General features: G+C 45.1%; 1 protein-coding gene across 2 annotated transcripts; it reads left to right on the top strand.

The window, feature by feature from the left end:
- The first annotated feature begins 14,490 nt into the window (after positions 1 to 14,490).
- Positions 14,491 to 35,969, top strand: CDC42EP3 (CDC42 effector protein 3). Of its 2 annotated transcripts, none has more exons than XM_037066544.1 (2): positions 14,491 to 14,772; positions 34,320 to 35,969. In XM_037066544.1, the coding sequence occupies exon 2, from the start codon at positions 34,547 to 34,549 to the stop codon at positions 35,309 to 35,311; it is 765 nt and encodes a 254-aa protein (XP_036922439.1). In that variant the 5' UTR covers positions 14,491 to 14,772; positions 34,320 to 34,546; the 3' UTR covers positions 35,312 to 35,969. The 2 variants fall into 2 exon arrangements, with proteins under 2 accessions (XP_036922439.1, XP_036922440.1); XM_037066545.1 differs by lacking the exon at positions 14,491 to 14,772 and adding an exon at positions 28,723 to 28,943.
- The last annotated feature ends 36,120 nt before the right edge of the window (positions 35,970 to 72,089 follow it).

The following is a 72,089-nucleotide window of genomic DNA, read 5'->3' on the forward strand; positions in this document are numbered from 1 at the left end:
ACCTACATGGAATCAGCATCAGAAGGGCTCAGTTTGCTTGTGGGTAGTGGGGGAAGTGAGTGAGATCCAGCAGAGAGTAGAGCAAGCACCACTGTTCCCTCTCAGACCCCTCCCCCATATACAGTGTCACAACCCAGCGACCCGAGTTACCCCACCCTGGTGAACACCTAACGCTTCAGCTCTCACTACTTAACAGGTGTGCCAAGACCTCCCCACCTCGACCAAAAAAAAAAAAGGCCCAAATGAAAGAACAGATCAAGCCCCCCCCCCCAAAAAAAATACAACTAAGTGATGAAGAGATAGCCAACCTATCAGATGCACAGTTCAAAACACTGGGAATCAGGATGCTCACAGAATTGGTTGAATTTGGTAGCAAATTAGATGAAAAAATGAAGGCTATGCTAAGTGAAATAAAGGAAAATATACAGGGAATCAATAGTGATGGGAAGGAAACGGACTCAAACCAATGGTGTGGACCAGAAGGAAGAAAGAAACAACCAACCAGAAAAAAATGAAAAAAACAAGAAGTCAAAAAAAATGAGGAGAGGCTTAGGAACCTCCAGGACATCTTTAAACGTTCCAACAGCTGGATTATATGGGGTACCAGAAGGAGAAGAGGAAGAGCAACAAGTGGAAAAGTTATTAGAACTTCCCCAGTCTGGCAAAGGAAATAGACTTCCAAGAAGTCCAGGAAGCTCCGAGAGTCCTAAAGAAGTTGGACCCAAGAAGGAACACACCAAGGCACATCATAATTCCATTACCCTAGATTAAACTTAAGGAGAGAATCCTAGAAGCAGCAAGAGAAAGGAGACAATTACCTACAAAGGAGTTCCCATCAGACTGTTAGCTGATTTCTCAAAAGAGACCTTATAGGCAAGAAGGGGCTGGAAACACATATTCCAAGTCATGAAAGGCAAGGACCAACATCCAAGATTGCTCTATCCAGCAAAGCTTTCATTTAGAATGGAAGGGCAGTTAAAGTGCTTCTCAGATAAGGTCAAGTTTAAGGAGTTCATCATCACCAAGCCCTTATTATATGAAATGTTAAAGGAATTTATCTAAGAAAAAGAAGATAAAAACTATGTACAGTAAAATGACAGCAAACTCACAATTATTAACAACCCCACCTAAAACAAAAACAAAAGCAAACTAAGCAAACATCTAAAACAGGAACAAAAACATAGAAATGGAGATCACATGGAGGGTTATCAGTAGGGATGTGGGAAGGGGAGAGAGGGGAAAAAGGTACAGAGAATAAGTAGCATAGATGGTAGGTAGAAAATAGGGGGAGGGTAAGAATAGTATAGGAAATGTAGAAGCCAAAGAACTTATATGTATGACCCCTGGACATGAACTAAAGAGGGGGAATGTGGGTGGGATGGGGTGTGCAGGGTAGAGGGGAATGAAAGGGGGCAAGTGGGACAACTGTAATAGCATAATCAATAAAATATATTTTTTAAAAAAGAAAAGAAAAAGAAAATTTTACCCTTTGTGACAGTATGGACAGACCTGGAGAACATTATGCTGAGTGAAATAAGCCAGTCAGAGAAAGACAAATTCCATATGATTTTACTCATATGTGGAATCTAATGAACACACTGAACTAACAAAGAAAATGTGGACAGACTCATGGACAGAGAACTGATGACAGATAGTGGAGGTTGGGGGCAGGGAGGTGCCAGGGTGAAGGGACTTCACAAAAAGGAGAAAGGACTCATGGACACGGACAACAGTGTGGTGATTGCTGTGGGGAGAGGGGCATAAGGGGACTAGATGGTAATGGAAAAATAGAATAAAGATTAAATCAAAAAATTTTTAAAAAGACAAATTGATAATTCTAGTGATCATCCCTGAGACCCCATGCCCAGCATCAAATGAACCGTGGAGCATGTCATTGAAGCCCACACATTATCAAGGCAAGGTATAGGTTATGGGAATGTTTGTTAAGTGGCAAAGGGTGGTTTTGTTATTGTAGGTATTTAGCTTGAAAAGGGAAGCAAAGAGACCAGATGCTGAGCTTAATAAACTGGGAAGCAGGAGCCTGTTTGACTAACCAGGAAGCTACAGCTTTTCTCACTCCAGGGGATTATAGCATTGCTCTGCCCAGGGGATTAACACTCCTCCCTTCTGTCCTCAGGTACCGGGTACCGTCTTGTCCTTGGGGTGCAGGGGGAGATGTTGGACCATAGAGGCCTGTTGGTCTAACTAGGAGTTGTGAACCCATCCAAAGCCCATGAAAGTTTGGGAAGTTAATTGTCATTTTGGGAAAGCACCTGATCCGTCCCAAACCCAACCTCCTGGTTATAACCCAGGGAAACAAAGAAGCTCTCTCTTCCTTGGGACCTGCACTGGCACAGTACATGCACCTGTTCTCTCCATGGCCTCCAGGAGGGAGCCAGAAATGAGCTACAGCTGGAAACACATGCTCAGCTCTCCGGATGCTGGGCTGGACTGTACTTCAATTACGGAGCATAAACTCTGGGCAGTGGCCTCCCTCCTGGCCCTACAGATGACAAGATTGGACATTTTTCCGTGGCAAGAGGGACAGAGATGGGACATTGGGAAGTCAAGAGGGGAACCCCCTTAATTGTACCTCATCAATAACCCATATCATGAAGCCACATCCTCCTGTGTGAGTATCAGGAAATTCTTTCCCTTTAGACACTGCACCACTTCCACCAATAACAGCTGGACCAAAACAAAATTTTTTTCCCAACAGAATTCAGGTTGATTTATCAGTTAGCTCGGTCTTTTGGGGATCTGGGTGTTCTACCAGGCCCTCACTTCCGGAGCAGCCCAGTCCTTCTCGCTGCTTCATTGCCTCAGGCCCCTTTGTTCCAGCCAGTTCCTCTGTTGATGATGGAGGCCAGGGGAAGAGGCAGGTCCACGCACTGTAGGCCCTTGACAAATGTCAGAGGAGGGCATGGGCAGAGGACTGAGTGTTAAAGCCCAAGTGAAAGCCCACGCACGACAAGTGGGGATTCCAGTGCAGTAGCATTTGTCCGGAGAAGAGCCTGTCATTTTTCTCATGCAAAGGGACAGTAAGTATGTTGTTTCACTCTTTAAAACTGGCCCTGCAGACATCCTTAGTCCTGTGCTCCCTGAGCTTTAGAAGATAAAATGCAGCCCTCCAGAGCATTTTGAGAGCTGCGTAGGAAAGAACAAACAAGTTTAGAAGTCAGGAAAGATAAGAAACCAGTGGCCAACAAATTCAGAGTTTCTATTTGAGGCCAGTCAAAACTAGTTAAACAAAAAATGTGTTAGGCACAGAGTTAATCACTTAGTTAATACCCTAAATGACCAATTATCAGTCCCGATATATCTTCTTTGAGATGCATTTACGGGGCTGTGTAATACAGGATGAAATCCAAAGTGTCTGATCTTGGCCTGCTGGTGCTTATGTAAGGAGTGTGAACTAGACTAGTGAGGTTTGCCCTTGAGTTCTGCAGGACCCAAACCTGCGTGTGAACCTCAGTGAGTCCCCATCTCTGGAGAGGCACACGGACCAGTGCTTCCCCGGCACTCATTCCCAGCAAAGGGACCTTCGCATTTCCTAATTAGGTTATATTCAATACTCACAGGCTGGTGATGGATGAGATACTGAAGTGTAATCACAACTGATATTATTCATGTCCCAGGAATGTGCGGGCCAGGCTGCTCTGCCAGCATTAGCAGAAAACAATGGTGCAGCTGACAAGTAGCGTTTTTACATTTCAGATCCTGGTCCAGATGTATTCTTTCTGTTTTCTCATGATTGCAGAACAGGTATCTGGAGAGGAGAAATGAGTATGCTGTAAGTTACGCTTCCCGGTTGTGTGGGTCTCATTAAGTCATATAAAGACTGGCAAAGCCTGCCTGTTAGAATGTCCAGAAACAGGGCCAACCGGGCAGCCTCTGCATCTGCCTTGAGATGTTTGATTTGCCTAGAGGCCCAAGTAACCACAGAAAGGGTAATTAACTTACGAACAGGTGTTGTGCCAGACATTGTGTTCAAATAATAGGTGGAGATAAGCTGCCTATTATGAAATGGTTAACAATCAGGAGAAAAGCCAGACAAAACATGCCGGCAACTAACACAAGTCAGATGCAACCCAGGGCTATAACAGAGGGATTAAGGATGAACTAAAGGGAGCAGGGCTACCAAAGGGGAGTCTTGGAGGATGAGTAACAGTATACGAAGGAGGCGGGGCGCATTCCAGCAGATAAAAAATGGGATAGAGCCAAGGTCAAGAAGCTATAATAACACAGAGGAGGGACAGTAGCCCAGCAGACGGGACGTCACTTCCTCACAGGAAAAGTAAGCCTTGTGGGATACGGAGGTGGTAGTCAGATGGCAGGCAGAAGGGAGGGCATTCTAAAAGGAGGCACCACTGCCCACACAAAAAGGGGATGGAACGTGTTTTAAATATTGGCTGAGCCAAAAAGTTCATTTGGTTTTTTCCACAAGAGGCTCCAGTAGGGCACGGTTGTCTTCAGCTTCACCTGAAGCTATTGTTTGACTTCGTGTGTAGGGCCCTCTGAGAGTGCCATAGAGGAGGGGTTTGGGGTGTGGGCTTCGGGTTGGTTGGTTCACATACAATAGGTGGGCTTTCCAGGCAAGTTGTTTGCTATTTCTGGAAATCAGCTGACCCTGGGTGGGTCGGTCCCTTTCAGTATCAGCAAGGCCCCACAACATCAAGGCATCGGAAGAAAAAGACATGCTGGATACACCCCACCTGCGTAGTCTTTATTGTTGAGTCTACTGTCATTGGCAGTGCCCGAGACTGTCCTCTGCGTCTTCCCCCTTGACGTTGCTAGTTCCTGAGGTCTGAGCTGTGTCATCATCCCCACTGAGGTGACCTTGATGTCTCCAAATCCTAGTAGGATAAGGCTGCCGACAGCTGCTGTACACCTGTCTTGTACTTCAGGCCTTGCAAGGAATATCACGTGCACCATTTGTGTGGTCCCACGTGACTCACTCGAGGCAGGGATTCCTCTTTCCTTTGACTGCCCTTTAACATTGCCCAAACCTTTCTGCTTGCCTGAGAATCTAAATATTTACAAATTCCCCCTTATCCATTATCCATCCATTATCTTATGTTCCCCTTTTTCTTGTCCCAGTTTTATTGTTTCTCTTAGGCCACTCCCGAAGCTCCATTCATTCAACACACATCTGCTGCACACGGACACTGTGACAGTAACTATGCCTGGTCCCAGGGACAGAGGGACAAATCAGACTACCCTTATTTGGGGGTGCCCTTATAAGAGGGACAAATAAGACTATATGGAATAGGAAAAATCTGAACCTACTTTTTGAGGTTCGACAATGTATCAGTCACATTCACAAGAACTGTTTTGCTACATCTTCATACCCAGTTCCAAGATGCATTTGATGATAATCTTCTAGGGACTCCAGTCATTTTGGATTAGGGTCCACATGACCTCAGTTAAATTTAACTGCCTTTTAAAAGGCCTTCTTTCCAAATACAGTCATATTCTGAGGTGATGGGGGTTAAAAGATTAACGTATGAATTTTGAGGGGATGCAGTTCAGCCCATAACAATGTTGGAATCCTACCCATTCTCCTAATCCTTCCTCACATGTTTTCTCTCCAAGAAGCCTGACTTTTAAACAGGTGGAAGCTCTCCTTTATTGCAATTCCTTTGTTCCAGTCTGCCACCCGACAGAAGGCCCTAATGTAGCACAACTTCTTTGGATGACTGAACAATGTCTTGTTTTTTTAAACTAGGTCTTACATTATGTCCCTTCATTGCATATAGCTTAATGCTTTATTCAGAGTAAACACTCAAGAAATATTCAGTAAAGTGAATAGATAAATAAACTGCAGTACATACAGACAATGAATGTGCTAAAAGGAAATGAGCTATTAAGTCAAGAGAAGACATAGAGGCATCTTAAATGCTTAGTACTAAGTAAAAGAAGTCAATTCCAACTATATTACAGTCTGGAGAAGGCAACACTATGGAGACAGTGAAAAGATCAGGGGTTGCCAGAAATAATGAGGAAGGAAGGAATAAATAGGCAACGCACAGATGATTTTTAGGGCAGTGAAACTATTTGTGTTGATGGATACATGTCATTACACATTTGTCCACCCCCACCCACTCCCACAGAAAGTACAACCCCAGGAGTGAACCCTAATGTAAACTATGGACTTTGGGTGATTGCGTGTCGGTGTAGGGTCATTGATTGTAACAAGTGTATCGCTCTGGTGCAGGATGTTAATACCTAAGATCCTAGTTCACTGGTTCTGTGGCTCCTGAGTGTATCCTCCCTCCCGAGCCTGCCCTCCTTGGAAGAAAGCACAGCATTCCCTGAGGACAGCAGTGCTCATCCATTGTTGCAGTGACCAAGCGGTGCATTCGCAAGTCCAAATGAAGAAACAAGTGTTACAATTCATTGTGCATGCTGCTGCTGGCAAAGGAGAAATATCCAGAGTTGCTGGAGCTCTGAGTTGACAAATAAATAGCAGAAAGTCCCTCATGGTGAGATGGAAAGGAAGAGGAGGAGGAGTGAGAAAGGCCAGAGGAGGCCAGAGGCAAACCTCAGATCCTTCGCCAGCATGAAACACAAACCAAGTGCTGGATCCTCACTGACGCCCTCTACGGAGGCCAATTACTGGTTACCAAGATCTGGGCCCAGTATAGGCGGACACAGATCATACGCCCCAGCCCGATACAACGAAAAGTCCAATGGTCACCCTACACCAAAGCCTTCTTCAAATGCGGAGATAAGCACTCACCCCCCCCCCCAATCAGGACATCCTGATCACCCTAAATGGAAGCAGTCTCTCCACTTACCAATTCTCTCGCCATGGTTTCGACTGTTTCTTGGAGTTTATGAGAGTCAGAAGGAAGTTTTGAGAGACTCCTTGGTGAAAGGGTCAGAGGCTAAGAGGGGAAAGTTTCCCCACTACAGCTCAGCCAGAACAACTGTACTTTCGCCCCTAACACACATCAGGGGCCACCTTACAGTTCCACTTGAAAAGGGGAAAACTTGAAAACTGATAATGTGTAGTGAAATATCACTACTACTAGACCATCTATCCCAGACAACCCAGATGGTCTCAATTTAGATACACGTTGTTTCATTGTCAGAGAACATATCAGAATATGTGTCCCTAATTTGACATTTGGAAAATATCATGGAGTTGATGACATTCACCATGTACTGTCTTGTAATAATACTGGTGCGCTTGTTTTATGATCTCTAAAAAATTTGAACTGCTTAAACGTAGGAAGCATACTCTTCTTTGCAACTTTTAGAGTACCTGTTACTGGGCTTTACCCTCTGCCGTTCAACAAATGTAGGTAGAATGACAATAAGAATGTTAGGTCATACTTACTAGCAAGCAGATTTGTGCAGGAGGTCCTAAGATTCATAACATAGTGGAATGAATGTGCAAAGTTCTTATCTTTGCTTTCTAGGCAGACCCACAATGAGGAACAATTTAAAGACAGGGCTTTACAAACCAGAAAGGAAGTCTTAGATCACTCTAAGAACAGAGATTTTAATACAGGGCCACAAAAGAGACAGCTACCTTTGAACAAGCTCAGCATTGTTCATTTGTGAGACACTCGCTGTATTTCTGGGTGAGGGTGCAAAGCTTAGGGCTGCGGAGTGTTGACTCTATGTGCATGCCTAATTTGCATAACATGTTCTTCTGTTCGGCCAGGTGGCCAGAGCACGTCGGGGGCACCACATAGCCCTGGAGGGTAAGATGAAAGAATTTGGGACACAGTTTCCACCTTCAGTCAAGCAGGTTCGGAGAGATGAGAGAAATATAGGTCAGCCCAGGAGGAACGCCAACATTATTGGCCCAATTCCTTGGCGCAGACTAGGCATTCAGTAAATATGCCCCGCTGTGTGAAATGGCTCCCCTCCCCTCCTGCTGCAACCTGTTCAGTCAGTTTGTCAGGCAGCTCAAAGCACTCCCAAGGCCACACACCTACCTACTAATTATTCTTCTTGAGGAAAATACCACAAGCATTGTTTCTAGACAGTTGAAAACAAAGGCTCATAAGTGGGCTTGGGAGCATCCACTTATGGGATGCCCCTCCCCGTTGGGAGAGGTGCACTTGAGAGTCTGGTCCATCAGCAGGCTGAAGTGCAGCCCAAGATCCTGGCCCTAAGTGATCCAAGGCCACTGAAGTGACCTTGGGGAGACTATTGTCAGGTGTGGTTTTCAAACATCCCCCTGGAATGTTCTCTGTGAAGTAAATGTAAGGGCAGTTCTGGGTGTCCCCCACTGAGCCTTTGCTGGGTTTTCTTGTGGGAGTCCCAATTAAGTGACCTATCGTAAACTTCGGAGGAGATGGTCTGTCCTTTGTGCATGGGGACTCCTGACACAGCATAACACAACCAGAGTGACTGACCCAAGAAAAGCAGAGACAGTGAAGACATATGTACCTGGAAGCTATGAGTATGTTTTGTGCGTGTATTGGGGGAGGTACATGGGCTACTTGTCCTTCCTTCCATAGGTGTAGGAATGCATGAAGGGAGCAGAAGAAACAGAGGGAGGGAGATTGTCATTGCAGACCTCTCTCTTCTCCACTCTTTTTTCATGTTGTTTCTCTCTAACCCAGAACATTAATCTAAATCATCGTATCTCCTGCATAGCTCTATAGTGCTCATTTTAACAGGTACTAAAGTGGATGAACAAAGAAAGTTGGACAAAAACCAGTCTGAATTAGCTACCCAGTACACACATGAAGAAGCTTTGGAGAAAGAATTAGTAGAGGTTAAAATCTATATAAGCCAAGTTATCACTATCTACGTAACCTTGAATGAAACAGACCTTTCTCTGGTTCATTTATTCAAGCACCATAGAATTCAACAAATATTTATCATGTGCCAGATATCTATAGCAGCAATTTTCAACCGATGTTCCCCAAGAGTTTTTAAAACATGCAATACCTGAGTAAAAATGAAGTCATGGGCACTGACCTCTTTTCCCTTAGATTGTCAAATGGAAAAATGACAACAGCCAACACTATAGCTATTCAGTGTGAATGAATCAAAATTATATTTATTTTTATCAGATCTGCAAAAAAAAATTTTGTTTTGTCCCAGAATTTTAGTAATTAGTTTGTGTGTGCCATGAGATGAAAAAGTTGAAAATAGCTGATCTATACTAAAAACTGAGGATTCCTTCATTCACCAAATAGTTATTAAATCCTTACCATGTGCCAGGCACTGATCGAGTTCTTAGAATGCAGCAATGAATTAAACAGGCAAAGTTTCTGCCCTCACAGTTCCTGTGTTTTGGGGGTGAAGGAGATAATAAAGCAATAAGTACACAATATGTTGGGTGATGAGTGTGATGAAGAATAAAGGGGGTAAAAGGAGCCATGGGTGATTTTTATACAGGTTTTCTGGAAAGGTCTCTGGGGAGCTAACATTTAAGCAGAGGCCCCCCAAAGAAGGTAAGTAGGAAGAGATACAGGGAAAGAATACACCACAAAGAATATAACAAAAAGGACTCATTATATACAAAAGTTGCCTCAAATCCCTTCTGGAATGAGGCAGAGTTGAATCACTCTTATCTACCTCATCTACCAAACATGGACAACCTAAGAAACAAGAAATAGAAGAAGGTAAAGGGTTTTTAAAGTGCAAAAGGCTATATAAACATAAGGTAATGCTAGTTATTAGTCACTGGCTTCTAGTCGACACTCAGGATCAAATATGCACCCACATTTGAAGGCCCCGCCCACAAAAAAAAATTGGTGCTGCCTGAGTTCAAAAGCTAATTCAAATGCCCACAGTGCTCGGATTCGGTGGTGGTGACTCTGGGCACCTGGCTAACCTGCTCAGAACCGTACGCTAGGCCTGCAATCCACGTGCCTGCAGAGTCTCATATACATCATTTCCTGCTGCATTTGATTAGGTGAAACTGGAATCTCCTAACCAAAATGTGACCGGAAGTCCTTTATTTCTAAGGAAGGCACTGCTTGGAAAATTCCTTAGGTTTTGGCAGTTGTTCAACCAAATTCATTACAGTGGGTTGACTTTATTTGCAGGACTGGTGAAATCCTAATTGGCTAGCAAGGGAGGGAATCCTCCAGCTACGAGAACGTTCTCGTTCCACACGTTCTAACCTTCCAGCTTCTCTCACATTGTTCCTTCAGTCTAACCCCAGGGGATAATCGAGCACACGCACGCACAAATTCAGTCCAAATATGGCCTTTTGGGGGAAAACCCCCAGCTGAGAACACACGAGCGTGTTTCAGCTTTGCCAGAAGCGCTTATGCATTATACATGGACTATAAAGACGTTTTTTGTAAGCCTTACTTTAAAATGTTTGAGTTTTCGAACTTAAAATGTTCCATGTGTTTAGTAGTTCTTGTTCAGCTACACTAAAGAAAAGCAGTTGAAAACCCTGTCTCAGCACACATGTGGTATATTTCAGGAATGTTTAATATAGCATTATTTCTGGAGCGATGGCGTTTGCGAACAGAACTTTTACACTCATTGCGAGTTGTAGTCAAGGGGTCCCTCTACACAGTAAATATTTATGGAGTACCTACTATGTGCCGATCCCATTTTAGGTATGGAAGATACAACCGTACACGAAGTCCACATTTTACAGGAAACAGGCCACAGATACATTTTTAAATAAGTATAAAGCAATGTCAGGTACTTTATATTCTTTCTGCTTTAAGCCAGGAAAGGGAATCAGGGGAACGGCTGCTCTCCTGAAGTCTCATTGGAATAAAGACTGTGAATTCTTTTGGTTACCTGGGGGAAAGAAGTGGCCGGGCAGATGGAGCGCCCCAGGCACTGCTGGAGTTCCTGGAAAGGCCTGAAGGCCCTGTGGCCTGGGCAGAATGAGAGCAGGAAAGCGAGCAGTCAGAAATGAGGCCTTACATAAAAAAACATATGTCACAGTGTTCCTGGTGTCTGCGAAGTGGAAGGACTACCAAGTCCACAGTTGGGCTTCATTTCTTGGAGGTTCAAACAATGATAACAAATTGCAAAGAAAGCCTGCTATTAAACTATAGTCACATTACTCCAGATGCATAGTTGAAAAAAATGCTTATTTGTTGTGTTTTTTTTTTCTCCTGGGCCCATTTATTATTATTTTATTTTATTTTATTTTATTTATTTATCCTCACCCTAGGGCATGCTTATTGATTTTAGAGAGAGGAAGGGAAGGAGAGACAGAGGTAGTGAAACATGGATGGGAGAGAGAAACGTGATTGGTTTTGTGTCTTGCACATGCCCCGACTAGGAACCAAACCTGCAACTGGGAATCAAACCTGAGACCTTTCAGTTCATGGGGTGATGCGCCAACCAACTGAGCCATAGCAGCCAGTACCTCCTGTGCCCATTTACTTATGAATTTCTGCTGCACTTCTTGACTCCTCTCTCTACTCAACTTCTCCCACATTTCAAAGATTAATTTAAGCTGAGAACCCTCCCTGAAATCCTCTGGCAGACACTCAGTGGCTCTGTGACCAGAGGTTTTGTCAGAGGACTTGCTCACCATCAGTAGACTGCTGTTCAGAAAAATCCTAAAGCTGAATGCGAAAGAGTTTCTTTGTCATTCTCTGTATGTGTTTTCCTGAGAGCGTTCATAAGTCCCAAAAGATTTTAAACTGAGTCTGTGACTTAAAACTATTGAAGCCACTGCTCTTGATGGGCTTCTCAGACATCAATGTCCACATGAACCATCTACATTTCTCTAAGATGAAGGTTCCAATTCAGTAGCTCTGGCATGAGCCTTGCTGTTACTTGTCCCAGGACCACATTTGGTGACAAGAGGCTAGAATATTTCTAGTCAGCACTGGCTTGCATGCACTGGAGTGTCCTCTCTGCCCCTTAAGTAGATTGCAGGTTTCTGGACACCAAGGGTACTTAATGATGCCATTTCTTGGCTCTTCTCCACAGTCGGAACTAACAGAAAAATAAATAGCCCACCTCTGGGCCTGACAGATGCTTGCTCTACAGATACTGGTGTGTTAATTGAACCTGATTAAAATATCTTGTTTATACCCACTGTCTGTCTCACTTAGGCTTCTAAGGTTACCACCAATTTTCCAAGGCTAAACCTTTCTCTCATTCATAGAACCTCAGAACCCCGAAAATCTTCCTAAAGCAAAGCTTTTCTTTCTTCCGTATTGAAACCAAAATCCATTAAACCTGGAAACCATCATAGTACAGGAAACACTCTCATTTGAAAGAATAATCCACTACAGCCCTGGCTGGTGTAGCTCGGTGGATTGAGTGCGGGCTTACGAACCAAACAGCTGCGGTTCGATTCCCAGTCAGGGCACATGCCTGGGTTGCAGGCCAGTTCCCAGCAGGGGACTCACGAGAGGCAACCATACATTGATATTTCTCTCCTTCCCCTTCCTCTCTAAAGATAAATAAATAAATAAATAAATAAAATGTTTTTAAAAAGAAAGAATAATCCACTACATAAGAGCAGTCTTCCTCACTGTAGATGGTCAGCACCAAGAGAGATGTTCAGCACAAATAAATAATGTAGAGAGCATCAAGAAAGCCAGGATAAATCAAACCAGCATTACAAGGCTCTTGAAGAGGCAGGTTCTAGATGAACTGTTTACAGCCCAGGCATGAAGCTTCATGAAGGAAGCACAGAGAGCGAGAGTCTCTAGAAAGTGAGGAATGGTGCAGAAAAGTGAAAACAGGGTTTTGGAATAAAATTGCTACCTCAAACAATCTGCCACTCTGCTGAAGCTATAAAAGAAGCTATTTACTTAGTTGTGTTAACAGCAGTTAACAGTAGAGAAAATGAAAACAATTCTACATACTAGACATGTGTAAAGAATGTTTTTGTGTGTGCAAATTTTTTTCACATGGTATTTAATATATATATATTATGTGTACTTATGAAAATACCATATGCAATGAAAGCTATGCATATTTATAAAAACACCTTCAAGTGGGCCAATACCATTTAATATTTTCTAATAAATTCATACATAAAAATATACATTAGTGCCAAATGGAACATATATTTTGAAATATGAACCCCAAGTAAAACTCTCAGGAATCCGGAGTAAAATCCAGGTATCTGCCAAAGGAAACTTCGGAGCAATTGCCATTTGCAGAGAGGAAACAATGCCGGGGCTCTTATCTCCACGGACTGTTTTGCTTGACAGATTTCTAACATCACTTCAGCTGAGTCTTGTATTTGACTTCCAACCTCCTGGCCATTTGACCTGCCAACTATTATTTTCTTTGAGGCTTTTAACGCTCCACCCAAGTATTTTGCTTTCCAGAGCAGTCGTGTCCGCTTCCTTCTTACTTCACCTTAACCTCAGCGGTGGTTTACAACATCGGTTTAACGAGCATCCTCAAAGACCCAAGGGCGTTGCGGTGCTGGTTACTGCACTGGAAAGTCAAGGTCTCCCGGAGGGTCTCTGCTTTGTGCCGGGATTTCATTCCAACCTGAGAGCCGCTGGCCTGGGGCCAGGTCCACAGCTCCCGACTCTCCGGGGTTCCAGTCTCCTCCCCAGGCCTACGGTGAGGGCTGGAACCTCACAGCCGGAAAACACCGCCCTTTCCTGTCGCCTACTCGTTCCCCAGGGCGACGACTCGAGGAGGAAGAGACGGAGACGGATTAAGAAAATTAATTAGCCGGGCGCTCCGTCGGCCTCCAGGCGTAGGGGCAAGGCGTGCAGCCGCGATCCCCGGAATGACCGGCGGGCACAGGTGTCGCGAAGGGAGAAATTTCACGCTCCCGGCCAGCAGCTGTGCCACTTGCGCCTTGTCGCGCGTCAAGAGGGGAAGCCGCTACCCTCTTGCCCCACCTTTACTCATATCTCTTTTAGGGACCCGCGGGAGGGGGAAAAAAAAAAACCCTGTAGCGTCGGCTGCTCCCGTGCCCACTGGCTCAGACTGTAGCTTGGATGTCTCCAGTCTGCCAAATCCACTCTCCGGGTTTTGGCGACAGCTCCAAGGGGGAGCGAGGTGGAAACTGAACGAACACGACCCTCCTCCCCTAGCCCGGGATCCTAGTGGTCCGGGGACCCGCAGCCAGGCAAGGGCAGCACGGTCAGGTGGCGCTATTTCTACGCCCGCCCTCCCGCCACGCCGGAACCTCTGTGGGCTAGGCCGGCTTGTTGGGGCGAGGAGCGGTGGGCGCACGATTACTGCAGGTGTCTGGGTTGCCAGTGGAGTCCCTTTGTCCCCGGTTGCCGCACCCCGGGGTCCCTTTTTGTACCGGAGGCGTTCGGAGACGTCTCTTTGTGAGGAGGGAGCTGAACACAGCTTCACCGAGGGAAGCCACATCTCTAGAGGTGGCGCTGGGGAGGTAACAATGGGAGCCCATTGTCCTCCGTGAGCCCGCCGGCCCAGCTGCCGGGGATCCTCGCCAGTCTGCCCGCCCAGAGGCGCGGCGCAGGTACTGATTTCGGGTGGGTCCGCTCGGCCGCCCGCTCTCTCCGCCCCGCCCCGCCCCGCCCCGCCCCGGTCCGCCCCCGGAGCAGCAGCCCCGCCCCGCCCCGCCCAGCCCTTCGCAGGTTCAGTCCGAGAGTCCGGCGGACGCGCGCTCAATCTTGCTCGCATCTTCACTCCTGGCTCCGTCCGCGACGGGCAGTGCCGTGGCGGATCGGACAGGCGGGCGATCCTGAAGACCAGCGGCATCGGGCGCCTTCACGCTGTGTGGGAGCAGATAATGCTGTGAGGAGGCGCCGCGCCAGCCCACCAGCGGGTAGCAGGCTAGGACTGCGTGCGCCCTCGTAGGTGTCGCTGCCGGGCGCCGGGTCCCGGGGCAGCGGCTGCGATCCTTGGGGGCTGCTGGTGAGTTGCTGCTTGCCCACGGATCCTTCCTCATTGTTTGTCTGTGAGTCCGTGCGATCGGCGGCCCTGGCCGCTTCCGGCGTGCGCGGGGTGCTAGGCTTGGAAACGCACAAGGGAGTAAGGATACCAAGGCATCACCTTCCAGCTGGTGACCAAAAGACAAAAGGGGACATAAAGTACTCCAAGAGGGGTCCGGGCGCCACGACCAGGGCGCAGACATCCCCTATTTGAGCCCACCACTTTTCAGGGTGGGGCTGCACGTTTATTGCATCTTTCGAGCTATTGACAACCATTCGGGGAGTGTATTGCATCTTTCCATCTGAGAACAAACCGCACATGGCTGGCTACCGCTCCCCTCCCGTCGCGGTGCAGATCTGCGGTGGCAGTACCCGCCTAGTGCCCTCTCCTCACTTTTACGGTTAGGGGAGGGAGACTTGTGGCCGGAGCTCCAACCTACAGATCTGGCAATTGATTAATTTTTTTATCTTTTTTGTCGGTGGTTTCCGAACAGCTTAAGCGTTTTCAAGATTTTTTTCTTTCTTCTTGAAACTAAGTGCCTTGACACAGACAAGTATCAGACGTGAGGAAGAATGGATCTGGCCACTCAGTTCTTCGTTTTGAATTATACTCCATCCCCCTCTCGACTTTGGGGAGGCATGTGTTTCATCTTATAAATAGAAAGTAGCATATTTTTTGGCAGGATCTCCTTTATACTGTACAGTCTAGGAGAGGTCAGTTTAAAAATAAATATGCACTTGAATGTTACACTACCGAGAGGCAGGCTGTGGCTGGGACAAGCTGTGTGGACAGCAGCATCAAAGCCAGGAGCTCAGCTGTGTTGAAAGGAGTAAAAGCCCCAGAGTGCAGCCCAGGCTGACAGTCAAGCAATTACATTTAGTTTTTTAAAAAAGTGAGTGAATTAAAATGAGGGAGGGATTAGGAATATCAGGAGGGTATGGCAATAGGAATTGTTCTGCCCTGGTGTGTTTGGGGAGTTGCTGCCGATGTCCGCTGAGGGTGTAGAGGGTTCTGGGGAGGGCGGTGCTGGGTAGGGGGAGGGAACTGATGAATGTGTTAGGTAGACAAAGATTTCTTCCCCTTTCAGCCCCCTGTTCATTGACTTAAAAAAAAATTAGGTAAGCATCGGATGTCATTTGAATAGCAAAACCAATTTTATAGAAATACTTTTCTGATGATGCCGCTAGGGTAACCCTAAGGCAATTGAAAAGATTTCTGTAATGTTCTAATTTGGAAAAGATCTTTCATCTAGCTACCAGAAAAACACATTTTATTTTCTAGACAGTTCTGTGGTACCACCTGTAGTTTGCATCAGCTCTTATTGGCATTAACAGTAAGCTATACAGGTATGTGTGTGACAAATTCTTTTCAGAGTAGATTTAAACACTCAGATGTAACTTGGCGATTGTGAAATGTTCGGCATTGTCACACGTGAAGTCGTTGTAAAGACTGTACAGCCAAGGAGGGGTTAAAAGTTCTTCATTACACCTCCCAGAGAATGTAGGTTTCCCCACAGGCCTCACTCATTGAATGAAGCACTCAGTACCAGCCTCTGGGCTCACAGGCAGGATCCTGGGAAGAAGTTCTGGATCCATGGCAGTTTCAGCTTCCCAGTAGTATCGTTGGCAAGGGGTTTAGGTTATGAATTCCGTGATCAGAAGGTGGTGCTGCGGCTGTGGAAACAGCTACAGACGTGACGTGAGATGAGCTCCCCCTTGTCTCAAAATCTGAGCAGTGAAATTCTATTGTGCATCCCAATAGAACATGTAAAGACAGCTAGAATAATGAGTAGTGCCCATTTATATGTTGCTGCCTTTTATTGTAAATTTAAATGCGGTGCACATCGAGTAAATACAAAGCCAGAACATTGATTGCAGAGTGCCCACATGAGCTCGTTTGCCCTCTCTGCTCTACAGCTTTCCCTTTAATGTGGTTTTACGTCCAGCATGTTCGCAACATCTTCCTCGTTTCACTTCTAAAGTCCGTGGTATTCAACAGCATCAGGAATAAAGTGGTTTCGATCCACGTCACCCAAAGATTTTTAGCAGGACAAACATTTTTTAAAGTTCCTCGGCCAGTAGTCCTAACATTTGTCCAGTAGGTGGACTCCAACTCATAACCTGAAAAACCTCTGGCAGATGTCCGGGCTGTTCTGATTATTTTAATGATTCCAGTCCTTGCTTTCAGTCTGATTTCATTTAGGCCTGGCCTAATTTCTCTCTAACCGGAAACCTGTGGACCTGCTTATTCATTGGTTGAATCAGAACTTAAATTTATTTTTAAATGCAGTATGTTTGCCAGGGAATAAGTAGTCATTTGAAACTACTGGGTGCAGCCTGCCACAAAATCTCCTTTAGTGAGCGCTGATGCCCGAGGTTTCTAATACGGCACGCTGTTCATGACTTCGGACGCTACAGGTCCTTCCTACGTGGACCCTGTCCTAAGCACCAAGCACTCCTCTTATCCTTTTATCTTGATGAACTCATTTATTTCTAACAGTCCTGTGCGGGAAGAACTGTTAATATTGGCATTTTACAGGTGTGGAAACTGAGGACAGAACCTGTCATATGACTTCCCCCCCCAAGTACACAGCAAGGAACGCACCTAAACACATGTACAGGATGGGGGCAAAGAAGGTTTACAGTTGTTCAAATGGAAAATAATGCAATAATTAATAAATAATAACACGAGAGTGAACTGTTTCACATACGCACACTGTAAACCTCCTTTTGCCGCACGCTGCATGCAATTTAACAACCTGATGGGTGTAAATATGAGAGACTCATCCTGCATGAAAGTCAGCACCTTTTGGGGGGAAGGAGGTGGGAAAACATCCCAAGGTCAGGAAACCTCTCTAAGTCAGGCTGCCTGGGCTCGCATTCTAGCACCGACAGTTAATACTTGTGTGACTTTGGGCGAGTCACTTAACCTATGTCACTCAGTTTGGCAGTTATAAAATGGAGACACTAATATTACTCTGAGGATTGAATGAGTTAAAATATAATGCCCTCAGAACAGTACCTGGTCCAGAGTAGGCACAATAAAATGTGGATGCTTTAGTTGTTTTCCTAGGTGCTTAACACTGGCTCATTATTAATATTCATATGTACTCTTTGAGATACATAGTATTGTTCTTATTTTCCCGATGACAACACAGGCTCAGAAAGGCTGAGTAACTTGGCCAAGGTCACACAGCTAAGCCAGTAGCAGAATCAGGTTTGTCTGAGCTTGTGCAACATACCACACCCCACAGGAAGGACAGAGAAGCTTAGGACCTCTGACTCTTGCTAGAGATTTTGGCCTCTGACAGAGAACTCATTTCTTAGCACTCTGTATCTCACAATACCAGGTCCGAAGGAAGATGACAGTAATTTCCAGCGTTAGGGGATGCCATTAGAATGGTTTCATTATTGAAGGTAGTTCAGTCCCTTTGGGTGTGGCAACAGTCTCCTGCAGAGGGTCCAGCATCAAACTGCTGGAGTTAACACGAGCAGTGATATTCGTACCAAGGTGTTTCTCTAGGTGAGCGTGTAGGACTCTGGAACACACAAGAAAGCCCTGCCACAGCCAAGAACAGGGCACTTCAGGGGCCAGGGATGAGGCGGGGCTTAGTACAGACTGTATCCTTGCTTCCAAGTTCTCGAAAGTCAGGGCTGGCAGCGTTCCGTGAACAGTTTGGATGGCCACCTCCTTGACCCTAGTGACCACATCCACAGTGCGTGGCTCTTCAGTCCCTGGCTCTCGGGTGACATTTTATATATATTTCATAGTGATGTTGCTTCAAGACGAGCTAAAGCAAGAGAGTGAAAGCAAGAGGCAGGAGACCTGTGGCAGCTGGGCAGGAAGTTTCTGTCCTTGGCAGGAGTCAGGCCTCATCGCTGTCCTGCTTGTACCCCAGGCCCCACCAGATAAGCTTCTGCTGTGAGACATAGAGTTGGCGTTTGAAACCTAGAGGGATGCTGTGGGTGACTTGGGGGGGACCTGCCTGGATCCCCCTGCCTTTGATACTGTGGGTTTGTGATTAGCTGTGGGAGGCTGCTCAGGTGACTGTGTTCAGATTGAAGTTTGGGTTCTGGGGAGGACGGTTTGAAGTAACCCCAGTGCCTCAAAGCCAAGGGCAGCAATAGCCTTAGAGTGGTCTACCCTCCATTCAGACACTTTCCTTCTGCCTTCACCTTTAAAGGCTACACAATGAAATGGCATCTCACAAATGAGAATAAATAAGTAGCCAAATAGTTCTGTCACAGTAATCACATGTTTCTTTTCTTTAAGAAGAGGGGAAAAAAGCCTCTTTGGCCTTGATATACTTCTTCACTGCCAAGCTGTACCAGTCTCAGGATGATGGACAGTACCTCTGGTGGAAAAGCAGTTTCTAAAATGAAACCATACAATTTTATAATATGAAGCATAATGTTGGTATTACTAGAAGTTTACTATTTCTGAGCAGCCCAGCCAACTGAAGAATTTGAATGCTGATAAGTTCCAAGCTAATATTTGCTTGATCCTTCATGCTTGCCCAAGTCTTGAATTAATAGCAGAATCATGAAATTGCAGACTTAAAAACACCCAGATTTTCAGTGATTTGGGTTTGCCTTCTAGCCCCTGGCTCTTTGTTGGATGACACACCTGCCATTGGCTAATACAGCATACCGCCTGTCCTGTGCCCTGAAACATCAGAAAAGGATTTGGGATGTTTTGGGAAACCGGCTTGATTAAGGTCCCTATCGGCAGGACTTTTCAGAGCGTTTAGTACATCACTGTGTGCCGTGAGTCTTCACAGGGAGGTAGTGTCCAGCCTCTCTCAAGTCCTTTTCCCCACAGAGCAGCTGACGGGACTAGTCTGACAGGAAACACTCGGGGAACCCCGGGCCACAGGTAGACGCCACACACTGAGTCTGCCTCCCAAGGAGATTCTGGAGAACGGCCAGGTGTGCAGGAATGGAGCCATAAGGACACACTAGAAGATGCCAGCAGATGCCCCATCATCCTGCCACTCGATAAAATGAATGCAGAGTTAAATAGAGACAGTCACAGAGGGACAGGCCTTAGCTCTGACCCAAGCTGCAACTGACCTCTCAGGGCCACCGTCTCATTTCCAAATGAGGTATTGGGCCCTAGATGATGTCAGAGAATCTTTGGCTGTAGAATCCAGTGAGTCGGGACCAGTGGCACCCATCAGCCCAGCAGCCTTACTAATAATAATGTAAAACCCAGGGTTGAAAAAACAGACCAGCGCCGATCTCTGGCAGGGCAGCCGGAGCCTGCATGGAAGGCAGGGAACTTCAAAGTCAGGCCTCTGTTTGGACAGCTTACACCGTTGGGAATCCATCACGTCCTGGTGACAACTTGAAGGTCCTATTTGTAGACACATCGTGCCCGAGATAGATCACCGTGTTTTGAGTTGAAAAAGACCTGTTCTGTTCAAATCCATTATAATCACTTAGGCTACACACATTTTCAAACAAGCGAAGGCATTTTTGGTGAAATGTGGCTTTGCCATTTTGGAATATATTTGCTTTCTTTTCCTTTTTATTTATTTATTTAAAAAATCTTTTTCTACCAAGGGTCAGTTCAGACATATAACAGTGATTTTTAACACAGCTGGAGGTGAGGCTCTAAACACTAACCCCACCAGCTAGGTCACCAGGCTAATCCCTGCCCTTGTCTGGGCTGGCTCTGTGCCCTGCTCCGTGAAGAAGTCTGGGGAGGACGGGGAGGGATGCAGAGAAAGGGGGTGGAGTTTCTCCTGGCTCTATGTTGCTTTAATTCCATTACTGTTTCCTTGTACGAAAGGCACGTCTATAGCGTCTTGTACCTTCTCCTGTAACACTTACTGCATTTAAATTATTGTTTATTGACGCTGTGGCTGCCTAGCTAGACCACTGGCTCCCGGAGAGTAGGGACTAAACCCAGGTAATCTTGGCTTTCACCTTTTTTCTAGTAGGACTTAATGAAAAAGAGCATGATCGAGTCCTAGCTGTGTTATCTGATTCTGCCTATGGCAATGTCTTCTCTTAGGGTTGTCAAGCCAAAAATTGTTATCACTTACTTAGCTTGTTTAATCCTATTGTAGTCAAGCTCTTCCTTGCCAGGCTACAAAACACTCCAGTTCAAGGGGAGGCACCTCCAGTGGTTTGACACTCCTGATAATGATCATCTAAAGTTCTCTGAAAATCAAGCCACCGCCGGAACTTCCTCGAAGTCTTTGCTTAGCAGTTGCAACCTCCACTACAGCTTTCTTGTACCCAGTTGTGATTGTGGTGGCCCGGTACCATGTGTCCACTTAGAGCACAGACTGGGCAGCCCAGGTGCTGCAGAGAATAAGGGTCGCTGTGCTTCCTAGTGCTTGCCCAGAATCCTCAGCCGTGCCTGTAGGAGCCACTAATTGGTGTCCTTTTGGTTTACACTGGATGTAAGCTCTGTGAGTGCATCATAGGTGCAGCCTCAATTCCTAGAATGGTATCTAGCGCTTAGTAGGCCCTCGGTACATATTTGTTGTGGAATATGAGTGACTAGCTAGGGGCCAGATGAAGGCACGTGGAAGGCTTTCTCCAAAGCCTGCCTCTCACTGAGTGAAAGTTTACACAGTTGGGTTTTGTTCACCTTCCTCGTGAAGAAGCCCTGAAGCTGTGCGCTCACCAGAGGGGCCAGGTGTTGCTTCGCCCGCCAGCTGGGTGGAGGTCCACAGCCATATGTCTCAGGGTGGCAGTGGCTTCGTTCTGATACTTGGAACCAGAACATTTGGGGGATTTTTATACTATAAAATAATCAGTTTAGGTGTTCAGAGCCCAATGTCCAGAAGAAATAAAGTTGGAAATAGTACCTGCTGTGAGCTTTCAGCCTGTCTAGTTCCTTATGCAGTGCTCTAGTTTCTTAGAGGAGTTAGTAATAGTTACCCTTTCTCTCAATTGGAAGCTCAGTGCCCGATAAGACTTGATGTGTGTTGTCTCCCTCAAAGAAAACACTCGCCATTGCTGTCTGCACAGATGAGGAAACAGGCTCCCAGAGAGTCCCTGGCAGTGCCCTTGGCCCTCAGTTTAGTACCAGGAAAGGTCAGCAGAGATGATGAAAACGACTGACAAAAAGGTATTTTGATTCTAAGGATAGTCTTAGTTTTATTAACAAGTATGCTTTTTCCTTAAAATTCCCTGGAAGCTGCTGTCTCTGCAAGCGTAGAACCCTGGCGTTTCGTGATGGGCAGTCAGGTCCTGGTTTCAGCCCCACTGTCATTCGGACGTGACTACACTGAGGCCCTAAGAGCCTGAGAGAGAATGAGAATGAAGGGGTGGCTTTTCCTTCTTGGTCTAGTTTTCTTTCATTTATTTATTTATTTCGGCCAAGGAAAACAAGGAAAAATTTAATCCCGATATATTAAAAGATGCTGGCAGAATTTCTTTGGTTAAACAGGAGGGAGGGAATGGGTAGGGAGGTTGGCGTCACTTCTCCAAGTCTCCCTGCCCTTCACCAGTGTCCCGGAGGTGCCTTCCTTGACCCCTTGGGGTTCCAGGGAACATGGTGTGAATAACCACTGTCCGAAAATAGTTCGTAATATTAAGTTAAAATAAACCTTAAGCACAAGTCTATAACTGTGTCTCTTCTCCCTGTGTACGTGTAGTTTACATGCACATACCAGGCGATGCTACCTTGAATTAGGGACATTGAATAGAGGATATTTATTACCCTAACTCCGCTCCTAGTGCAGGATGCTTGCTTTCTTTGCCCCCTTCCCTTCCCTATAGAATTTCTACACCAATCTCAGACTCAGTGGGAAAGCTTCCTGTGATGGGCCTCCCTTCCTTGAACCTGATTAACTCTTCCCTCCCCCATGAACCTTAACCATATGCCCTTAAACTTTTCTTGATCAGACCAGTAATGGTTGGATCGGATCAGTAATTTTCACAACTCAGAGAAATCTCATTGGTTCTCAAGGCTGGAAGAATTGCACCTGAGATACAGCAAACTTGTACAGTGTAGGAGTTAGCCTTGAGTTTGTCGACAGAAAGAATTCCCCTCTGATAAAGCTGGAGGGTAGGAATCCCTTCCAATCGTGGAGATGGTTCACAGGGCACACACAGAACCATTTCAGCCCCATCTACAAGCATTTTATTGATTGACAACGTTTAAGGAGAAAGTGGAAGTGGCTATTTTGTCGATTAGAATGGTTCCCCTTCTTCAGAACATCTGTGGAAATATAGCATTTCAGTAGTTGTTCTAGTTCTTCATCTGGGATAAAGATAATGCTTTGTGTTTGCATAGCACTTTATTGGTATGAAGATTTTCACTCTCAGCTCTTAAAACGGCCTGTGAGATATGTGGGTTTGGGGTAATAATTATCTCCTTTTACACGGGAGATAGCTGGCACCCCTATGTGTCTGGAGTTCTACAAGGATCTTACAGGGCTGGCCCAAGTTCTAGCCAGGTCCTTGCCCCCCTGAGGCCTAGCCAGTGTTGTTGGCCCAGGCAGTCATTCATGGGGTAGGTGTTTTTCTTCAAGAAACTAATCTGTGCTAGTCAGACGTTGATGTTGAAAACAACCCTCTCCATAAAATGTTCACTAAAGTTTCTTGAGTTTCCCTTGTACATCTTGTGCCAAATAATCCAAGTTCCCCTCTTAACTCACTTCCTTTTGAAAGGAAAGGTCAAGAGAGCAAGCTTGTTGTTTCTCCAGGACCTCATTCCCTAAGAGTAACTACCACGCAACTAGTGAGTGTGCGTTCAGGGGAATGTGTTGTGAAATTTTTCTTGCCTGTCTTTCTAAGACTGTATGTACATTGCAGTCATGGGTAGAAGTAATTTTTTTATTCCAAATCAACAAATATTCTTTGCCTTAATACAAAAGATCTATAAGAGCCTGGATAGGATTACTGTGGCTTGCATTGATAGGCTGTTAAAATCTTGCCTCACATGGATAGAGGAAGGTTTAAGGGTCTTGCAGGTGGAAAAATTAGAGAAAGCCTTTGCCACAGAGAAGAGGTTTCAGCACCTTGTTAAATGACTTTATTTAGTTAGTTGTTTCATGTAGGAGTCATAGAAAGACTGCACCTGGCATTTCCAGGAGGACAGGGTATGACTGAAGAGGAAGAAATTCAAGGCAATCTTGTTCAAACTTGCTTACTTGTTCATTCATTCAACAAACACTCATTCAGTACCAACTGTGAATTAAATTGTCCCCAGAAGAAGGCAGTATGGTGGGGCAGACAAGTAGTGATTGCAGGGTGGTGTGATAGCTGAAAAGGTTTGAGTTGTAAACAAGTTTAAGAGGCCTTGGAGAAACTGGCTGGAGATAGACAGGTCCAAATGGTTCCCGTGAACCTCAGCAGCTGTCTTGTCTCCCGGCCATAAGGGGGGAGAAGTGCTAGATGGCCCATTCTGATGCAGAGGGGGAGATAGAGTGGAAGGAGGTGAAGCTGGAGGCCGGGAGACTGGTGGGGAGGCAAATGCCTCTGTACAGGAGAGAGACCGCTCGAGACTGAGTCCGTGGGATGGAAAAGGAGACGTAACAATGGGACTCGACTGGGAAAACAAGGCAGAGCCAGGAGTTGGTGATGACAACTGCGTTGGGCTTTGGGTGGCTTCTGCCATTTACCAAGAGGAGGGGAGGCCAGGGCCCACCTACAGTAATGAGCAGACCCTTGTTCTAAGAGATGGGCAGAGGACAAACAAAGGGCTTACTCAGTAACCTTGGAGGGGCTTTTGTGTTCACGGCCCAAGAGGAGGCACTGTAGGTGATTTTTATCAGCGGGTCTATGTATAGCTCCTTTGCCTCCTTAATCTTACCGAGTTCACCACACACCTGAAGATACCAGACATGCTATAACAAAAACAGAGGGCAGGGAAGGAACAGAAAAATGTCAGCTCTCCAGGAGCCCTCAGAAAACCTGCAAGCAAGGCAGTACGAGGCCTGCCTTTCACAAGGTGAGTCAGAGAAGTCCCTCAGGAAGGACGTGACTGGAGCGGTTTGGGCGGATGTTTTGATTAGGGGTCAATGGCAAGAAGGCAGGAGGGAAGTCCATGTAAGGAACACAGGGTTGTGGGTTTTAGAAAGGCGGGAGAGAAGGGCAGTGTCCGTGGTGAGGAAAGGGAGCCATTGTCCCCGTGAAAGTCCCGTGGGTTTGTGCAGCCCTGTGCACGGGCTTCCTCTGGGGAAAGAATTGACGGCACTAAGGCCTTTTCTAAGAACAGGATGTTTGTTTTTCTCTTTGAGACTCAGGGGGCTTTCAATACTTCAAAATTTTAATCTCTTGGCTTTTCTTTTCCATAAAGTGAAATTCCCTTTGAGATTCTTTTTGACAAGGGCAAAAATACTGAAGAGATTTCCTGCATTAGAGTTGGAGGAGCTGGTGTCTGGGACCATTTTACTCATTCTTGGTTCCTGACAAGGCTGTTGTATCGCCTCTGCCTCTCATTAGTGTTGAGATCCTGGCCTGTTAGTTCCTCTTGGTGCTGTTGGCCTTCTAGCCAGGTAGCCTGGAGTGGCCATTCCATTCTCAACCAACTTCCATGGCAGCCCCCACGGCACCCAGTCAGCAGCAGTTCCCAGCACAGACTGGAGTCCAGCCCTGGCTGAAATCCCAGCTTCTCCACCTTTGGGCTGACTGACCTAACACTTACCGTGTTTTTCGGACCAGAAGACGCACCTAGGTTTTAGAGAAGGAAAATAGGGAAAAAATTTTGAAGCAAAAAATGTGGTCAAATATTTAATAACATAAATAACATAATATTTCACCAATGTAAATGCAAACAGAACTCAACAGCAGCATTAGCAGCCATTATTCCTCCCAAAATTTGCAGGGGAAAACACACGGCTTATAGTCTGAAAAGTACGGTAATCTAAGACTGCTTCCTAAGAGGTGTGTTCTAATACTTACTGCCTGGCCCATGGCAAGCAGTGAAGAGTTAGCCATTACTATTCACAACTGTAAATTCCTTAGAGAATCAGGCATTTCAAAGTTGCCACTTTCTAGAGGAGCCCCAGTGAACTCAGACTTGGAGTTGGAAGCTGGGGGCAAAGCAACTCATCTTTCATGATGGAAGGTCGAGCAGGGGTTAGGGATTCAAAGACATCTTATGTTCACTGTGTGCCGTGTGTTATGTGAGGCACAAAGATGGTTAAGACCCAGTTCACACTCACAGAAGAGCTCTCAGCCTGATCTGAGGGAACATTCACTCATGCGGTGGACAAATATTTATGTACCCATGACACGGGGGGGGGGGGGGGGGGGGGGGGNCGGGGGGGGGGGGGGGGCGAGAGCCTGCCCTGGAGGTGGATTGAGAGTGGCATGGCCACCACAGTTTCCAAACATACCCAGTGGCTGGTGTGCGGTGGAGAAGCCAGGTTTCAGCCCATTGAACAAACGTGGGTGATGGTCAAAGGCCTGGCAGGATGGGAACGTCGTGTGGAAATCTGTCTCTTCAACCCCACCAGGGAAGCCTAGATTTGAGGATACGCTATAAAGACAAAGGATGAGGAACTTCACTTGCTGTGGTGGCTTGGGCCACGCGACTGTAGCCTGAATTCTGGACACCTGTCAACCTGTTGGATCATTCGGTGTTACTGTGGCTGGAGCTGGAGTTTTCAGAGAATAATTGCTGACTTAGATTTTATCTCATTGTATTTTTTTGTGAGCAGCTAGCAACTTTATGAGTTACTGCCTTTTGAGCAGAGTTTAGAAGGAATATCCTGGCTGAAAATTGGTGAAAACTTCAGGTTTCCTTCCTCGATTGATAGAGTCCTTGGAGTTTCACAAATAAAGTGAGATCTATTGGTTATGGAAGCGCGGGAGCAATTCATCATCATGGCCTTACTTGATTCTTATCCAGCAAACTAGAGTGCCTGCCTGCCTTGCGCCTTCTGACTGAGTCCATGCCAGGCTGCTCATGAGAAGAGCCAGGCATTTTGAGAGACCCTCTCCCCCTGCTAGGGATCCGTGTCCACATCGAGTCCTTCCCCAACAACTCACTTTAATGGGGAGGAAGGACATAATGGCCTCTCTACAAAAGTACAGACTTGATATTTTGTGAGGGGGATGTTCTGTCTTCCCATTTCTCTTCTAAAGTCTTTCAGATAGTACAATCAGATCCTATAAATGTAAAGAGTGTTTGCAGATTAACAGCGAGTCTCCCATATGGTATCTGTGAGTTTCTATGTAATCGGGGTTGTAAAAGAAAAATAAATACAAGCTGTAGCTGAATCATACACGACAAGCCTATGTATAAATAATTGAAGGTGAATACATCATAGGCTTTCTGAATGGGTCTATAAAATATAGTCTGTCTGGTCAGGCTGCAAGTTCATTTGCATGACAGTTAGGCAGCTGGGACCTGAGCTAATGGAGTTTTACAGGCTTAGGGCATAGAGTTCTGTCTACAGTTTAGATGACAGGAGGAGAGGATGATGCCTTTTCTAAAAATAGAAAAGGCATCATCTTCTTATCTTCTCTTGGGTGGAGTAAAACAGACTGAAACTATGAAAAGCATCTTTAGGATGCTGTTCACTGGATGTTCTCTAGTTACATTTACTTCTGTCTGAGATTTTCATTGAAGTTCAGTGTTGAATTTCTAATACTATGATTTTTGTTTCTTGAATTTTAAAAATTTTTGGATGACTCGGAGAAGCCCTCCCACAGACATCTGCCAGGGGTTCACACGAGCGTCCTTATCGCAGTGATGTTTTCCTGTTTCTGATGCTGCAGGTTGGCTGGTCATCGTGTCCCCTCCCCACGGCAAACCATTCCATCGTTCCAGAAACCTGGGCTTTCTTTTGAAGGAGCCAAAGTCTGCTTCCCTGTAGCTTCTGCTCAGTAATGCTAAGGCCTTTTCCATTACAGTGAAGTGAATCTTTCAGATCCCAGAAGCTTTCTGTCCCCCTCCATATCTGAGTTTTCTTGGAGCTGCTCTATTCCTTCAGCTGTTTCTCATGCGTCACAACCAAGTTCCTTTGCCTCTGCTGGAACCCCTCGGAACACATCAGAGCGTGGTGCAGGGAGCCTTTGTTCCTTCCAAAGTGAGGTGCCTGGGGCCAAATGCAGTTTTCTGGGGCGTATCCCAGTGGAATTGTCTTCTCGTTGGCAGCAGAGAGAAATACTCCAAAGATGCTTGGGCAGGTGGTGGAAGGTTCTTGGCCTCCTCGTCGTCCTCCCCAGGGACTGTTGGGGGAATAACTTAGTATTTTTGCCTGGGTCCCAGATGGTGCAGTGGTGCTATGTCCTGGTGCCGGGAAGGAGGGCACACTGCACATCGCCGAGACCGTGAAAAAGGGACCAGAAGCTAGGATGTCCTTGAAGGATGTGACCACTAAACAAGAAAGGGGAAGTCCGGCGCAGGCTCACTTCCCGCACGCAGAAGAAAGGCCAAGGCCTGTAGGTCCCTCAGGATGATCATACCCCCTCCTTCCACCTGCCCCTGTTTTTAACACGTGTGTTTTAAATTAACATCGCAACCTATTTTGCAGGATGCAAAACATTTTTCATCCTCTCTCTCCAGTAAGAATGATCTAAAAACAAATAGTAGACAAACCAAACATTCCTTTCCTAAAATAAATGGAATTTTTCAGAAAGCTTCAATCTCTTTGTATTGTTTTTTTTTTTTCAGATCCCTGCTATTTGCCAATACAGTCAAGTCATTAAGGAACTGATGTTTTGGTGTGTCACTTTGTCATGTCCCCCTGTCTTTCCCCGCCTCCTGGCCACTGCCCTGCTTTGGTCTTTTCAGCAACACCCTGTTTACCAAAAATATCACAAAGAAATGAAACGAAGGGCCACTTCTGTTTTTTCCTTCATTGAATTATTATTGCTGAGGTGGTTTCTCTAACGAATGCTGTCCCTTAGGCTGAAATCAGTCACCAGTGAGAAACTGGAATTGGCCAGCCTAGGGCAGAAATGACCGTGGGCACTGTGTCTTTCTGATCAAAACTGGCTTCAACTTCCTCTCCAGTCCTTTTGTGTCTTGGAAACCCTGGATTTCTCACAAATTCCTGTAAGTGCGAGTCTGCACTTACAGCTGGACTTACAGGCTTGCACACCTGCTAGACAATCTCTGACCTTGAAGGAAGGTGACAAGCCATTGACTGGGGAATTGAAGCCTTTTGTTGGGAATCTTCTCTCCAGTGCCAGGAACCAGGGGACCTTGGTTTTCAGAGGCATCTGATTTCTCAGGTGAATATTATCTTGAGTGTCATCTAAAGGGGAGAAAGAGGAACAAACAGTTAACCGAGAACTCCAAGAAAGGGATTAAGGATTGTGGAGAGTTCCCATTTCAAGGTCAAGGAAGGGGGTGTTGGGGAAAGACTACACATTGGAAGATTCTTTTAATTTCTTCTCTCTTTCCCTGCTTTTTCCTTTTCCCCTCCCTCCTTCCCTTCCTCACTCCCTCCCCCCTTATTTCCTTTTTTTATTTCAATTTGAGGAAGGTAGTAGGAGTAGAGGAATTATAGCAACGAGAGAAAGCTGGAGAACAGGAAATACACAAGTGTGGGTGGGCAGCACCCTAGGATGGCTCAGCGCCTGATAGTTACTGCTGGGGTCAAGTCCAACAGAAACACAAAGGCTGGAGATTCTCTATTTGGCCTACGAAATGCCCACGAGGGCTTGCCCACCAGCTTCTGCTCTAACAGTTCACTTCTGTCCTGTAAGCCCTTTGAGTGTAGCTCTTCCTTTTCTCTCCCTCCACTACCATGACAAGAATGTCCCTCCTTGGGGGCAAAGATTTGGAATGTCCCCCTGACTCAGGCTGTCCCCCGCGATTCATTCCTTCCTCCACCTACTTCCACAGTGGTGAGCCACCAGCCACCTGGAGCCCCAGTCTCCTTTTCTGCAAATAGCAAGGAGGGACAGGATTTTGTGTTGCAGTATTTAGGACCATTCCACCATAAAATGTCGCCTATTTGTGCCACTGGCCACCTCCCAAGCAAAGAGCTGCGTGCCCAAGCCCCAGGGCCCCCGGCTGCCTCTGCTTTCCCCCACGTGGACACCCTGTGGTGGCCATTCCTCCAGTGTCCTTGACTCAGTAACTTCTAGGTTCAGTAGGCTTTTCAGGGCCAGTGTATAAAACTGGCTCTGCGAGAAAGTGCAGTCTGAGCCCTAAGCAACCCATTCCTTTATCTTTTTTTAAAAAGTAAGTAATTCACTGGAAAAGCCAAAAACATCAGTGGCTACACAGTGACAAGTTTCTCTCTGACCCTCACCCCCTCTGTGGGCCGTCATGTTACTTGTGTGCTTTCAGAGGTGCTTCATAGACAATCGGCCGACACACGCGTGTCGACACACGCCTGCACCTACCTTTTCTCCCTTTGAAGATGTATATCCTTGAAGGTCTTTCTATGTCAGCATAGAAAGATCTGATTCATCATTTTTTAGACCTGTGTAATATTCTTTTGTATGGATGTACCTTAGTTTATGTATATCGATAGACAGGTTCTTTCCAGCTCTAGGCTGTTATAAACTGTCCTGGGCTGATAACTTTGTACATATATGATTTCCCAAATATGTATGCTGAATAAATCTTTATAAATGTCCACAAGTGGAATTCCAGGGCCCAAGGCATGAGCCTTGCAGTTTTTTTTGTTTTGTTTTGTTTTTTTAAATAGGTTTTTTTAAAAAGATTTTGTTTGTTTATTTATCTTTAGAGGGGAAGGGAAGGGGAGAAGGAGGGAAACATCGATGTATGGTTGCCTCTCGTGAGTCCCCTGCTGGGAACGGGCCTGCAACCCAGGCATGTGCCCTGACTGGGAATTGAACCGCGATCGTGTGGTTCGCAGGCCCACGCTCAATCCACTGAGCTACACCAGCCAGGGCGAGCCTTGCAGTTTTGGTGGTATTGCTCAATGGCCTTCCATGGAGGTAAGACCTGTTAGAGTGTATGCCCTCTCGCGATGCAGGGCCTGTTCCCCACCCTCATCACCCGCGTCTTACCACACACTCATGTCTTAAACAGCTTTGAAGTGCATCCCCTTCATACTTTGGGAGCTGATTTGAATTCCCAGGGCGTGTGCTCATTAAGTGTCAAGACATCAAATTCTAGAGCCTAGCCATTTGACTTAGCATCTGGTTGCCACATGGCCTTGGCACAGTGGCTCGATGTCTATACCTCAGTGCATCAGCTGTAAAGTGGGGGTGTGAACAGTGACAGCCTCGTGAGTTCTTGTGAGTTAGTACATGTCAAAGGTTAGGGCAGTGCCCACTACGTAAACATTTACTGTGGTATCCAGTGTCGGTGACTCCCAGGAGACACACACATACCCTCTCCTGGCCCAGCCACTTTGCTACTGGTAAAGGAAACAGCCCCTTGGGTTTCTGCATGAGCGCTGGCAAGGAAGATACTGAGAGAGCAGTCAGCCTGGGAAGGAAGCAGGCATGGAGGTCCACTGCTGATAATCGAGGAAGCCCAGAGTGTTCAGGATGGAGGGGCGGCAGTAGTCAGCAGAAGATGTCATTGGATTGTCTCTCCCGGGATCAAGTCTGATTGGCCCTGAGCTGGAGGTGAAAGATAACAGATAAGATCGAGGGGTTAGGGTCAGAGCTCTCAGATATTTCCCCTGTGTCACATTGAAAACATCCATGCACCTAAACTTGTACAGCCGACATTTTAAAAAGTTCATTCTTTAAAAGGCATCCAGTGTGTTTGGGAGCTCTGAGCCCTGGCACAGAGCAGAAAGTTCAATACAAATTACTGTTTCCAAAATCTAGAAGCCCGTGTCCCTATCATGCAGTAAACACTACATAAATATTTGTAGAAAGAAAGGAAAATGCTTTTTAAGATTTGTTCTTTCCTCTCCCACTCGCCAGAATCTCGTTGCCAGCAGCTTATTGAACCTACACTCGCTAACCTTTTTCCCCACTTCTTTCCTCTATATTTTGCCACTTCCTTGCCACCTTTGGTTCCATGCCACTAACCTAAAACCCAGCTTCTACCAGGCCAAGCAAGACTCTGCCAAGGGGCCTGCAGTGCCTGTGGCCAGGCAGGGACAGTGGACTGGGCATTCCTCCTGGAGCATTCTGATTACTGCAGGCATTTTCTCTCCCCTTTCCTTACTTCCCTCCCCTATGTCCCTAGTCCCCGGCCATTCAAGTAACCAGTGAATGTGAGTGATCCTGAGAGAGGCAGAGAACTGCACTCTGGCTTCTGTGACTTAACAGCCTTTCATTTGTCTAAGTAATGGGACATGGCCTGCCTCAGTTTCTGGCCTTGCATAACCCTGGCAGCACCAGCTGACCACAGGCAGCCAGCCCTTGCATGTCCTTGAGTGGGGGTGGACACACTATATCTCTCCATGGAAGCTACCCTCCCAGCCATATGGGGGAGGACTCTCCAGTGGGCAGCTGTCCCCCAGGGCTGCTCCCGCCTTCTGCAGGAGGCTCCCCAGCTGCTCCTACCGGCAGTTGTGGTACTGGGCCCGGCTGGCAGAAGGCAATGCCGTCCACCCCCAGGTGGCAGGGACCCTAGGCTGTGGTGCACTTACAAGGGAAGGAACTTCTAAGGTGGAAGCAGGAAGACCCAGGGTTTAAACTTTTATTGCTGGGAGACCCACGTGAGAGTTACAAGTATGAGAGAGAATGTCTTCCTAGGATTGAGTTCCCCGTCTTCTCTCTCAGTATCAAGTGTCTCTTTGAATAACAGTCTCCATGCGTCTCTGACCTGAAATGGGCAAGTAGACCCCTCAGGCCCATCCATGTGGCCACAGCACAGCGCTTCGGGGAGGCTGAGCCAGTGCCTTAGTTGGAGTAGAGAGATCAAGAGATGGTGGCTGAAGGGCCCCATTTGGCCGCTTTGAGGTTGGCCCACTGTGGGTGCAGGGCCTCTCCTGCTGCCTCTGCCTCCTCCCCTTGTCAGCAGCCTGTGGGGGTGTGTCTCTCCAGTTCAGCAGTCTCTGCCCTCTCAGGCCTGGGTGTAAGAGGCTTCCGCAGCAGAGCTACTTGTCACCTTGCCCATGGGCGCTAGGGCATGGTTCTCGCCACCTGCTGCAGGGAAATGAATTTAAAACTCATGCTGAAAGGAAAGGGTGATGGGCCTCCAGCTGCTACGAAGCAAGTGTGGTGGCTCTCCAAGCCGCTGTCTAACCCACCCTGAGGAGCATTTCTTTATTTGCTTATTCTGCGGCCAGGGGTGGGTCACAGCAGAGCCATTGCAGGAATTCCCACAGCAGGACAGAGTGTAGCTGTTCCTTATCAGCTGATGTGACCAGAGAGTTGGAGAGTTCTTTTCGGGGATGAAGATTTCTCATCGGTAAGACAAGAGCACCCAAACCTTCTTGTAGCTCATCCCTTCTAATCTCGGCATGCAGTCTGGGCAGGGAGGCTGGGTTAGTTTTCAGACTGCCATCCGTGTAGTGGTTTACAACACCAGCCATTTCATGCTTCATGGGTTCTTCTGGCCAGCACTGTGGGCAGGGCCTTAGCTCCCTGGTCCCCTAAGGATGTGAACCAGGTGTCAGAACTGTTGGGGAAAGATCCAGGGTGCCCTTAGGTTATTGGCAGAATTCATCCCCACAGGCCATCTCTCAGCATAGTTCAAAACCAGTAAAGGGAGTTCCCCTCCAGTTCACTGAGATGGGATCTTTTATAATGGAACCTAGTCGAGGCATGGCGTCCCATCCCCTTTGCCATAAACTGTAGGCCAAAAGCAAATCACAGGTTCTGGCCACAAAAGCTCTAACACCCAGGGGCAGATCACAGGTTCCCTGGGGGTTCTTCGTGCCACGGGGAGAGGAAACAAACTTACCAGTCAATGTTTCAAGAGGATTTCCAAGTGAAGACCCAGCCTATTCTGTACAGTCACACTTTTTCCTTGAGAAGAAGCACCTTGTTCTTTTCCTTCCATCTCAGAACACCTCCAAACCCTGACACCCTGGACCACACAGTTCTTTCTGCCACAGCTTGATCTCTGTGCCTGTTCTTTCCTGTATGGGCTGACTGTTACTGAGAAAGAGTGGGGTTTTTTAATTGCTGTCTTTTTGACTTTGAATCTGAGAATTTTCTCATCTGTAAGGATGCATTTCACTAAGATTTTGTTGGACACTCACATATAATACAGTCACTGGCACTTAGTAAATATCTCTGGCCCCTTTCTTTATAGAACTAATCATTGTATTGCACTAATTTTATTTATCTACGAAACTCAACAATGATATTGGTCTTGCTAGTGCGAATGTCAAAGCAAAAGAGAAAATGTAGTTCAAGACAAGTTCGGTTGTATGTAAGGAGCCGAGATCACTCTGGTCGTGTGCTGTCAGAGTTCTTCTAATAAAGGAAAAGGACTAAAATCGTACACATGCCTAGACAATTCTGCCCATGGCCATGTTTAAAAAGCGCTGATGACATAGGCTTGGCCCTTTTTAATCTCCTTCCCTTTTTTCTTTTTCCTTTTTTCCCCTGAAGTAAGACTGAGTTTCTCGGGCTCTCATTAAGACTTACGTGTTTTTCCTGCTTCATGGAGGGAGACAACGCCATAAAGCTTGGCTTTAGGTGGGAACCAGCCCTGCCCGAGGGAGCCTTGCAGTGTCAGGTGATTCTAACCTGCCTTGGTTCCTTTTCCAGGTTTCTCCAGGTTGTGGACGGGGCTGGATGTAGTAACCGGCTCCTCAGAAAGCCCCACTTGGCAGTCCCGTCAGGAGGGTCTCTCCAACCTTCACGGCCACTTCTGAAGCTACTTGAGGAAGATGGTGTGACAGTTCCTGTTGGAAAGGAGCATCGGGAACGTAGAACCTCTGTGAAGGAAGCGGCCCTCTGTCCCTTTGGCAGAAGTGACATTCTCAGATTCCAAAATGCCAGCCAAGACCCCAATTTACCTGAAAGCTGCCAATAACAAGAAAGGAAAGAAATTTAAACTGAGGGACATTCTGTCTCCTGACATGATCAGTCCTCCCCTTGGAGACTTTCGCCACACCATTCACATCGGCAAAGAGGGCCAGCACGACGTCTTTGGAGATATTTCCTTTCTCCAAGGAAACTACGAGCTTTTACCTGGAAACCAGGAGAAAGCGCCCCTGGGCCAGTTCCCCGGGCACAACGAGTTCTTTCGGGCCAACAGCACCTCCGACTCGGTGTTCACAGAAACGCCCTCCCCTGTGCTCAAAAACGCCATCTCCCTCCCGACCATCGGAGGGTCCCAAGCACTCATGTTACCCTTATTGTCACCCGTGACATTTAATTCCAAACAGGAGTCCTTTGGGCCAGCAAAACTGCCCAGGCTTAGTTGTGAGCCTGTCATGGAGGAAAAGGCTCCTGAGAAAAGCGGTCTGTTGGAGAACGGGACGGTCCACCAGGGAGACGTCTCATGGGGCTCCAGCGGGTCCGCCTCGCAGTCCAGCCAGGGCAGGGACAGCCATTCCTCCAGCCTCTCCGAACAGTACCCCGACTGGCCAGCTGAGGACATGTTCGAACACCCCACCACGTGCGAGCTCGTCAAGGAGAAGACGAAATCCGAGGAGTCCCTCTCTGATCTCACGGGCTCCCTCCTCTCCCTGCAGCTCGATCTCGGGCCCTCATTTTTGGATGAGGTGCTGAATGTCATGGATAAAAATAAGTAACGGGACACCTCCAGCAATCTCTTTGGAATAAAAGGTCTCAAACAAACAAACAAAACACTCAACAACAATGAACCACAGTCAAGAGAAGAGCTTTGCTTGCTATTTGCAGTTATGTGATGGGTTTTCTAAAGTAATGTTCCTACAAAGTATTTTTTTACCTTCTGTACGCTATTTGCAAAAACAGTTAAAGAAAAAAAAAAGACCTGGCGAAAAGAGGAAGTGAGTCGGTCAGAACCCATTTTCAGCAGGCATGGCTGATGCTCAGCTCACATTTTTTGTTTGTAGACACGTAGGAACCTGGCTCGGCCAGCATGGGGCACTTGGCTCCAAAGGGCTGCCAAGTCACAGTGGGGAACTTGACAATACGCTGGCATTTTCTGAGCAAGAGGAAGTCAAAATTAATTTAACACCTACGCCTTTTTTCTAGACTCTTTTCTATATTATGTTGTTTGGGCTCACCATAGCAGATTCTTCAGTGTTAAAACTTTTCTCTGCTTTCACACTTGAACAACTTTCTGGGCTTGAGGGATTTTCTTGTAGCTCTTATATATCTCTATATAATATGTTGATTTTGTGGAATTTTGACTGTCAGCGACATGTTGGTAAGACACAAGCAAAGTGTTACTGTAACTAAGTTATTTTTAAAGTTAAAATATATTTTTATGTGCCTTCGGCTTTTTATTGCAGAGTCTACATTTTATAGATACTACAGCAAATGTCGTCATTTGACTTGATTCCTTTGTGGTTCCTTTGTAAGCTGCACATGTGTATGTTTGGAAGAGTATATTCATACCTTAGTGTTATTTTCTTTTTTCTTCACCTGTTAAACTTTTCATAGCAGCCGCCGATGGATCATCGAGTGTAAAGGCACAGGTTACTCAAGACGCTTCTGCAGAGACTGTGGGCTACACCACATAATGTTCTTTGGAAATATGGGTATTTTAGTGCAGTACATACTTGCATTTCATAGGTACTTCATACAACACAATAAAGAGTAAATGTTAAAATAAACTTGCATGATTATAGTAATAAACAAAAACAAAATACTAATATTTTCTTTTATATAGTCCAGAGCTAGAAAAAAAGTTGCTTCTCTTAAATGTACATGAGTCTTTCCAATAAGAGGCGATCTCCATCCACTTTTAGAAACAAACATATGAGATTAGAATTTTTTTCTTGAAGTCAGTACTGATGCCAACCAAACGTTCAAAGCTCATTTCTGTGACTCTCCCCCCTGACTTTAACACACTCTACGGCAAACTCTCACAGGCCCAATCCCATCCCCACAGGACAGGTGTTTCCGCCAGGGGGCAGGTGCTGTGTAGACATGATTAAGAAGGCTAAAGAAGGGCAGCAGAGACCACCTGCCCTGCAAGGAGCCAGAGACTCCCTGAGGGTGTCAGGTAAGGAAACAGTAACAGGAAATGCACACACACATTCCCATCACCTTGTTAACCACTAACCCGCCCCTGCCCAAAGACAGTTATTGCACACAATAACTTTCGTTTATCCTTGAAATATAGCCCTGAAATGACTTCCTCTCCCCAGTACTGCAATGATTCCTTCAACAGGTTTGGAGTTCTTGTAATTCTCTGTTCATCTGCAATAACCTTTGAACTGCGAGTGAATGGAAATCTGGAGGACTGCGTAGACGAGGAAACCAATTCCCTCAGCACTGAGTGCCTGCCTTTCTATCCTGGCTGCATTTCTATCCCACGATTTTCCAGTGTACTTTTCCTGTCGAGCACACGCCCCTCAGCTTACAGATGAGACTTCCCAGCCACTTCTAAATCTGGTGAATAAGAAAACCCTGGTGTATCTCATTTTTTGCCAGACTCTTTCAACATGTTGCCCATCTTAATTATATTCATTCTGTCATTTAACTTTTCATTTGCAGCATGACCTCAAGGAAAAGATTGAACTATTAGGTGAAATGATGAGAAGTGTCTGCCTTTTCTCTTCTCGCTCTGTGACATGCAGAACGGTTCTGCCAGGGTAGGGTTTGCTCAATAGAATTCGGGCGATAATGCATCCTTGCAGGTACTTAGCCATTAGATAGGGCTCCCCTGAGCCCTTTCACACAAAAAGTCTGTACTATAAGGTTAAGTAGAGTTGAGATGGCAACAAACATGCCCCTATTGCAGAGAATACAAAGCCACATCCAGCTTATGCATGATTTTGTTGAGTCAGTTCTGTGGCATCCCTTTTAATACCTGGCCCCTCCACTGGGGAGCAGGTGCAGAGCTTCCATTGGTGGTGGCTTTCTCCTGCAAAAAGGCACTTTTGACTGGCACCTGCTGAGAGCTGAATTGGTGCTCTCAGCCTGTGATCACTCTACTTTTAACCTAATTTGTCAAGATGCACTTTATTTGCAAGCTGGGAATGGCAAGCCACCTGTGACCCATGCAATCTGTGAGAGTAAAGACCCTTTGCATTGTAGCTGGCAGGTTCTTGTGGGGCACTATCCCTGGGCAGAGACTTAACGAAGGACAAAGGACAAAATATTTCCGCCTGAAACTATCTGCTTAGGAAGATCAAAACATCAGAGTACTTCACAAGTATAATGTCGCTGATTATCACATTTCAGTGAATCAAAGTCACCGTCAACAACAAAACCTGACATGGTTGAGCCAAAAAGAACCTGGGGCTCCAGAAACAGTCTATTCCGTTTTCATGTTACTGAAATGTACCGTTTTCCCCTCAAGTCTTTCCACAAGACACTGGAAATCATGGACCAGAGGAAATCCATGAGTCCATGAATTAACTTGATAAATATTTTAAAACAGACAAAACATGACATTATATAATGGTTCTGATCCTCCTACAGAACCTGGAGAGAATCAATTTTACTGGGAAATATATAAAGAATAGAGTAAATAAACATGATTATTCACTCTAATAAGAGTTTCTCCTTTGGAAATTACGTTACCAGCCTGGTCCCAAATTTAATAGTTCCAATAAATTCTCAGACTTTAGAATTAGCCCACTAGACTAATACAAATGAATGACTGTTATTTTGTTCTAAGTCAATAAGCTGTATAAACAGGGTTACTGGCTGCTGCCCTGTGTCTCTTCCTATACTTTGGGGTCAGATCCAGCAAAATAGGAAATTTTCAGATGCCAAATGATAAGCTACTATTGACTCTAATGGGTAGACTTCTGTGTGGTTGTACAGGACTCAAGAATGTCACAGTGCTCAAAACTACATTCACACTAACTGATCAGTTCTGGCTAAGCAATACATTTGTCATCTAAAGTAGAAGATGGTCCCCCCCAACAGATTTTTTTTTTGCACGTTTCACTGGATGATGCCTGGAATGTCATGCTTTAGTCTGATGGCACAGCATTTCATCCAACCAGCCTTCCATCTCAGAATGTGTAATTGTCACCTTATTTTTAGAGCAAGTGCTTATTAAGAAGTAGGCCTGACATTTCTTACTTGAGTTTGCAGGGAGTTGTTCTGTGATAAAAATGCCACCAAAAAAGTCATATGGAAGAATGGAAACTGCTTATTTTATCAAGTGATGTAGAACACAATGAAATCTGTTTTACAACTACACTGTATTTAATTATCTTCCATTGTTACTTAAAAACCAACCTGACAGTGAATTCACTTGTATTGGCTTCCCAGGGAGGTCTGTAATTGTCATCCTTTGAAGGTCAGCCAGGTTTCTTTCATGGGAAGAATATGGACATGGGTGAGAGATGAAAAAACCTGCCCAAATCAAAACCACTCTGCGGAAGAGAGTTAGTATCCCAGAGACTCACTGTGCAGATGGAGTTTGCTGCCCTGCATCGACATGAGCAAGGCTGAGTAAGTGCAGTGGGCATTGCCTGTGCCATAAAATAACTGTTGGAGTAGGTCATGAGGCATGTGGGTGATTCATTGCCAGAAGATCACTGGGGGGAAAGTTCTTTAAGTTCTGGGGAGGGGAAGAATTGGGGTGGCCTTCTGGAAGAGGAGGATCCAAAAGGGACCTAAGGGAACTGGTGAGATTTTTTTTTAAGGGAGAGAGGGGTACTCAGGGGAAGGAGATGATGATGAGCAAACACTCAGATACACTGCATCCTAGTAGGGTTCCTACTTAAAACAGTCCTGGGACAGGGGTTGAAGTAGAAAATGCTTGGTTCCAGGCCTGAAAGAGTTGGGCCTGTTCCTGAGAAGACTCTCCCAGTGAAATGAGAAGAGACTGGAGTCGAGGGTGAGAAATGTGTATGCGATGAGCCATCATGACGTGAAAGTTCACGTGCATTCCGTGGGGCCCATGCTATAACCTGAAGGCAGACTGGGGACACTTCAGCAGGGAGGCTGCTGGGTGTTCGGGGAAAGTCATTTATGATGATGAAAGAAGTGAGAGGAGCTAAGTTTCTCCTGAAACAGCACCAGATGAAACAAGTTCACATTACAGTCCCAGACCGAACAGCCTTGGACACCCATCCCACCAGTGATTCCTCACTCCGCCTCTCAAATCATCTTTTCCCCGGGCTGGGTTGTAGTTTCTGACTGAGCATTCCCAGGTTAAAGGAGAAAACTCCTCAGGAAATAGAAAGTCCAAATGTCATGGAAAAGTCTCAGTTGAGTAGGAAAACGAACTCGATGGAGTAGAAGGCCCTGACGTTCTCTCAAGTTCCTTGAAGTCCAAACTCACAAAACTGACGCCCAGACAGGTGCGGAAGTCCTGGACGTCCAGGCTCTGGTTTCCTGTCTGAGGATCTGCCTCTTCCTAGAGGTGACTCCTGGGCCAGGCACCCTGCAGGGAAGACCACAGTCACTTGTAGGATGAGCCCTTACCGTACCAGGTCAGGAAAAGAGTCCCAGGAAATGCCAAAAATAAATTAATAAATTAAATAAAAATAAATAAAATTAAAAACCCCCAAAGATGTGTCCTATGCCTATGACCAGCCTTGTTTATAGTGAAATAAGCAGAACTTCAGTTCCAGGCCTGAAAGAATTGGGACCCTGTCATCAGGGCCACTGAGTGACACTGGAAAAACAAAACTGCTGAGAACAATTTCTCCTTTATGTAGTTGCCCCAGGGCCAAAACTTCACCATTAGAGATGCATTCCTTTGGATCAGGTATTATGCTAGGCCTGGAGTCCCCTTAGAATAATACTCTAGCAGTATCAGCATCTTGAAGCCATCAGCAACAGGATATGAACTCACCAGGTGTCTACTCTAAGAGCATACATCTCAAGCAACAGGACTGGGGCAAGGGAGACACAGCATAAGAGAGACCAGGGAAGGCAAGAAGAGTGAGTTCACTTAATGCAATATTTGGCCAGGGACCCAAAATAAGAGGGAGTGGGGACAGAGGCTTTTCTAAGAGGCTTACTTGTCACCAAATGTGGCCTTCACCAGAGGAGATAACAAAGGTTCTAGCTGGCTGGTCTCCCTGGTGTCAGAGAATAAACGCAACCATTGCAATTGCAATCAAATCTACTTTTGAATCAAGACAAATTAGACAGTGCAGGAGAAGATTACTATAAAACTGCCAGTGATTGGCTAGATTCCCCTCTCCCTTTAGGCCACAAGGTAGCAAGGCCTTATTATTGGCTCGATGTCAATGTTGATTTTTAAATTATTGTCTAACCCCCTCTGTAGCTCCTCAATCCCACCCCTGAACAATGGCATCTTAGTGACCTGCTTTCCTTAAAGAGATTATGATTTTATCCTGAAGTCTTCTTTCTAACAGTTTTTCTGCATTCTGAGGTAAATAGTCACAATGTCGCAGAAACACATGAAACTTAAAAAAGCCTGAGACAAAATTAATATTACATACTGAATTTTTCAGAGTAAACAGTAATGTTCAGGCGTATCTTTGTAAAGTAAGCAGAGGTGTTGGTAACAGTGCGAGAAGAAAATTGCTAATTATCTTCTAACCTCTACTTTCCTTGCATAAAAGTACAACTGGGGTGGGACTAGAAACGAGAAGCAAAACATTTATGGTTCTCTGGCCTCACATTTTTCACCATAAATGGCAAGAAAGAAGAGCAGATGAGCACAATCTTAGATATTAGATTAGCATCCAATAAAGTTCTCCCATCCTTGAAGCAGACCAAGGCCCTGTGACCAAATAAAGCCCTGTTTGTGAAGATTCACTCTAAAGTAACCCCTTCTTTTTCTTTTTTTTTTAAGTGGTGCCTTCACTGGTGATTTAAATTGCTCATTTTCAACACAGTTGGCTCTCTGGCCTTTACAAGCACATTAAAAACGGATTAGATGTTCTAGGTAATTAAGAGTAAAAATTATGTCATAATAGAAAACAGAGAGAAGTAGGTTTTGCTGTGGAAGAGAGGGGACTCAAGCCTTCTTACCCAAGACTCCATTCCCAGAAACTGCTCCAACCCGCAATAAACAAAGGATTGCCAGTGAAATGGCTTCCCACCCCTCTAATGAGCCACAGGCCACATGCTAGACAGGCTTAGGAGACACTCTCCTTTCTCCTGTCCCTGACCATCCAAGCATGTTTTCCCCAAGGAGACTCCTCAGCTTCCCAGCTCCCAGCTCTCCCTTCAGGTCCTAGGAAAAGGTCACAGGAGAGGAAGGAGCCAACTGTCTGGAAGATGGTTTGGAGGGTGTGATCGTACCTGGACATGCCCGAGAAACACATCTCCGGGTCTCTCATCCTTCCAACAGCGCTCCTCACAAAGGCTGACATCGCTATTATAACACCATATGATAGTAGATGAACAGTTGGCCCATGTTGAGCTGCGTAGGAATCCCCAGAGTATCAGGTACTAATCGCCAGAACCTAAAAATGTTGTCTCACTTGAAAAAAGGGATCTTAACGGGTATGATTGAGTTAAGGATCTTGAGATGGGGAGCTATCCTGTATTATCCAGTGGGGCCCTAAATGCCAGTGCAGTTGTCCTTATCAGAGAGAGGTGAAGGAAAATTTGGCACACAGAAGAGGGGAAACAAACTACAGAGGCAGAGATTGGTGTGATGTGGCCACGAGTCTGCCTGGAAGAGATAAGGAACACACTCTTCCTTAGAGCTCAGAGCTTCTGGAGGGAGTGCTGTCCTGCTGACAGATTGATTTCAGCCCAGTGATGCCAACTCGGGGCTTCTAGCCTCTAGAACTGTGAGAGAATTAATTTCTGTTGTTTCAGGCCATCAAATTTGTAGCTATTTGTTAAATCAGCCACAGGGGACTAATGCAAAACCTAAGCGTGGAAGAAAATGCAGAAAAATGGAGTATTTTAAGGATAGAGAGGCTATGGATTGAATTATGTTCTTCTTAAGTTCATATGTTAAAGCCTTAACCTCCAATAGGACCATTTCTGGAGATAGGGCCTTCAAAGAAGTAATTAAGGTTAAATGAGGTCAGGTCATAAGGGTAGACCCTAATCCAGTAAGATAGATGGCCTTAAAAAAGAGAGAGAATGAGAAAGATCTCTCTCTCTCTCTCTCTACCTTTCTCTGCACATGCACAGAGAAAAGGCCATGAGCACACGGCAAGAGGGTGGCAGGCATCTGCGAGCCAAGGCGAGAAGCCTTAGAACTCAGCCACAGCCTTCGGAACTGTGAGAGAATAAATTGCTGTTGTTTAAGCCACCCAGGCTATAGTGTTTTGTTATGGCAGCTCAAGCCGTCTAGTACAGAGTTAATAGAAAGTTGCCCCTCGGAGACCTAGGTTCTTTAAGGAGACAAGCCCAGGATAACCCCACCTCCCCAGACCTCAGTCTCCACTATTAGGAGGAGTTTGCACTGACTCAGGTGTGCTCAGGCTGGTGTCAAAGAGGAAGAGAGCCTTCCAGACAGGAGATCAGCAGGAGCAAAGCCTAGCTCTGCAGTAGTGTTTCCAGAAAGCATCCCCCTGTAAGTGCGTGAGACAAAGCGGCTTGCACGTGCCTTGTGTTTGAACAGGGTAACAGTGTCTAATCAGACACAGGCGTGACATACCTTAGCCCTCGGGAGTGAAGGCAGCTACCTTCAGGCTAACATGTCACTGTCACTCACAATTGATCGTTGCTGGTGTAATGCAAGTCAAGCATCTACATGGTGGGCAAACTTGGGGGAGATGGAAGGAAATGAAAAATTTAAAACATGTTTTGAGGCTTGTTTTCTGCCCCAGGCAGCATTTGATGTGGGCAGGGCCCCCGCTTATCCCTGTCATCCAGATAACAACAGAAGGAAAGCAGAGAAGACTGCAGAGGGGCCCTTGCCTATTGTTTGGCTGTTGTCTGGGGGATTTTCTTCACTAGCTTTTTGCCTCAGAAGTGTCCCTTCCCACACCAATGCCAGGCAAAGTGAAGTCAGCCTTCCCAGGATGCAGAGGGCAAATCAAAGAAGCAGCCAGAGGGCTCACTGAGGCCCAGGAGTGCTGTGAGGGGCATTGGAAATGTACCCCCTGCAGCTAACGGGCAAAGAGACTGCCAGGAGGTGGAGTACCACCAAAGAACATGGAGACACCGGGAGGACACTGGAGAAAAATGAAAGGACTGCTATGGCTGACACAAGCCCCACCTACCTGTCCCAGGGGCTGAGGGTTCAATGCCTCAAGGCCCTTGTTAGGCATTTGACGTCCACCCATTGCCTTGTGGGAATGAACAAACCCCAGAGTGCTTGTCATCTCACTGACCCCTAACTATTTATGGAGCTGCCCTGAGCTCTTCATAAGACCCAGAGTCCTGCAACCCAAATGTGACACAAACAGGTGAAGGAGAAAGTGTAGCCCTATAGGGGATTCTGAATGTCACACCAGGTGGAGCCAGACTGCCAGGTGGCAGTGACAACAGCAGCAGCAGGGGCAGGGCAAACCCTTCAGCTGGGACTGTAGACGGGGGTGGCTCTCAGGACAGGGAGCCCGGGAGGCTCAGGAGCCCTCTAGGGAGTTGAGAAAGATCTAAGTAGCCAAAGTCTTCAATCTGACAGGAAGGGCAGAACTGTGACTTGGCTTCTGACCATCATGGCTAAAACAGTCTATCAGTGTCATTGACTCCTGGAGAATATGGCACAGAGAACGTGCTCCGGTCTTTCCCACCGAAAACCATAGAGCCCTGCCTCAATCCCCCGACCCGCTCTCAACCTGTCAGCATGGTTTACACCTGTCTCCAGTTCCGTCTGTGTCTTGGTAGGAGCTTCTCCTCTACTCGTAACGAATGGCCGGCCCCTCTGGGAAGCCTGCATTAGAGTGAGTTATTATCTCCGTTTGGCCCCATTGCACTTTGCACAGCGGGTCTTTCGCAGTGTTATAACCAAGTCCATCCTTCCGATGAGACAGCACAGTCCTCAGACCTGACCCCCAGCCAGGCATGGAGCCGTTGTTGAAGGAAGGAAAGGATGCAAGAATGAACCAGTGAATAAAAAGCAGACACTAAAGTGAATACTCAGCAGAGAACATTTTTCATCAGTCCACAACATATTAAGTCCCCAGAAGTTGAGACATCTCAGGTCCCTGGACTGGATGCAAGAGATGCCATACATTCTGAAAAAGAATTTTTGAGGAAAAGAAAACAAGGAATAACGCATGTCTCCAATGTATCAAAAGAATACTTAGACTAATAGAACTTGTTAAGTATACACATACACTTGCAAGTGTTTCCATGGATCGGGACTGTTTTTCCATGTTTATACATTTTCATTATTTACCTTATAAAAATATAATGCTATAGGAATTTATTATTGTTTGCTACAAAAGATGGAGCCATTACAGCTTGTAAAATGCTGTTGGTTTAATAAAGAACGAGAATGTGATTTGGAGCCTGTAAGCACTTGGAGTCCTGAACAAGCCTAAACAAACATTTTTAATCACTGTTAGTGCTTTATGAAATTTTTAATCTGCCACTTAAGAGACACTAATGTGTGAGTTGGCAAAAAAAACCAAAACAAACCCAAGCCTGTCACCTTTACCATACATTATCTAAATGAGCTGAAGTAAATGTGTTTCAAATGCCACACCCATGTGCTGCATGAATGCACAATAAGACAGTGCATTGGCAGCAACTGATTTTGCATCCTAAATGGTGGTGGCATTGGCCACTTTGAGGACAGCCAAATTGTATCAGGAGTAAAGACATATAAATTATTCATAATAACAAAGAGGACACAATGCATAAAAATGGACTATCTTGGCTCCTGGTTGTTTGAAAGCAAAAATTGCATCTTACACTATCTAAAAACTTTTAAATGATATAAAAATGTGATTTTAGCTTACCAGCTTTCTATGGTAAAAATACAGACACAGAGCCATGAGTTACACATAGCACCCCACCATCTCATCCAACACTGCAGCTGTCACCAGTCACGGGACACTTGATCCACAAGCAAGCACAGATTTAAAGAGCCAAGTTCCAACCACAGACAGAAGCACACAGAACAGGGCACCTCAAAGAATTTCCACTTGTGCCACCCTGGGCATCTGGGCATTCTTGGCATACTGTGACCTGATTGTCAGATGCTAGATCTGAGAATGACAGTGAATGATCTTGGCCGGGTTTTTTCTGTATTAAATATGGGGCTCTTTACTTCATGAGTTTCATAGTTCCTAGGGCAAGAAACAAATTCTACGTGGACACACTTCCTATATATTAAAGAATTATGTTCATTGGTTGTGTGTGCATGCATAGTGGTGTGTGTGTAACACACAGAGAAAAAGAATGCCTGACAGACTAAGACAGGCAGACGATCAAACAGACAGAGTGAATGTGTGGCAATTACCTGCCTGAACATGAGTTGAGGAGTATGCAGTATTACAAACCATTAGTTGATTTTTGAAAAGGAGACAATAAAGGAAGAGCAACCTAAATGAGCGGGAAACATACGGGAAAGCTCAAACCTGCAAAAGGACAGGAGGAACTACAAATGAAAGTAAGAGTAACTTAATCGGAAAGAAAACAAGGTGGCACCAAATAAGAACTGACCCTAGAGTGCATACTCCTGGGCAAATGTGTTTTGCAGGGTCCCTGACTCTATACACTGCTTGATTTTTTAACTGTTTTACAAAATTCATGGGCCTACATGAAGCATAATGATTTATCAATGAAAATTTAGAATAATGGTTAGACAAGAGGTATGTATGTATGTATGTATGAATATATATATATATATATATATATATATATATATATATATATTCATCATCCAATCAGTGTAAGTGAAGACTACTCATCGTGTCCAGGAACCATCATTTCCTGTGCAGGTCCAGACCACGTCTTTGTGTTCTTTGTTGTTAGATGTGCCGATTCTACCTTTCTCACTGGGAGAAAAGGATGACAATGCTGTAATTAACACTCACAACACAATGGTCCTTCAGAGCATGTGTGGACTGAAACAACAAGAATATTCTTGTCTCTGCACTCCCCTAACACCATTTATTTAATGCTGGTTATATCACCACTCATGATGCCTCATTACCCACCTGCCACCATGAATCCCAGCTTCCAATGACCCTCCACCAGGGTGGCTACAGGCTTCACGGTTGATGATCACAAGGACAAGCCCTACCCAGAGAATGAAGGAAAATGTCAACATTAATTCACTTTCTGATCCTGTGAAATGCACTATTTGAAATTTTCTAGAATAAACATAGAACAGCATATATTCTGACCATATCTTCTCTAGAACTCCTTCAGGGATTCACTGAATCCCTCCAACATGATTTCTTTCCTTGTTGACAGAACATCTGCCTCCCACAAACCTCACCAGAGGGAGGGGGATAAATAACAAAGACTGATCCCATTATGTAAGAAATGTCCATCCCTCGCCAACACGGCTTAGACATGGAGCTCAATGTCAACACACAGATTGGCCCCTAGAGAGTGCCTCAGCCAGAAGGGTCTGCTGGTATTCACAGAGCAGTGCTCCAGAGCTCTCTGAAGGAAACAGCCTCCTCTGGAGGAGGCTTTGAGAGCAGTGTGACCATCCTGGTGCGGGTGATGGATGGTGAGCAGGGTACTGGACATGTGACACCACTTCTGCTGTTCTGGGGTGCTATAGACTACAGGCTGCCATATAATGGAACAGGGAGGAGTGGAAGCTCACAGATGGACTCAACCCTTGGCAGCCCAAGGGTTGGCAGTGGGCCATGGGTACCCCAGAGCCCCGAACTTGTGTCTCCTACCTGAAAGTCGTTAAAATCAGTGTGTCTGCACTTGTATGGTGGCTTAATCTCATGAAATCTCAACAAGGAATGACTGGGCTAACCTGTGGAGCAATTGCTTGTCAAGCCACCCTCCTAGAATCAAGGCCAAGCCAGGGGCCTCAGGATGATCTCATAGGTATGAGTCCTGGAGTTCTTGGGGGCATCTGGCTGACCCCACTGGTGGATGGGGAATAGAGATCAAAGAACATCCTAAAGGAGAGAAATGGAAACCAGGTTCCCCAAGGACATTGGTCATAGGACCCTACCCAGATAAGACTGCCACCGCAGTTGGTCCCAGGTACCTGAGGGGAACTTTGAAAATGTTGAGGAAGGTACTCTAAAATGTGGGAGGCCCTGAGAAGTAGGGCCTGGGACAGACACCCTCAGTCCAAAGGTTGTATTGATGTCAAAAATGACCAGCAACATTATGTAATATGGGGAACCATTGCAGAAAAAACAGAGCCACGAAGCAGTTAAGCAAAATGTCCCACACAGAACTTCTAAGTGGTGGAATCTGGTTTGAACCCATACAGTCTGGCTCTTGACTTGTGTTCCCTGCCAGGAAAATATCTAAAAAGATTATAGACTTTGTATTCAGACAGACATGGATTTTACTCACCACCCTGACGATACCAGTATGTAACCTTGGGATCAAGTGGGGATAATTGTGTACTTACTTCATAGGGGTCAGCTAACTCTTCATATAAAAGATCAGATTCTGTAGCCAGTCCATACAGTCTCTGTTGCAACTAGCCAATTCTACAGTGCGAAAGGAGCCACAGACAATGCATAATTGAGTGGGCGTTGCTGTGTTTCAATAAAACTCCACACAAAGACAGACAGTGGGCTGCATTTGGCCCATAGGCTTTAGTTTGCCAATAACTTGTTTTGAATGGTAATTCAGAAATTGCCCATAAAAGTTTTATAATAGTTACCTGTACTCAGTAAATATTCAGTAAGTATTAGCTGTTATTATTATACCAACAAAATGACCATGTTTAAAAAATTGTTGCTTTAAAGCTCTAGTGTGCTTGCCACTTTTAACATTTTTCTGGTATCACTATTTTGCCATTACAGTATGCATACTTGAGGGGAAATAATGGGTAGATAAATGTTTCACTATTTGAATTCTTCCTCATTATCATTATTTCTCAAAACCTCTCTTTAGAACTGCTTTTCATCTGAAACTGCCATTGTCTTTGAAATATGTGAGTCAGGAGGAGCTGGCAACTGGTAAGTGTAGATTTACTATGTGTTTCAAATGAAATTTTCCATTCATTCATAATAATTTCAATAATATTAAAAATAGTGACAATTTTAGATGCTGTGAATCAAATTTTTCTTTGAGACATCCAATTTAAGGATACATGTAATGCATATATAATCAGCTTTATCATTTCCCGTTGTGATTTCTCTACCCACTTATGGTATTGTTTATTCGGAATCTGCACTGTCCCTTCCTGTACTTTTTCTATGGACAGCATTTCTTATCTTTGGGAGGTGATCCCTTCCCCCGTCCCATGCAAGTGGTTTAAAACTGCTACCATCAAGGTCAGCTGGTTCTGGGGTGAGCACAGGACCCCAGCTGTGAGTCTCGAGGGTTGGTTGCTTCCACTGGTCTTGCTTCCAGCTGTTGGGAGGACATTTGTCAGATAGAAGGGAACCAAGTAGAGAACAGCGGAGGCCAGGGGTAAGGTGACAGAGGCTTATGCTGATCAAGTTCTCCTTTGAATTACCCTCAAAGTCTCCCAAAATCCTTTAATGGCTTGGCTATGAGAGGTAATAAATTCCCCCTCTACCTGAGCACGTTCAGTTGATCCTGGACTATGGCTGACATGAATCATCCCCATTTGGCTTATCCCAAGGGAAACTTGACCATCTGCCACTCACCAGATGTGTAGCTTTGCCATCACAGAGTGTGACTTCCAAAGACTAAATAGAGCTTGTTCAAGGGCACTGCTTTCATCTGGAGGAACAGATGAAATGGACTAAGTAAAGAAGATAATCACTTTGAATGACTTGGTGTGGTTTGGCATTTATGTTTTATAACTAAGACGATTGGAACATCGTGCCCAATTTGGATGGGTTGGAGCAGGAGGAGAACTTGAAGCTGATATTATTAGGCTAAAAGAAATTATTATATTATAGGTCTGTAGTCAAGGTTTTGTAGCAAAATATAATTTTAGGAAAACCTAGTAGAAAAGGGCCAGCAGACTTCCCTGGTTCAGTTTTTGCTCTTTAATGTTTTTCTAGTTCTTCCCTGTTTTCTTGGGATTCATTATGCGAGCATTTGGTAAGTAAACAGATATGGCTATGCATTGGCACAATGGTCCCAGTTCCCTCTGTATTCTCCTGCATTAGACAGCATTAAACTGTGTGGCTTAAACAACAGGAGGTTTGTATAGCTTTGGGGGCTGGAGGTCTGAGATCACAGTGCCAGTAGGGCCACCTGGCTTGCCTTCTCAGTCTATCCTCACATGGCCTGGAGAGAGAAAGAGAGGAAGCTGCCTGGCATCTCTTCTTACAAGGGCACCAAACCCTTCACAAGGGCCCCATCCTCCTGACCTCAACTAAAACTGTCTCCCAAAGACCTCACCTCCAAATACCATCACGTTGGTTAGGGCTTCAACATATGCTTGGTGGAGACGCAATTTAGTTCATTGCATTCCCTCAGCAGATTGTTGACATTTAGAGATTAACCTTTTAGTTATTCTAAGAGTTTAGAAGAATCAACTATCCAAATACATTTTCATCTGCTGTTCAAGTCCCAGAATGTGAGGCAATGAGCAAGGCCTCTTGGAGCTAGAGATCTGGGTTCAAGCCCAGATCTCTGCCTAGGCTATTTAGGTAGGCTACTTCACGTTTTTTGAGCCTTGGTTTCCACTTCTGTAAAGTTGAAATAGTAAGATTGTCTCCTTCACGGGGATGCCCAAGACAATGCATGTGAAAGGACAGCTATAAAATATTATTAACCACTTGTCTTTAAACAATCTCCTATAGTGAATAGCTATCTTAATTTTCCAACTCCCTCTGGGACACCAATCATTCATATCTTAGTTGGAATTAATTAACCTGCTTCTTCTGGGATTCCCCCTGAGGAAATGAACATTCTGGAGATGTGGGGATTTGGAACATTTTGGAAGGGATAGGGGTACGTACAATAAGGAAAGAAGACATTGCTGGTATTCCAGAGGAAGATTACATGAGATATATAAGGACCAAGACAACAGAATCTGTCTGCAGTGACGATCAGGGTGGAGCTGAAGAAAGGGGCCCCCAAAATATAGGAGAAACAGAAGTTGCAGGTCATCAAAGTTGAGCTACGTGCTGTTCTAAAAACTAGCTCTGGAGACTGGGCTTCTGGCTCTCCAAACAGCTCGTTATGCTCCCTTCCTTTCCTTTATGACCCAAAGAAAGGCACAAGTCCCTGTCACACCTTCTAATAATCTGTGCCTCTGGAGCAGGAGAAAGGGAGCAGAATTAGAGGCTCATCACCACCACAGCTGCACCTGAGCCAGGAAATCGGCCAGCCATGCTCAGGCCCAGCTGCAGTCTGCCAAGCTACAGAGCAGATACTGCCGGCCTGGGGCGTTCTGTGAGGCACCATTGTAACTCTCTGCTAGGAAGTGCCTTTGGAAGGCAAAGAAACAGAGACCAGACACCTAACTTTGTAAAAACTAACAAGTGTCTAATCTTCCCAGTGGCTTGCTTGTACAGCTGTAGTGCTTGCTTGTGACATCTCCTTTCCCCATGTGCTGGCCAACCATAACACTCAAGGAGAACACTTCCATAAAGGGACGGAGGGAACCCAACACCACCAGGGAGTTTTTCCAAAAGGGATTTGAGAATGCCCTTCCTCTCAATTTTACTTAAGCCAACAACATTCATCTTACTAATATTCTTCTGTCAGAGACCGAATTTCAGATGACAAAACTCTGTTTTCCAGAATCTTCTATGTTGTAACTGCCTATTAATTACCTCTGCTTGTCAGCTGCCCCCACCCCCCAACAGGGCTTAATGTTTAGTCTGCAATTTGTGTAATCACTCTCCTGCTTCATAATTGCTCTCCAGACTTACTTAGCTCTGAAGGCACCCCCACAAAGTCTGTGCTTTTCATTTTCTTATAATAATGCATTATCAGGTCTGTATTCAGCCTGCTCAGGGGTTGAGATGAATCTTTAGGCAGCATTTGCCCTTTGAGCAAATGCCCCGTTTTACACCTACTTCTCAGGCTCTCGGGTTGAAGGCCAGGTGAGTGGGAGCTGGGCGTGGAGAACAGGAGAAGCCATCTGTGTTTCCACTGTGCATGCAGATGGAGTTTCCATACATCCTGAGGCAAGAAGACTTCACCACCCTATTTTCAAAACTGGCCCTTTCCAAGTTGGAACAGTAATGAACTTGAAGAAGTCCTCACATGGCCTTGTAGACTTACCTGCCAGGCCTAGACTTGTGTCAGACTTGGACCAGTGCAGCCAGGAAGGGCAGGTCTATCCAGTGGGAATGGACTCTTGGCTTCAAGGTAGAAGCAGAAAGCAAAAGAAAGCCAAGAGGGTTTGGAGGAAGATGGTTACCTTGTCGGAACAAGTCTCTCGTGGTGCATAGTGACTCGCCTGTCCCCAAGTGTCAAGGCCCTCTGTAATCCAACACACTAGCTATTTCCGGTGCTAACTCCAATTATTCATCATTCTGAAGTTCACTGCAGCCAGATTGCCTTACTCATCTCACTCTTATGCACATGGATTTCTCACCACCTCTGTGATTTGGCTTATGCCTCCTCCTGCCTGGAATGCCCCCTTTTAATATTTAATTCAAATCTACCTTCTCCAGAGAGATTTTCTCTTCCCCCCAGCCCCAAAGAATCTCTTACCTCTCTGAGACAATTCCATATATTCTGTTTATAAATCAATCATCTCTGCCTCTCTTCTATTGATACCTTCACATCTTTTATAGACACTTTGAAGTTTTGATGTATTTTCTACACAAATATAAGTTCCTGGAAGGTCAGGACCTTGTCATATTACCCACACATCTCTCAGAGTATGAACAACAGTACTCAATAGTGTCTTTATTTGGTTTGGTTTATTTGCTATATCAAACTCAGAGTTTACTGATTCTTTGCCTTCCTAGCAAAAGCCAGAGCAAGAATCAGTGAATAGTGAGTCAGCCCCTTTAGCAACAACACTTGGTTCATTTATTCACTGGTATTGTGATGTTANATCATCTCTGCCTCTCTTCTATTGATACCTTCACATCTTTTATAGATACTTTGAAGTTTTGATGTATTTTCTACACAAATATAAGTTCCTGGAAGGTCAGGACCTTGTCATATTACCCTCACATCTCTCAGAGTATGAACAACAGTACTTAATAGTGTCTTTATTTGGTTTGGCTTATTTGCTATATCAAACTCAGAGTTTACTGATTCTTTGCCTTCCTAGCAAAAGCCAGAGCAAGAATCAGTGAATAGTGAGTCAGCCCCTTTAGCAACAACACTTGGTTCATTTATTCACTGGTATTGTGATGTTAGGGTTTGCACTGGCGTTCTTACTCCTGCATTATAACTGCATGTCCACTACCAGAAAGTGCATAGTAAATTGTTCTGTGTTTTTGAGTGTCTGCATGTGTGTTGCTAGAATGAGAGCCAACTTGCTCTCTACTCTCTGTGAAAAGGGAAATTAGCCATGGTTACTGAAAACTGGAGAACAAATTCAAAGTAAATATCTGTGCATGAGATTGCTTTCACCCAAAATCTGAATACCCACATGAGACTGAATTTGTAAATATTTACTGTAACTCATGGTTTAAAAAAATAATTGGCTTCCTAAGCTCTACTGCTTCCAAAATATCTTTTTCTTGCATGACTACCCAGTGTTCTGACCTGTGGCTGGCAACATACACTGTCTTACATTAACCTTAGAGCCACCAGTAAGGCTCTACGTGTACTTATATGTGCAGGAATAAAAAGGAAAAAAAGGAGACAGAGAATATAAGAAACTTGAAAAAACTTGAGAGACAGTAACTGACAAAATTACTATTTCCAATGATATCTGAAGTCCACTATATGAGTTAAACAAAACATTGCCCTAACAAGTGCAGAAGTTTTATGAAGGATTTGGGGAGGGGTGACTGATCCCCAAAGCTGACAGGTTCACAGCCTACCCACTGTTCCCCCCACAGTCCAGTCCACATACCCACGTTCTCAGGACCTCACCGGGAAGGCCACGGCAGAACTACAATTCTCAGTTGCAGTCGGCAACCACCCAGAGGCTGGTTGCTTCCTGCCCTCTGTTCTTTAGTTCCTGAGCCCATGTGAGCAATCTTTCTGTTCATGTTGAATCAAATTGGAGTTAGAACTCGCTCCTTCCCTCTCTGCCCAGTTCTGCTATTTCTATCCCCCAGCATGGCTTCAATCCTTATTAGAGCAGCTGGATATAAAAAAGGACCAGTTACATATTTTGTAGGGTTCTGAGGAAAGAGAAAATGTGGGACCCCTTGTTCAAAAACTGCTAACAATTTCAAGACAGCAACTGCAGAGCGTTAAACCAAGTGCAGGCCCCTCCTGAGCATGGGACACTATACAGGTTCCACAGCCATGAAGTTGGCCCCGATACAGAAAGTCACAGGAATTGCAGCCATATACGTGAAATGCATGCCATTTGTGGTCAATTACTGTACAGCATAATAGTAATTGTGCATTTCATAATTATGTAAGTGAAAATGTAATCATGACATAAACACTGCTTTGTAATAACACAATGCAAGGCATTGTTAATACTACGTGCAGGATTTACTTTGCTGAATAGCATATTGATTACAGAACCAAACCCTATTCACATGCAGACAGTCTTCAGAGGGGCCCTGTGGTAATTATTCTTCTCACAAATGTTAACCTGCAGAGGAAGTGGGTGATGTGACTCAAAATGCTTCTCCTTAAACAACAACCAAGAGCAGCAATAGCAGGTTGAGGAGCTGAAACTAAGCCTCCTTCCTTCCATTGCATTCAAGACAGACCAGCAAATTGAAATCAGACTGTGGGTCACATTAAGCGAGGCGATTCCTAGGCTTCTGCACTTTGTAGACCAGTCAAATTCCCAAGACACTTAAGAGAGGGACATAAAATTGACACACTTTAATTTTGCCGTGTAAGGATAGCAAAAAGAAAGCACTGATTCATAAAAGAGAGAACATTTATAACAAAAAGAGGTACAAGAACGTGACTTCAAAATAAAGACAGTTCTGTAGTGAATTTAGCATTATGAATTACTCACAGCCATGCTATTTTTTCTCACCTGTCCAGAGACAGGTGAAAACTTTTCCTCTATTCTTAATACGGTCAGTGGATGGACATTAAGGGACTATGGGCCTAAAGGTCAGGGGTTACGAGAACGTCCATAAAAAGAATTGAAGTGTCAGTTTGCTCTAACATTGATTCCTTAAGACTCATGGCAGTTTTTTGCTCTAGAGATACCACCATTTTTGATACTGTCATCTCGATGTCAGCTTCCCCCTCCTTTTGTCCCCCCAGCCCCATTCCTTAGAGATTTCGTTAAACTTGGTCCAAACCTTACCCCTACCTCTCTGGACCCTCAGACGGGTCCTTTTCATCTTTAGGAGTACCTGTGACTTGCTTCTCTTTTTGTGACCCTGCTCCAGCATTCATACAGGATGCCTCTAGTTTAAGTCTATCTATTACTTCCATTAAACAACAACCAATAAAAAAATCTATTCTGTTCAAGCGCTACAAGATTCATGAAACTTCATTAAGATTGGTTGGGCATGTAGTCTTCAACCATCATCCTTAATACTCTTCCTTATTCCTTATCTCCCTGGGGCATTAGACAAATCCCATTTCTCTTGCCAAACAGTTCTGCTCCCAACAAGATCCCATGAATACATAGCAGTTTTTAGTATCTATCACAGTAGGGCTTCCAAACCAATAGGATCCTCTCCTAAAGGAATCCTGGTGGGTTTAATGTGTTCCCCACTCATTTCCTATCATTAATTCCACACACTTACTCCCCTGGTTACTTTAGCTCTCAAGGATCTCCTTCTCCTCTGAATTTATACACTGCTCAGGGGTCGCGGGTACAATATCATGTAATCCATCATGCTTTTCTAGGGTTCCATGTCTTTGTCTTGGTCCTCAATTAGGCTGTGAGGTATCTGCCAGTCAGGGCAGTAATGCTTACATATCTAAGCATTCATTCAGCATCCAAGCCTTTGGATGTTTCCTGTGTGGCAGGCACACATGCTTAGTTAATATGGAGAGCAACAGCTGCTCCCGAGAAGCTGATGGCATAGGAAGGAGCAGAAGTATATATATAAACAGACAGATTACAATACACTGTGGGAAGTGCTATAACAGTGGTGTGAATACTATAGGGGAGCCCAAAAGAGGAAAAATTATTTCCACTCAGGAGAGTTGGAAAAGACCACTATAGTATGTATAAGAGTTCCTAGGTGAAAAGTATTCCAGTCAAGAAGAATAAAATATGTAAAGGCTCAGAGACAGGAAAAGGCACGTTACATATGAAAAAAACTAAAAAGTTCAATATGACTAGGACATGGAGCCCCTAGAATGGATGGGAAAGAAGTAAGAACAGATTGTTAGGAAAGGCTATTAAAACAGCCCTCTGAATTTCTCATAGCTCCTGGTCTACTTATAGTCTGTGCTTAATAAATAACAATAGCGTACTTCTGCAGAGCACTTTACCATCTTCAAAGAATTTTTGCATTCACAACAACCTTGTAAATGAATGACAGATCCTCCTAATTTGAAGATGATAAAGTTGAGGAATGGAGAGTGGTCGTGACGTGTTTCAAGCAACGCAGTTAGGACTTCTGGTCAAGGTGGTGGCCTAGGTAAACACAGCTCAACTTTTTGCACAACCACATAAAAATTACAACTACATTGTAGGACAACCATCACTCAGAGTTGAATGGAAGTCTGATGATTATGGAATTAAAGAAAACACATCCATCTAGACTGGTAGAAGGGGCTGCTCCTACATCCTCATGTAGTAGGTAAAAATTCAGAAGGGATATCTCAGGAGTGAGAAGTCCAGACCCACACAAGACCCCCCAGCCCAGGATACCAGTGCCAGGAAGGTGAGTCCCCCTTACTTCTAGCTGCAAAAACCAGCAGGGTTTGAGTCAGCAGAAGAAACTTCTGGAGTCCCAAGGAGTTCCTCTTAAAGAACCCACATATGAGCTTACTCAGACTCACTCCCTCTGAGCTCCAGCACTAGGATAGCAGCTTAAAAGGCACTAGTGCTGCACACGGGGAGGAACTGGCATATCTGGTATCAGGGCAAGAGCTGGAGTTCAGCTTCCTTCCTCACAGAAAGGCGGGCAGAGCCACAGGGCTGGCAAGCGGGTGCCATATACAAGACTCCATCAGTGTGGCTAGCAGTTTGCCCCACCTGGAGATCTCCTGAGGCTCCCTCCCACCCAATTTGCAGCTATTAACAGTGATTTTTCCATGTGAATGGCTGGTCTTGGCTGAAGCTTTCTGAATTCTTTCAAACAAGCAATAGTTGCTGTCAGTGAGCCTCTAGCACCACTTTTGCTAAGTGCCCCCAGGCCCAACACTAGCTGTAGCCAGCCTAGATTTACAGCTTGGCCTTGCCTGGGAATCTCCAAGTCCTGCACAAATAGCAGCCATCTCAGATTACTTTATAGCTCAGGCAGGATGGCCCCCGGCAAAACACAGGTTGGGTTGACCTTGGCCTACATCACCCAGGAAACCCCAGGGCCAGCACACACAGGGACAGCTGCAGACCATGTTGGAGCACCACCATCCCACCCCTGCACAGCTGAACCTCCATAGATGGCGGAGGTTGGTGGTCAGTGGTCACAGTCAGTTCTTGCAACTGACTGGCCCGGATAAATCCCTCCCATTGACATGCCAAGAGCAACCAAGGCTCAACTATAATAGGAGGGTGTACTCAGCCAACATGAAGAGTGCAATTCGAGTACCCATCTTGGGTGACAAGGGAGGCTGTGCCACTGGATCTTATAGAACACCAACTACATTAGGCCACACTACCAAGATGTGAAGTCAAAGCAGCTCTACCTAATACACAGAAACAAACACCGGGAGGCTGTCATAATGAAGAGACATAGAAACATGGCCCAAATGAAAAAACAGATCAAACCTCTAGAAAAGGAGCTAAACGAAATGGAGATAAGCAACCTATCAGATGCAGAGTTCAAAACACTGGCTATAAGGATATTCAAGGAACTTAGAAAGGACCTTAACATTATAAAAATACATCCAGTCAGAAACGAAGGTTACACTAATTGAAATAAAGAACAATTTACAGGGAAACAGCTATAGATTAGATGGAGCTGAGAATCATATCAATGATTTGGACCATAAGGAGGCAAAAAACAACCAATTGGAACCACACAAAGAAAAAAGAATAAAAAACAATGAGGACAGTATAAGCAGCCTTGGGGCAATGTCAAGCATTCCAGCATTCACATCATAGGGGTACCAGAAGGAGAAGAGAAGGAGCAAGAAATTGGAAATCTATTTGAAAAAAATAATGAAAGAAAACTTCCCTAATTTGGTGAAGGAAATAGACATGCAAGTCCAAGAAGCACAGAGAGTCCCAAACAAGATGGATGCAAAGAGACCCACCCTAAGACACATCATAATTAAAATGCCAAGGGTCTCCCTGGCTGGTCTAGCTCAGTGGATTGAGCATGGGCTGTGAAACAAGGGGTCACCGGTTTGATTCCCAGTCAGGGCGCATGCCTGGGTTGCAGGCCAGGTCCCTAGTGGGGGCTATGTAAGAGGCAACCATACATTGATGTTTCTCTCTCTCTCTTTCTCTCTCCTTTCCATCTCTCTAAAAATTAACAAATAAAATCTTAAATAAAATAAAATGCCAAGGGTTAAAGATAAAGGGACAGTCTTAAAAGCAGCAAGAGAAAAGAAGTAAGTTACCTACAGGGGAGTTCTCATAAGACTGTCAGCTGACATCTCAAAAGAAACTTTGCAGGCTAAGAGGGACTGGCAAGAAGTACTCAAAATCATGAAAAGCAGAGATCTACAACCAAGACTGCTTTACCCAGTAAAGCTATCATTTAGAATTGAAGGGCAGATAAAGAGCTTCCCAGACAAGAAAAAACTAAAGGACTTTATCATCACCAAGTCCTTATTGTATGAAATGTTATAGGGACTTATTTAAGAAAAGAATATCTAAACTATGAACATTAAATGGCAATAAATACATACCTGTCAAAAATTGAATCTAAAAAAACAAACTAAACAAATAAAAGAACAGAGACAGTATCATGGATACAGAGAACATTTTTACGGCTGCCAGATGGGAGGGGGTTTGGGGGAATGGGTGAAGAGGTGAGGGGATTAAGAAGTACAAATAGGTAGTTACAGAATAGCCATGGGGATGTAAAGTACAGTATAGGAAATGGAGTAGCAAAGAACTTAGACTCATGACCCGTGGACATGAACTATGGGATGGGGATTGCCTGAAGGAGTGGCAAGCACTGGGTAGAAGGGGTAACGGGGAGAAATCAGGACAACAGTAGTAGCATAATTAATAAAATATAATTTAAAAAAAGTAACTCAGCTAAGTATTATCAGGTGAGACTCTAATCTAGCTAGCTCTCTTTATTCTAAATCCCAAACCCTTTTTATTACCCAGATTACAGGTGAGCAGGCCCTGGCTACCATAGTTACAAAGCCTCTAGAGTGAGATTCAGAACAACATGTTGGAAAGAAAATAAGCTTTAGAGTCACAATATCCAAGTTCAAGTCCTGATTCTATCACTTATGACCCAAGTGACTTAGGAACGTGACAAAACCTCTCAGCCTGTTTCGTCCTCTGTCAACAACACTACATGAGAAGCCTTCCCCACAGAACTGTTGATGAGATCAAGGCATGCAATGATCCCTCCGTACACTGGAAGTCACTATGTGAATGTTACAAAACTATTTTTAAGTGACTGTTTAACAGAAGAAACTTTACTCGAACACTACCTTTCACTAAATAAATAGAGACTTATTTTAAGTTATACCAAATGTTTTTATTTTGGCCTAAGTAGTCTGATGTGCCCTTAAGTCTATTCACTCCTTCTTATTTTTCCTGGACTCTGCTTTATGAGGTCAGTTTTATTTCTAAAACGAATTCTAAACTCACTTACATATGAATCATTTGCTGTCCTCATTTCACACCACAAGGACTATTTTTGAGGGGTCGAGGGGAAGAGTTGACAGCAATCATAAGCTCCTGTAAGAACTGGTTATTTGCTCAGATAAAATGACTCCTTTCTCTGTGGGCTTCCCTTTGAAAGAAATTAGTTAAGAAATGCCATTTTCCAGGACCTTTGTACCATTAAACTATGGCCACTAGGGTACAGGGTGGGAGGAGAGGACATTGGGATATGCCACGCAAATGTCAGTCAGATCTGCCAACATCCACCCTGGTGACTCTGCAGGCCATTGGTCAGATTTTCCTCCCAGTGTCTACATTCAGAAAAACCAAGCAATCTACCTAAAATGAAAAGTTACCTCTAACATCAAAACAATAGCGAAGTAACTAGTCCAACACAGGAGTGAAAATAAAATGGTCTAATTTTATCCCTTCCACTCTGTGCCCCCACCCCCCACAGCCTAGCCCTTTAATCAATTAGTGCCATGTAGCATTAAAAAAAAAGGCCTAGAAAAAAATTACAGCTGATATTTTCCACTGAACCAGCCACCCCCACCTTTTCCCCCCTAAGGTTAATAGTGAAAGCTCTGTTTGTTTCACAATGCATTAATTCTTACTGCTTGCAAGAAATTATTTTTGGAGGTATCATATTTTAATATGTTTCCATTAATCTTTCCACATGATTCCCTTGCTTTTAAGTACTGCCCTTCCAACCGGGCTCACCCAACAATGCCCACGCTTCATACGCTCCCAGCCCTGAGACAGGCCAAACACTGTGTTCACCGCCTGGAACACAGCCTGGGTGCTGGTGGGGAGAGAGAGAACATTTGCAACCACGCTCAAGTGTCATGGTGGTTTTTAGCTGGCAAAAGCATCTGAGCATAAGTTGTTGCACTTTTCATGCTCATGAAGGGATTTTCCAAAAATCTAAGCTATGTTTTGAAACCGGCATTATTGTAGGTTATTATAGCTCCCTCCACTCTCATTCTTTCTCCAGCTCTCTGCTTCCCAAATACTTGTGGGGAAGAACTCGTGGAAAACACAGCCAGGGGAAAGGCTGGCTTTTTTGAGGGGGTGAGGGAGAGGGGGGGGGTCAGAGATTAAAACAGTAGGCTGATTAAAAGAAAAGTTGCATTCTATTCTTTCCCATGTTGATGAGCCTAATTATACCAAATCTTGTTTACTATGTTCTCCATTTAAAATGCCAGAGTGGAAAGGATGAATGCCAATGTGAGAAAGTCAGTCTTGAGACAGGAAGGCTCCAAACACACTGTAGTCCCCATCATGGAAGGCCACTGATTAGCGCTTTTCTCTTTCCCTTCCAAATTCCAAGGCCTGGTTACATTAACAGTACACTCTTTCCTTGCCCCCCACCCTAGATATCATACTTCTATCTCTTGTACTGAGACCTTAGAAATAGAATGACCAGTGTTTGAATTCACTCTTGTCATCTTATCAGGTTACTTAGAGTTTCTGAGCCTCAGTTACTTCCCTTATAAAATGAGGGTACAGGCACCAAGCTGATAGATTGCGTCACTGTGATGATTAAAGAGAAGTCACATTGACTGACACATGGGAAAGTACTCAATAAATGACAGATATTGTTGCTACAACCATGATTACTGCTGTGGCGGGTTGTTACACTATGGCCTCCCCAACAAACAACACCTCCTGGTCTTCATCCCCTTGTAAAGTCCCCTCCCACATTAAAGCTGATCCTAATCATGTGATATGATTTGGCCAATGAGGCTTTAGCAAGTGTGATACACGCAGAGGCTTGTCAAGCACTCACACAATTAGGTTTGTTTTCTTGGAAAGCCTTCTCTTGGAGTTTGTAGGTGCGAGCTGCCATACTGTGAGGATGTCTAGGCTGTCCTGCTGGAGAGAGGCCGCGTGGAGACACCCTGGAAGATAAGATGCCACATACTGGGGGAGGCCACCTGGGGGAGAACTGAGTTGCCCCAGCCGACCTCCCATTGAGCACGGCCAACACCACCGAGAGCAGAGTAACTGCCCACGGAATTGTAAGAAATGAAAAATTGTCGTTCATAAAGAATTGAAACACCTGGGAAGGAAAAATAAACATTTTGATGAGTTTTACTCAACTGATAAAGACACCATAGCATGGACTTTGAAGTCAGGATGGCCACAGGCTGAATCAATTACAAACTATATGACCGTGGGCAAATTAATTCTCCTCTCTAGGCCACAGTTTTACCATCTATGTGTGAAAGTAACTGTCGTTTCTTCATCGGGTTGTTGTGAGGATTAAACAAGAGAGTCCATATAGAACAGTGAGTTCGGAGCCAGGAGCTCAGCTAGCATTCAAAACACGTAAGGGAAATTACCATCGTTTTCCTTCAGGTGGAAATAGAAACATAGCAACTTTGTCAAAAATACTGGGACACCTTGTAATACCAAGTTGGCAGAGGACACTGCCCAACATTGTGACCCTAAGGACACATGAAGTGGCTAAAGAAGCCAGTCGTTGATATCCAGGGGATTTCTGCTAGGGCAGCCGAGTTAAACGACCCACAATTGCGTACACACTGTCTTTTCCTCTACTTTAGAGAAAATATTGACTCTGAGTTTTCACAGGTGCTTTAGATTTACTCACCGGGGCCTTCGTGCAACCACCTGTCTTTTTCTTCTACCCGAGGGGAAAGAGGTAAAGCTAAACCCCAGCAAACCTGATTTGGCTCCAGGAATCCGACCCGAGAGAGAGAATGTACGTCATCTTTTTTACCAAAAATGAGAAGAGTTCATCAGAGCAAACACATGAAGACCAGCTTCAGGGGGATCTAACTCCTGTGCACCGTGGGGGCAGTCTGCCTGGTTTTCGGCCTAAGCAAAGGCTAGGATTTTACAAAAATCTAAGCGCTCCTGGAATCACCTAGCCAACCCGGAAGGGGAGCAGAGAGTGTGTTCCGGGAGTGAGAGGGGCCTCTAGGAAATGCAGTCAGGGTATAATAGAAGGCGCCTAAAAGATGTTATTTTAAAAGAAATCAGGCTGGCGCATGGGTAGTCGTAAACCTCCAACATCTGTTCCACAGCCCGTAACCCTGCACATCTTTGAGGAATGCACAGTGTTACCTTTGCTGGCAGCACAAGCCTACTGATCAGGAAAGACTGAGTGTTTTTCAGGCAAATTCCATCTTTCTGAGTGGTTTGGAAACTTTGTGTAGAGGATTGGTGAAACAAGTTGTCCCAGAATCCTAGGACTGGAAGAGATTATGGAGCTGATATCCACAGCACAATAGTCTTTCTCAGAATCCTTAAACGCTTTAGAACTTGGGAGTGTTTGCGTCTTCTCCCTGTGGAGTTCTCTCTCATCTTATGACAGACAGTTGGGCAGTTTGCTGGACCCTGTGACTCCCGGCAGGTGGACTGTGCTTCTCTGGGGCAGCACCTGCCTCCTACTCACTGCTTGGCGGTGCCCATGTTCCTGTTCTTCTCATTTATCCGAGCAGGCCCCTCCTCCTGTCTGCAGATCAGCTCAGACAAACTCCAGGAAGTCCCCATCAACTTCCTCAGATTTAGAGATTACCCAGGGAACCTCTGCTTGATTTATTTCATGAAGTTGTCCCAAACACTGCCAATATAGCAAGTGAAAGGGGGAGATGTAGCCCGACCAAAAAAAATTACAGAAGGGCTGGTACCACCAAGCAGCCAAGACTCTAGGAAAAGGAAACAGACACTGTAACCCTGCAAAGGACAGGGCGAAGGCCTAAGAAAAGCAAAGGAAAAAACAGGCCAGCCAATGGCAAGGCAACAGAAGCAAAAAGGCTACCACAGGCTGAGAGGGCAAGACCCCATTTCTTTTTTTTTTTAAGATTTTATTTATTTATCTTTAGAGAGGAAAGGAAGGAGAGAAGGAGAGAAACACCAATGCATGGTTGCCTCTCATGAGTCCCCCACCGGGAACTGGCCTGCAACCCAGGCATGTGCCCTAACTGGGAATGGAACCGTGATCGTGTGGTTGGCAGGCCCGCACTCAATCCACTGAGCTACACTAGCCAGGGCTAAACCCCATTTCTGCCCACCTCTCCCTCCAGGGCCCTGGCAGGGACTCACGGGGCAAAGTCTCTGCCAGCACCACTCCCCAACTTTCTGCTACCAATGACAAGAAGATGCTAACTGGAGCCCCCTCTAATTAAAAGCCAGGCTACTAGTGTGTGAGTTACAGGTGAGAAATTCATGGTAGAAATGTTGACTTGGATCACTTAAAAAATGATCCCACCAGGAAGTGCTTTTACAGAAGAGGCATGGTGAGCACAGTGGAAAAGTCTAGACGCTTTGCTTAGAAGGACCGTGCTGGCGAATCTGTCAAGGAGCTGAGGCAAACGAGAGCAGCTCCAGGTCACATGACGATCACCAAGCAAGAACTTTCTGATCACTCCTCTTCCTCTTCCTCTTCCTCTTCCCCCGGCCCAGCCCTGGCCATGCCCATGAGTCACCAGAGAGTCGTGGAAGTGTTCTACCAGGGACACAAGGGGCAGGCACTTTCCCCTCCCCAGCCACACAGGTGTCTAGGTAACAAGCACAGGATGGTAAGTTTCCCCTTTAGTTGTCACTATTTTACATTTTGGGCTTTGTAAGGACAAATAAGATGTATTTTTGTGGCTAGATGTTGTAGGAGGGAAATTTCTAGCTAAGGACAACCCAAAACATGATGACTGTTACATGATATTTCATTCAACGGTGGGAGTCAGGAGGAAGGACCCGAGACTGGGTTTGCTGGAGAGCCATGAAAAGTGTTCAGGGACACACCAGATCAGTCTCTACCTGTTTGCCACAGTGGTGAGATGTTCGTTGGCATGGGTGGTCTCTGGTTAACATCTCTCAGAGTCAGTCTGGCTCAGGAGAGACAAATGGAAGGACGGCCAGGACGCCAGATTAGGTTAGCAGGGTTCCAGGACTTCTGTGGTTGTGAGGCTGGGGTGACCTGTTCTCCTGCTTCACCTCTGGTCCCCTGTGTCCCCAGGCTCTCCATCCACTAGCCCAAACGATGCCCTGCATGGCTAGCCACTCACGGTGCCTGAGATCAGGTTTCAATCTTTTCTGAAGCTATCCTTCAAAAGTAATTATTGGGATTTTAGAAAATTAATACAAAATGCCTCTCACCTACTCATATTCAGAACCAGTAGAAAGAGATAAACATGGGAGATAAGCAGATCGAGACCAAAACCATCACTTTTATTACTGATAAAGTTGTGGGTGACCGTGGCCTTGATGCAAGGACCAGATGACTCGGCCAGCATCACACCCCCAAATTGAGACTGTCCACAGCAGAACTGGACCACCCGCACATCTCTCATGAGGGAATCTGTCCAGGAAAACCCAAGTTCAGAGGAGCCCAGGGGCCATGGAACAAAGCCTCTGAGGGGGGCTGGTCCCAAAGCTATAGGGGCACGGAGAGGGCCGAGCCCTCCTTCTCAAGGGTTGCTCCAAGTTCCCCAATTAGGTAAGTTACCTGTTCTCCTCCAGGGGAAGAGCGAGGGGGCAGAAGTAGCAGAAGAACCAAGTTCCTCCTACAGTGATCAACACGGGCAGCGAGTCCCCGCACACCTGCTGCCCTACGAGTTTTACTGGCAAACAGCTCAGAGCTGGGACCCTCTGCTGGAAGAGGCGGGAGTGTGGCAGGCACACTCCGTTCCCTCCCCACCGTGCGGGTTGGACACCCTTGGAAAACGTCATCTGGGCCCCCAGGGAACAGCCTCCTCCCACAGACACAGAACATGCTGCCCCTTTGGCTCCTCTGTAGGTCTGATTTCTGTGGCTTGACACCCACCCCCTTTAGGTCTATGGGTGCCCCTGCCACTTCTGTCCCGGTACCGCTGCTGCCCGTCAGCACCTACACACAGCCTGGCACAGTCAGCAGGCACCTCTGCCTGAGGAAACCAGGAAGGAAGGGGTGAGACCCGCCACCTCCTGCCTGCACTTTGGCTTCATTCAGAAGCAGGGCTTGCCTACGGCCCTGAGACCTCACGGGTCATACTCTAACTGTGGGCCTCCTGCGGGATCTAAAGCCAGCCAGTGGTGCCTGGCTTTGGACTGGAGTCACAGTGGCCGTTCATCTACCTGCGTGGTCAGGAGAACAATTCCTGGGAGAGGCCAAGGGAATCATGATGTTTACTGACTGTGGAGAAGGAACTGAGAGCAGAGCTGTGTGGATTCATATTACTGGATGTTTCTTTCCGGCCCCTTTAAATCAGTGATTTTTAACTTTGCAGTGGGGGGGGGGAGGGGGGGAGGAGAGTAGGCAAGAGGAGAGTTACAGTTCCTTTAAATAAATTAATGAAAGCTAGAGGCACTGTGCCTCCCAAAATGCACACACACAATGTTCATGTATATAAATATGTGTGTAAATAGATATGTAAATGTGAATATATATGTATGTACATACATAGTATTTTATATATAATGTGTATAAAATATTATGTAGTATGTATATTAAATATAAAGAAATATATTTGTGTATATATATATATATATATAAAACCCTTGCTTTTAATCATATATAGTTTAGAAATATACAGGACATTAAATATAATTTGGTACAAAAGTGAGATTTCAATTTCATTAAAAAATTGTTATTTTTTCTTTTAATAAATTGATATCCTATATTCTTTAAAAGTTGAAATACATTTCATAAAGATAACTGAAACTATTGAAAGATGTGCAGAATAAATTGTTCAGCTAAAAAGATTACTACTGTTATTGAACACTTATTTAAGTCTGAGCTTCCTGGCAGTTAAGAAAAAGAGAAACATCACAAAAAGTAACCAATTGTTGAGAACTGTGTGTTGTTTTCTAAGACCTGTGAAGGATACAGAGAATGTTTAAAGCATGGTCCTGCCCTTAAGGAGGAAACGTTACAGAACAGACACACAGGGGCCCGGACTCCAGAGGACAGCATACTAATACCGTCCTGACCACCTACTGGCCTCAATTGTCCGCCACCAGAGGAAAGACGTCTCTCAATGCCAGAGATTTGTGAAAAGGAAAGGAAATGTTTATTTAATGCTATACACACTTAAAGTAGTGATTTAACATCTTCATTAAAATATCAAAGTCCTTTAGGATAGCCACCTATGCACACAGCACTGCCTTCTCCCCCTGCCCTAATTCAGGGTCTCATTACTCAGAAAAAGAGCAAAAGTCTGGGATCCAGGCTCCTGCCACCGTTCGCTGTGTTGCCCTCCAGGCAGGATCTCTAATTAATCCAAAGCCATGTGGCACCTTCTCACAGTCTACACGGCAAGAGTTCTTTGTACCCATTTTCCAGGCAAAGTCTCTCCTGATTCCCAGGCCACGTGGCCAAAGGGAGCACCCCAAAGCTGCATGGGCCTCTTCTACCAAACCTGCAGGGGTCTGCACTCTGGCTAAGCCTCATGGTTCTCTTTTCTTCCACCAGAGCCAAGAGGGGGTCCTCACTCTGCCAGTGGCTCTCTCCCAATGGCTGCTGTGTCTGGGTTTAAATTCCCACACCAATCTTCCTCTGTACCCCTATTTCTGACTCCTCCCACAGTCACTTACACCAGCCAGCATTCCTGTATTATTCCAAGTTTACTGGGCTGCCATCATGAGTGTGAGCAGGTATGGCCCCATGTCCTGGAGCCAATCTTCTCCAAGCTCCCACACAGGCACTGTAACTTGGGGAACTTGCCACCCAGTTCCATCTTTGGGGAAGTAACTTTCACCCCCCTGGCTCCAAGCCTGGCCACAGCCATTTAACATATCCAAGTGACCCACCAATGGCTATAGGTATGTCAAATGACCATGCCATGGATTAGCTGCAAGGCTGTGGCTGTAAAAAACAGCCCTGCATGTTCCTGCTCCGTGTGTCCCTTCCCCCAACTCACACCTGTCGGGGAAGGGGGAAGGACATCGTATATGTCTCTCCAATATTTCCTACACACCTTGAGTTCTGGACCCCATTCCAAATCCCTTTTTGGGCCCCACCTCTTGGCTTCACCTTGTGTCAGAAAGAGTAATTTTTAGTTTTAAATAATTCAGAAGCGGAGGCAAGGGCAGGAATATGTGATGGGTCCTATGTTCCTACTCTAAAGGCTGGAATATTTGGAGCCTGTATGTACTATGCATTTCCGAAATGCATCTAAAATTCATGAAGCATATTACAAACAGGTTTAGGGGAAATGCACTTTTTAATAAGTATATCTTATTTATTTTTCTCTATTGTTGTTCAAGTACAGTTGTCTCCATTTTCCTCCCACGGCTATCCCTGGCCCCACCAACCCCCACCTCCTACCCTCAACCCTACCCTCCTTTGGAAACACCAGTTCAAAAGAACCTATGCCCCTCAATGTTCATAGCAGCACAATTTACAATAGCGAAGTACTGGAATCAACCTAAGTGCCCATCAGTGAATGAGCATCAAAAAACTGTGGTACATTTACATGATGGAAAATCTACATTTTAAGTGAGTCCTTCTTTTAACAGATTAATGGAGTCCCTCCAGGAAGAGTCCCCATTCTCAGGAGCCCCCTGGAAGACAGTCGGGTGCTCATGGTCGATTTTTGTCATCTTGACTATTTCCTAAGCTTATGAGGACAGCATCATAGACAAATGCACTCTTTGCTTAGAAGCACCAATTCCAGAATAGCCCCTGACTCTTACATTTCTCTTGGACCCCCTAAAAATCCGGTTTCAGTCCAGCTGGTGTCTTAACATTCTTCAAGGGAATCCTTGGGAATGCACTTTCGGGAAAAGTGGCTTCGCCCACTAGTTTTGTAAGATTTGGCTGCTGCTGAGAAGAACATTTCCCTCCACCTTCTCACTGAAATCCTCCTTCATTGTATTCTCTAAATTCGGAACGGTTTGCATCACAAAAGGAATCTCTGTTTCACAAAGGAATTCCTGGAAGTTTTTTTGAACGTGCACTTAAAAATAGTCTCTGAATTGCACTAACTCATAAATTAGGTGCTGGGTCTTTGTGATGACAATAGCGTATACAGAGCCTGACAAGGCTGAAGTGAAGCAGCTTTGAAGAAACTGGTTTGTTCCCACTGGAAGTCCTGATTAACACTCCCCCTCTGGGTCCTCCTGCTAATTCTGCTAATTCTGCTAACAAAGTTTTGGTGAGTGATAAGACCTTCAGAAATCACCAAGTTGTTTGCCAAGCACTTTGTTACCAAAATGACATGAACTCAATTAAGGAACAACTCAGGTAATAGTTTATTTTGCTAGGGGAAAGCTAATCCAATTTGTTGTTCATTAGTCTTCATGAACAGTCCTTGAGCCAATAAAGTGAAATTCACTCATTAGATTATGTTCACAGAGATCAATGCACTTGCTTGTTTCTTGAACTCACACTGAGGTTCTTTCTGAGCATAACCCTGAAAAGGATTACTTGGGGGAAAACTTAATAGATGACAGAATCACTTCATAAAAAAGATGGCAAGGTATCTACTTAAATTCAGAATTATAATATAGTGACCGAAGACCCAGTTTGGGTCATATTTATGCCACTGAACTGGTCTTAATATAAAACTTTTCCTTACCAACTATCTATCTATATCTATTTCTATTTCTGTATCTGTATCTATCTACATCTATATCTATACAGTTACAATACATATAATAATGCTTTGGCCAATGATATGACTGTGATATACCATATATAGTCTAGGTGTGTAGTAGCCTATATCCTCTGTGTTTATGTAACTGCACTCTGTGACATTCATCCAACGATGAACTTGGCACATTCCTCAGGCATATCCCCTTAGTTAAGTGGCACACGACTGTAAGTAAGTCCATCGACTCTCCATACATCCCCCACTCTAGTTCCTTAATTGTTTTTGGTCTAGGAAAGGGTTGAAAGATTTAGCACATAATATGCAAGATACCCAGTTGTTTTTGAATTCCAGATAAGCAATGAAAAAATTTTAGCATAAATACATCCCAAAGATTGCATGCATTTTATCCGGTAACCCCAACCCAATGCTCTCTCTGAAGATCTAAGACTGGACTGAATACTTAGCCTTCTTTTTGCCCACCCTCAGCCAACTTTTTCCTCCTATTGCTGGGGTCTGTATTAAGCTTCTATTCCTCTTTCCTCATCTCCATCCACCCAACTAGGCTAATGATGTTCAAGTTTTGGCTGGAGCTCAGGTCTCTAGATTTACTGAGGACATGGAACTCAGACATCCAGAGCCTCAGATCTTGGAGCCGGGGAGCACGTGCCTCACCTATGATGGCATTTTTAACAGAATATGACTTTTATAGTATTGCCTAAGAATGTACTCATTGTTTAGAGTATTGGTTTCAAAAAAAAAAAGTAAACTCTGAGCTCCAAATGATAAGAATAACCAAGTAGCGAAAGTAGAAGGGAGGAGAGAGAGTAGAGAAGTATTTAGAAGGTAAAATAGAGTTTGCTGATATATCATATGTAGGCAATGCAAGATAAATTAAAGATGACACCCAGTTCCATGTTTGGATGACTAGGTTGATAATGAAATAATGGAGCCATACAGCTATGTTTGTATTTGAGGGCATCAGAGAGTTACACCAAAGCAGTCAGGACTTGAAGGGCCAAGATTCTGGAGAGAGAACATTGAGGTAACCCAGACATTCAGGGATGCTTTTTTGCCAACTCATTTACTGGTTCACAAAGTATTAGTAGAGAAGCTGAGAAGTCAGAGAGCTCTCAGCCTTCCAAGGGGGCAGAGAGACAGTCATGAAACTCTGAGCTCACCAAGAGAGAGGATCACATATAAACCAATAACTCTAGGCTTTCACATAATATTTCTGAGGGGTTGTACCTTTGGAATAAAAGTAACCTGGAAATAGACTTACCCTTATTAAGACCCAAACCCTCAAATCAGAACAGTCTCAGACTTGATTAAGGTGATGTGCCTCTATTCTAAACACTCTTCACATATAATGTCTAGCATTTAATCAAAACTTGCAAGGCAAACCATTAAACCATAAGATCAGACTAAATGACTGAAAAACCAGATGGGAGTGGGGGTGGAGAGAAGAGGAATGCTCTCCAAGGACCAACAATTTGGATACTACAGTTATCTGGCCCAGTCTTTAAAACAACTGTGATTAATATATATTATCAAACATTTTTGCACTTAAAAAATCCCTGGCATACCTTACTACTACAAGAATAGGGACAGTTTAAAAAATGAATTGAGACTCTGGACCAGGATGGCAGTACAGGAGGCTCCTGAGTTTCCTTCTCCCGTGGACGCACTGAGTATACAGCTCTACATGGAACAAACCCTCAGAGAAACTCAGAAACTGGTGTAGTGACTCCTACACACCAGGTGACTGAGAAGATAACATCAAAGTGGGAAGAAAAGGCTGAGACACACTTTTGCCATGAACTTCACACCTGACAGAGCACCACACAATTGGAGGGGGAGAAACTAACTCCCAGCTTCTCCCTGAGGAATGAAAAGTCTGGATCATACAGCTAGCACCCCAAAGCCACCTGAGGGACATACCCCAAACCACCTAGTTCTAAAAGCCAGCTGGAGATTACAGTCACAACCCTCATAGGAATATGGCAAACAAAGAAGCCATTGTTAATGGTGAATGAGTATATCCTGAGGCTACTCCCCCAGGACTCAGTGCAGAGGGAACAGAGGAAAACTCTCTTCTCCCAGTCTTTCCCTGGAAAGGGTTTGGCTACGTACCTTTACCACTTGCTCCCTGAAAGTACAGCTTCCAATTATCACCCATCTGGGCGCTAACTTTGATTCTCCTCTTGATCCTCCTCGGAGCTCGAAAAAGCCAGTGGGCACCGTCCCCATCTCCCACCTCCAACAAGGAAACCATATTGTCAGTATCTCCCTAGAAGGGACTTGCCCAAATCTGGTGCCCCAACTTTTACAACAAAATTATGAAACTCCTAGAAGAAAACATGAAGGGGCAAGCTCCTTGGCATTGGTTTTGGCAATGATTTTTTGGATTTGACATCAAAAGCAAAGGCAATAAGAGCAAATGTAAACACGTGGGACTACATCGAATTAAAAAGGTTTCACACAGCAAAGTAAAACATGAACAAAATAAAAAGGCAACCTATAGAATGGGAGAAAATATTTGCAATTGCGTACTCGAAAGGGTGTTAATACCCCAAATATACAAGGCACTCATGTAACTCCATAGCAAAAATCATGTACCAGTAATTCTGTTTGAAGATGGGAAAAGGACAATGAAAACATGCTCAGCACCATTAATCATTAGGGAAATGCAAATCAAAACCATGAGGATATATCATCTCGCGCCTGGTAGGATGGTNCTATGGAATGGAGAAAATATTTGCAATTGCGTACTCGAAAGGGTGTTAATACCCCAAATATACAAGGCACTCATGTAACTCCATAGCAAAAATCATGTACCAGTAATTCTGATTGAAGATGGGAAAAGGGCAATGAAAACATGCTCAGCACCATTAATCATTAGGGAAATGCAAATCAAAACCATGAGGATATATCATCTCGCGCCTGGTAGGATGGTTATGAACAAAAAGACAA

This window comes from Sturnira hondurensis, unplaced genomic scaffold, assembly GCF_014824575.4.
Source record: "Sturnira hondurensis isolate 20B ecotype Veracruz unplaced genomic scaffold, ASM1482457v3 Scaffold0016663, whole genome shotgun sequence".
Classification (NCBI taxonomy): Eukaryota; Metazoa; Chordata; class Mammalia; order Chiroptera; family Phyllostomidae; genus Sturnira; species Sturnira hondurensis.

Excerpts from the sequence above, each read along its gene's own strand:
- CDC42EP3 (XM_037066544.1), top strand. The coding sequence starts at position 34,547 with ATGCCAGCCAAGACCCCAATTTACCTGAAAGCTGCCAATAACAAGAAA.